General features: G+C 39.5%; 1 protein-coding gene across 2 annotated transcripts; it reads right to left on the bottom strand.

Moving 5' to 3' along the window:
* Positions 1-34,120: 34,120 nt before the first annotated feature.
* On the bottom strand, positions 34,121-50,553 carry wnt11 (wingless-type MMTV integration site family, member 11). 2 transcript variants are annotated; one of them, XM_079803967.1, is made up of 6 exons: positions 50,369-50,553; positions 49,072-49,281; positions 47,836-48,062; positions 46,412-46,692; positions 43,853-44,145; positions 34,121-35,180 (listed from the first exon to the last, which is right to left on the bottom strand). In XM_079803967.1, exons 2-6 carry the CDS (start codon positions 49,152-49,154, stop codon positions 35,006-35,008), a joined length of 1,059 nt encoding a protein of 352 aa, XP_079660093.1. In that variant the 5' UTR covers positions 49,155-49,281; positions 50,369-50,553; the 3' UTR covers positions 34,121-35,005. The 2 variants fall into 2 exon arrangements, with proteins under 2 accessions (XP_079660093.1, XP_079660094.1); XM_079803968.1 differs by having other exon boundaries at positions 49,072-49,278; positions 50,369-50,552.
* Positions 50,554-68,610: the final 18,057 nt, after the last annotated feature.

Raw genomic sequence — 68,610 nt, forward strand, 5'->3', positions numbered from 1 at the left:
GTACACAGCGCAAACAAAGACACAATAGCAGTAATCGAATGTAATCCAATTTATTGTGGGGCTAGGCTGGCTAGCCCGGATACGCTCAAGCTTACCCCCCTTCTGCTTAATCTCGCCCCGCGTTTGGTGCCTCCGCTGTGGGCCAGATGCAGTACTGGGGGTCGGGGATGTTGAAGGCCGACCGGTCGGTGCAGCCCGAGCTTCGGCGTGCGTGAAGTTTATCTCTAAAGAGATGTGAGTCTGCTGATCTTGAGCAGAAACTCATGACTGTATGCACATTTTAGAACAGATAGACGCGACGAGGACGTACAAAAACTTTGACTCACAAGATAGAAAACCCCGTTCTGTCGGGAGAGAAAGAAGCCGCAGCACGAATAATAAAGTTCTCTGTGAACTTGAATAATTAGCTACACATCAGAAATCACTGATCACAGATCAGAAGGAACTGGGAAAAGACTTCTGTTTTCATTTGTACATCCAAACACTGAGAAACTGCCAGCATTCACTCGTTCACAAGCCATGATCTCTCGAGGACAAATATAGCGTTTGCATGGGCGTGGCAAATTCTCTGGGCGGAGGAAAGGGAGGGAACCGTTCCTGTTATCACGTCATAACAGGAAAATTCCAGATCAGTTCGTCTGGCCTGTCATTTTCTCAAAGGCAGAGAGAGACAGCCAGAACTCGGTTTACACCGATCAACATTTCTAGCCACTTGGGGACAATATTCAGGCTAGGGGAACTCATATTAATGTTGAAAAACCTCATGAAATGAAAATGTCATGCCATGGGACCTTTAAAGAGGCCACATTGATGTCATTTCTGATAAATGATGTCACATATGGGTGGAGTCTAAATTATAATATGGGCAGAGAATGGTTGGAGTGACGGTGTTGAGGTCAGACTCTTTTTTTTAATAAAATCGTATATTTTAAAAACAAATATTTGTCACAAAAAAAAAAGATATACACTGTGCATTTTTCGTTAAATAAGTACAAATTCAGTGAAGCGTCTTAGGGACATTAAGATAGAAATAAATAATTTTATGATCAAACTTACTTAAATGTTTGTATGCACTATAAAAAGACATATCAAAATATTGCGAAAAGCTTTTAACGACAATTCTATGCGACTGATATATTACTGAATCCCAGGAATCCCAAATGAGCCTGTTAGTAAAATGCATGATGGTGTTAAAGTGATGCATGTCCAAAACACATGGTATAGCCAGCGAAGCTAAACACAATAATTGGAAGAATTATTAAAATCCATCCAAGCTGCGGTTCCAGAATTCCCAGAATTTATCAAGCAGCTAATAACTCACATGCTCTCTTTTGCTCCAGAATTCCTAGAATTATCCTCTGCATGGAACTTATTTTGAGCAGGATTCTGATTTCCTCGGAGAAATCTGAAAGGAATATATGTTTCTATTTTGTCTCAGGTCTAAGGGTTCAGGTCTATCTTTCAAGTTGAACAAATTGTCCGCTAACAACATTTGCTTATCGTGCTAGACCACAGGACAAAGCGCGTTTTATAATCGCTCTATTTCATGTCCATTCCAGCATTGTAGAGCCAAAGCAAAGTGATTAATGTAAATATTTTAATAAATGAGTCTTTCAGCTTTGCCAGAACGTCTCTCGTCTTGTTAGCGTAGATGGAGAAGAAACAGCTGTTACGGTGTAGCGATCATTACTCAATCTTACTGCGAGAGGTATAATTGGTTCTGACTTCATGCCAAGGTAAAGCTGGACAAGCTCCACTGACTTATTGTCCAGGTTGACTCTGTTGATGTAGACTTCAAACACGGCCTCATTTCCTTGTTGTAAAGCCTCGGTCCGGTCAAGCCACAGCTATGCTTGAGTCCATTACATCTCACCGAATGTCTTGAGTTGAACCGTGTGCTGCAGACGTGCGAGTATAATCTCTGCTAAATAAAATCATTGTTTGTTTTTGACAATGATCTATATTTCTCAAAGCCTCGGCCAAAGATTTCTGCAATCTCTTTGCAGTCCGGTCAGAAAATGTCTTGGAAGATTTAAAAAATCTTGGGTTATTTTTGTCCTGGGTTGAGCCTTTTGGGTAGTTTTTGTGTCACTCAGATCCTGGGTCAGACGTGACAACCCAGTGTTTGGGTAGTTTTTGTGTTACTCAGATCCCGGGTCAGACGTAACAACCCAGTGTTTGGGTAGTTTTTGTGTTACTCAGATCCCGAGTCAGGCGTAACAACCCAGTGTTTGGGTAGTTTTTGTGTTACTCAGATACTGGATCAGGCGTAACAACCCAGTGTTTGGGTAGTTTTTGTGTTACTCAGATACTGGATCAGGCGTAACAACCCAGTGTTTGGGTAGTTTTTGTGTTACTCAGATACTGGATCAGGCGTAACAACCCAGTGTTTGGGTAGTTTTTGTGTTACTCAGATACTGGATCAGGCGTAACAACTCAGTGTTTGGGTAGTTTTTGTGTTACTCAGATACTGGATCAGGCGTAACAACCCAGTGTTTGGGTAGTTTTTGTGTTACTCAGATACTGGATCAGGCGTAACAACCCAGTGTTTGGGTAGTTTTTGTGTTACTCAGATCCCGGGTCAGACGTAACAACCCAGTGTTTGGGTAGTTTTTGTGTTACTCAGATCCCGAGTCAGGCGTAACAACCCAGTGTTTGGGTAGTTTTTGTGTTACTCAGATACTGGATCAGGCGTAACAACCCAGTGTTTGGGTAGTTTTTGTGTTACTCAGATACTGGATCAGGCGTAACAACCCAGTGTTTGGGTAGTTTTTGTGTTACTCAGATACTGGATCAGGCGTAACAACCCAGTGTTTGGGTAGTTTTTGTGTTACTCAGATACTGGATCAGGCGTAACAACTCAGTGTTTGGGTAGTTTTTGTGTTACTCAGATACTGGATCAGACGTAACAACCCAGTGTTTGGGTAGTTTTTGTGTTACCCAGATCCTGGATCAGACGTAACAACCCAGTGTTTGGGTAGTTTTTGTGTTACTCAGATACTGGATCAGGCGTAACAACCCAGTGTTTGGGTAGTTTTTGTGTTACTCAGATACTGGATCAGGCGTAACAACCCAGTGTTTGGGTAGTTTTTGTGTTACTCAGATACTGGATCAGACGTAACAACCCAGTGTTTGGGTAGTTTTTGTGTTACTCAGATCCTGGATCAGACGTGACAACCCAGTGTTTGGGTAGTTTTTGTGTTACTCAGATCCTGGGTCAGACGTGACAACCCAGTGTTTGGGTAGTTTTTGTGTTACTCAGATCCTGGGTCAGACGTGACAACCCAGTGTTTGGGTAGTTTTTGTGTTACTCAGATCCTGGGTCAGGCGTAACAACCCAGTGTTTGGGTAGTTTTTGTGTTACTCAGATCCTGGGTCAGGCGTAACAACCCAGTGTTTGGGTAGTTTTTGTGTTACTCAGATCCTGGGTCAGGCGTAACAACCCAGTGTTTGGGTAGTTTTTGTGTTACTCAGATCCTGGGTCAGACGTAACAACCCAGTGTTTGGGTAGTTTTTGTGTTACTCAGATCCTGGGTCAGATTTAACAACCCAGTGTTTGGGTAGTTTTTGTGTTACTCAGATCCTGGGTCAGACGTAACAACCCAGTGTTTGGGTAGTTTTTGTGTTACTCAGATCCTGGGTCAGGCGTAACAACCCAGTGTTTGGGTAGTTTTTGTGTTACCCAGATCCTGGGTCAGACGTAACAACCCAGTGTTTGGGTAGTCTTTGTGTTACCCAGATCCTGGGTCAGACGTAACAACCCAGTGTTTGGGTAGTTTTTGTGTTACCCAGATCCTGGGTCAGACGTAACAACCCAGTGTTTGGGTAGTTTTTGTGTTACTCAGATCCTGGGTCAGACGTAACAACCCAGTGTTTGGGTAGTTTTTGTGTTACCCAGATCCTGGGTCAGACGTAACAACCCAGTGTTTGGGTAGTTTTTGTGTTACCCAGATCCTGGGTCAGACGTAACAACCCAGTGTTTGGGTAGTTTTTGTGTTACTCAGATCCTGGGTCAGGCGTAACAACCCAGTGTTTGGGTAGTTTTTGTGTTACCCAGATCCTGGGTCAGACGTAACAACCCAGTGTTTGGGTAGTTTTTTTGTAACTCAGATCCTGGGTCAGACGTAACAACCCAGTGTTTGGGTAGTCTTTGTGTTACCCAGATCCTGGGTCACACGTAACAACCCAGTGTTTGGGTAGTTTTTGTGTTACTCAGATCCTGGGTCAGACGTAACAACCCAGTGTTTGGGTAGTTTTTGTGTTACTCAGATCCTGGGTCAGACGTAACAACCCAGTGTTTGGGTAGTTTTTGTGTTATTCAGATCCTGGGTCAGACGTAACAACCCAGTGTTTGGGTAGTTTTTGTGTTACTCAGATCCTGAATCAGATGTAACAACCCAGTGTTTGGGTAGTTTTTGTGTTACCCAGATCCTGGGTCAGATGTAACAACCCAGTGTTTGAGTAGTTTTTGTGTAACTCAGATCCTGGGTCAGACGTAACAACCCAGTGTTTGGGTAGTTTTTGTGTTACTCAGATCCTGGGTCAGACGTAACAACCCAGTGTTTGAGTAGTTTTTGTGTTACTCAGATCCTGGGTCAGACGTAACAACCCAGTGTTTGGGTAGTTTTTGTGTTACTCAGATCCTGGGTCAGACGTAACAACCCAGTGTTTGGGTAGTTTTTGTGTTACTCGGATCCTGGGTCAGACGTAACAACCCAGTGTTTGGGTAGTTTTTGTGTTACCCAGATCCTGGGTCAGACGTAACAACCCAGTGTTTGGGTAGTTTTTGTGTTACCCAGATCCTGGGTCAGACGTAACAACCCAGTGTTTGGGTAGTTTTTGTGTTACTCAGATCCTGGGTCAGGCGTAACAACCCAGTGTTTGGGTAGTTTTTGTGTTACCCAGATCCTGGGTCAGACGTAACAACCCAGTGTTTGGGTAGTTTTTGTGTAACTCAGATCCTGGGTCAGACGTAACAACCCAGTGTTTGGGTAGTCTTTGTGTTACCCAGATCCTGGGTCAGACGTAACAACCCAGTGTTTGGGTAGTTTTTGTGTTACTCAGATCCTGGGTCAGACGTAACAACCCAGTGTTTGGGTAGTTTTTGTGTTACTCAGATCCTGGGTCAGACGTAACAACCCAGTGTTTGGGTAGTTTTTGTGTTACTCAGATCCTGGGTCAGGCGTAACAACCCAGTGTTTGGGTAGTTTTTGTGTTACTCAGATCCTGAGTCAGGCGTAACAACCCAGTGTTTGGGTAGTTTTTGTGTTACCCAGATCCTGGGTCAGACGTAACAACCCAGTGTTTGGGTAGTTTTTGTGTTACTCAGATCCTGGGTCAGACGTAACAACCCAGTGTTTGGGTAGTTTTTGTGTTACTCAGATCCTGGGTCAGACGTAACAACCCAGTGTTTGGGTAGTTTTTGTGTTACTCAGATCCTGGGTCAGACGTAACAACCCAGTGTTTGGGTAGTTTTTGTGTTACTCAGATCCTGGGTCAGACGTAACAACCCAGTGTTTGGGTAGTTTTTGTGTTACTCAGAACCTGTGTCAGACGTAACAACCCAGTGTTTGGGTAGTTTTTGTGTTACTCAGATCCTGAGTCAGGCGTAACAACCCAGTGTTTGGGTAGTTTTTGTGTTACCCAGATCCTGGGTCAGACGTAACAACCCAGTGTTTGGGTAGTTTTTGTGTTACTCAGATCCTGGGTCAGACGTAACAACCCAGTGTTTGGGTAGTTTTTGTGTTACCCAGATCCTGGGTCAGACGTAACAACCCAGTGTTTGGGTAGTTTTTGTGTTACTCAGATCCTGGGTCAGACGTAACAACCCAGTGTTTGGGTAGTTTTTGTGTTACTCAGAACCTGTGTCAGACGTAACAACCCAGTGTTTGGGTAGTTTTTGTGTTACTCAGATCCTGAGTCAGGCGTAACAACCCAGTGTTTGGGTAGTTTTTGTGTTACCCAGATCCTGGGTCAGACGTAACAACCCAGTGTTTGGGTAGTTTTTGTGTTACTCAGATCCTGGGTCAGACGTAACAACCCAGTGTTTGGGTAGTTTTTGTGTTACTCAGATCCTGGGTCAGACGTAACAACCCAGTGTTTGGGTAGTTTTTGTGTTACTCAGATCCTGGGTCAGACGTAACAACCCAGTGTTTGGGTAGTTTTTGTGTAACTCAGATCCTGGGTCAGACGTAACAACCCAGTGTTTGGGTAGTTTTTGTGTTACTCAGATCCTGGGTCAGACGTAACAACCCAGTGTTTGGGTAGTTTTTGTGTTACTCAGATCCTGGGTCAGGCGTAACAACCCAGTGTTTGGGTAGTTTTTGTGTTACCCAGATCCTGGGTCAGACGTAACAACCCAGTGTTTGGGTAGTTTTTGTGTTACTCAGATCCTGGGTCAGACGTAACAACCCAGTGTTTGGGTAGTTTTTGTGTTACTCAGATCCTGGGTCAGACGTAACAACCCAGTGTTTGGGTAGTTTTTGTGTTACCCAGATCCTGGGTCAGACGTAACAACCCAGTGTTTGGGTAGTTTTTGTGTTACTCAGATCCTGGGTCAGATTTAACAACCCAGTGTTTGGGTAGTTTTTGTGTTACTCAGATCCTGGGTCAGACGTAACAACCCGGTGTTTGGGTAGTTTTTGTGTTACCCAGAAACTCCTGATGCCTTGCATAAAATGTTATGATTTTATTCAAAAATAGGTCCTTAAAATATGTCCTTAGAATTGTATACTAATTGATTATGGACAGGTTATGAGGTCAGTCATTGCATATTTTGGCTATGAGCAGGACGGCGGTCTGAAGTCAGAAGTTCCCTCGCTGAACACGACACGAGCTCCGGAACGAGATCCAACATGTGTTCTGTCCCATAATTGCAGCCCTTGGGTTAAAAACAACCCAAATTGGTGTTTAGATGGTCTCTTTCCCCCTTTAAGTACGTTTTGAAATATATTTTGGCATTTTGAAGGTTTCCATGAAATACATTTTCAATCTGAATTAGATTTTGAAATATATAACATAAGCTAGCATTAGCCCGTGCTACACTCTAGCACACCTAACACTCTGATCCCAAAATGTATGATATCCCGAGTCGCTGGTGATGAGCAGCAGAAATCCTTCCAACAAAATGTGTGGACAGCGTAGGAATGCTAGCCCTTTTACTCAAACACTACTCTATTGGGCAACATGTGACCCGCCGTGGAATGCTTCTGCCAGGAGTGAGCCATTTTAAGGCCGGCTGGGCAGGGGATTTGCCTGTTGTGCTAATCTCTATTTGGCAAGGCAGCCGGTGGACATTACATGAAAAGGACTATTGAAAAATAGATTAATGAGAGGAGCAATAAAGAGGAGAGAATGAAAGCGATTCATCATTTGTCTCGCTCTACATCAGAGAGTAATTGCACTTGGATGGAACTCTTGAACCCCTAGAAAGGGCAGAGTTTAGACGACATCAATCTACTTAGTGTAACGCCATTTAGACACACACGGTCATCTTTTCTTCAGTCTATCCCCTTCTGATCTGTGCAGATGTTGTTTCCATATTTATTTAATATCTATTCATCATCCGCGGATTGCGTCGTGATGAATGATGTTATTACATGTGTTTGCACAAACATTCCTTTTCATTTTGCTGTTTATAAGCTTCCACATACTTTCGGTCAATGACGATTCAAAAGAGTACATGTGTAGGCATATGAATTCCCACTCTCGTTCCAACCCGCCCATATTCACTGAATGCATAGTCACACTAGAGAGATTATTATTATTATTTCTCTGCTTGTTTTTGTTCTATATAACCATTCAAAGGCTGGATCACTTAATCGCCTGCATTGAAGTGCAATAAAAGCTGCTGTCAGTCTCTCCAGCGCCGCTCAGCTCATAGCAGAACAGTGAAAAGCCCAATCTTTGTCATACTGTCCTTCCAGAAGCCCAGAATTAATGGCAGTATCAGTTCGAGTGCTGATGGTAAAAGCACACACTGTGCCCGGACTTGAAGCCGAGAGTAAATATTAGGACACGCGATGCAAAATGAGCAGGAAACATCGTGACATGCATAGAGGTGCGTGAATGTGGATTTGTGCGGGAGTGTTTTAGAAGAGCCTGCCTGACATCAAGGTGTGTTCGTTTAGCTCCAGGCGGTTGCCGATTGAAGGAGTTTTCCTCAGTGAATGGATCCAGGGATGATTAGTGGACTGTCAAAACCTATGGAAAACATAATGAAGGAAAAAGCTGGGTCATTCTACAAAACGGCTGAAATTTGGCATCATAGTTCATACGTGCAGAACAGCTGGTACAACGTAATGTAGACAAATCAAAAATATTATAATATAATATAATATAATACATATAATAAATATAATATAATAAATATAACATAATTAATATTTATTATATTATAATATAATATAATATAATATAATATAATATTATATTATATTATATTATATTATATTATATTATATTATATTATATTATATTATATTATATTATATTATATTAATTATATTATATTATATTATATTATATTATATTATATTATATTATATTATATTATATTATATTATATTATATTATATTTATTATATTAATTATATTAATGTCAAACGATTAATCGCATCCAAAATAAAAATTTGCGTTTACATAATATATATGTGTTTGTAGTGTGTATAATTATTATGTTTATATAAATACACACACATGCATGTATATATATTTAAGATTTTTTTATATTTATATATAAAATATGTATATATGTATATAAAAATGTGTTATTAATACTCATGTATATATTTATGAAATATTTGCATGCATGTGTGTGTATGTGTATATATAGATATACACATATGTATATGTATATATATGTATATGTATACACACACATAAATATCATAAATATATACATGTGTATTCAAATATACATAATTATTATACACAGTACACACACATATATTATGTAAACACAAAGTTTTATTTTGGATGTGAAATTGTTTGACAGCACTATACTATATTAATTATATTATATGATATTATATATTATATTATATGATATTATATTATATTATATTATATTATATTATATTATATTATATGATATTATATTATATTATATGATATATTATATTATATTATATTATATTATATTATATTAATTATATTATATTATATTATATTATATTATATATAATATAATATAATATAATATAATATAATATAATATAATATAATATAATATAATATAATATAATATATGTATATGTATACACACACATAAATATCATAAATATATACATGTGTATTCAAATATACATAATTATTATACACAGTACACACACATATATTATGTAAACACAAAGTTTTATTTTGGATGTGAAATTGTTTGACAGCACTATATTATATTAATTATATTATATGATATTATATATTATATTATATTATATTATATTATATTATATTATATTATATTATATTATATTATATTATATTATTATATTATATTATATTATATTATATTATATTAATTATATCATATCATATCATATATCATATCAATCATATCATATCATATCATATCATATCATATCATATCATATCATATCAATCATATCATATCAATCATATCATATCAATCATATCATATCATATCATATCATATCATATCATATCATATCATATCCATTATATTATATTCATTATATTATATTATATTATATTAATTATAATCAATGTTGAGAACTGTTGTAAGTAAATATATAATTAATTACATATTATATTATATTTATATATAATATTTAGGCCTATATATTGTATTATATTTAGTGCTGGGGAAAAATTTATCCTGATTAATCGCATCCAAAATAAAAGTTTGTGTTTATATAATATACGTGTGTTGTGTATAATTATTATAATTATTATTTTCTTAAATATATGCATGCATGTGTGTGTATTTACATAATAATTATACACACTAAACACATATATATTATGTAAACACAAACAATTATTATTGATGTTTCCGCAGCACTAATTATTTTATGTTATTATATTATATTATATTTATTATATTATATTATATTATATTATATTATATTATATTATATTATATTATATTATATTATATTATATTATATTAATTATATTATATTATATTATATTATATTATATTATATTATATTATATTATATTATATTATATTATATTATATTATATTAATTATATTATATTATATTATATTATATTATATTATATTATATTATATTATATTATATTATATTATATTAATTATATTATATTAGTAGAAATGTTGACATTCATTACCTTGACTCACAATTACTGTATATCTCAACATATATTATAAAATATAATTACAATGAATTTATTAAAGGGATAGTTCACCCCAAAATGAACATTTGCTGTTATTTACTCACCCTCAGGCCATCCAAGATGTAGGTGAAGAGTAAAGAAGATTTTTAGCTGAAACTTTTTTGGTGATTCATAAAATACAAGTCAATGGCTACAGTCACTTTGAGAGTCAAACAATCATATACAGGCAAAACTAAATGAAAACCCGTGGCTGCTGGCGATTCATTGAGGTCATATGAAGTGAAATGATCGATCTGTGCAAGAAACCGAACATTATTTACAACATTATTATTACCTGTAATCCATATCCAAACGATCGTTTCACTTCATAAGACCTCAATGAATCGTCAGGAGCCACTGGTATTCATTCTGTTTTGCCTGTATATGATTTTTGACTCTCAAAGTGATGGTAGCAATCATTAAATGTGATCCGTGCTGGCAAAATAAGTCGCAATTAGCACATTCTCAAAAAATGAGTTATTTTCATTCTCTATTAAAAAAAACTTTAAAATGATATATGATTTGTTGTAATCAGACAAAAAATGACTGAGCTACACCTTAGTCGATAGACTCAGCAAAATCAAATTAGAGAAAAATTGAGTTCAAGTTTTCTGAAAGTTCCAAAGCAAAATCACCAGCAACCATACCTTAAAATCCCCGGTAATAACACCAAATTATGACACACACCAAGTCAACACCAAATATCCATAGGAAAACTTTTTCTTCCATGATGCCTCACTGGTTTGATTAACAATAATGACACAGACAGCCTATATATTAAGATCTACTGTACCACACGGGTCTAAAACAATGTCACACACATCAGATGTTTTTCCCCAACAGTTAACCAGACGTTCACATAAGACATAACAGATAATGTTTCAGTGAATACTTGCCAAGACTTATTTTGAAATAATGTAATTCTGTGTATATCAGGATTGTGTAAGTCTGAGGCGTCTGTGTGTCAGTCAGCGCGAGTCAGATCGTTTTGTTTACATCAGCATGAGTTTGAAAATCCCATTTCTTTGGTTCAGACTCGTGCTATCGAGAAATCGCTATGACTATTCATAAAGTTGGAATGCTGTGCTTTCAAACGATACCAAACTTGTGCTGAGAGAGGAAGCTCCAGTCGTCGAGAAGCGAGTCGTCCTTTCGTCCTTTTTCATGGACAAAGGAAAGGTAAACCTTTCAGAAAACGTACAAATAAAGATACTTTTAGATGTGCTATCTGGAGCGTTGGGCTCACTAGACGAGGGCTTAAAGGAACACCCCACCATTTTTGAAAATAGGCTCATTTTCTGTCTCCCCTAGAGTTAAACAGTTGAGTTTTACAGTTTTTGAATCCATTCAGCCAATCTCCGGGTCTGGCGGTAGCACTTTTAGCATAGCTTAGCATAGATCATCCCCAGCGCTCTCTGTGTAAGCAGGTTGTCACGTTGGTTATGTTGACGAAAGTTAGCCTATTTTCAGGCGCTGTAATATCATTGCGCCGCTGCACTCATGGGACGACACAAAGCTCCTTGATTATTACGCAGGAATGAGAGTATAGTTCCTACCCATATCGGCCTAGAACATCGCAACTTTTCTAGGGTAGGAGTTGGGTTAGGTGCTCCAAAATATAAAACTATAAATATTCATAAAATCATGTCTACTTTTACAAATGCAAAGAATTAAATGAGTCTTTATCTGAAGCATTGGGCAAACAATCAATGGACTTCCTTGCGCGTCAGAAACGTCGAGGGGTCCTGCACTGCAAAAAATGCTTTTCTTACTTAGTATTTTTGTCTTGTTTTCAGTCCAAATATCTAAAAAATCTTACATTAAGAAGCATTTACTAGACAAGCAAAAGTTTTGGTCTTGTTTTGGGGGAAAATAACTCAAAATTAAGGGAGTTTTTGCTTAAAATAAGCAAAATAATCTGCCAATGGGGTAAACAAAATAATCTTAATTCAAACAGAAAACAAGATTATTTTGCTTACCCCATTGGCAGATTATTTTGCTTATTTTAAGCAAAAACGTCCTTAATTTTGAGTTATTTTCCCACAAAACAAGACAAAAACTTTTGCTTGTCTAGTAAATGCTTCTTAATGTAAGATTTTTTAGATATTTGGACTGAAAACAATACAAAAATACTAAGTAAGAAAAGCATTTTTTGCAGTGTGGTCAAGCGTCATTATGTGATGAGTTGGGAGTGAGAACATGTTGTAATGAAGTCATTGAGATGAGCTTCACTTCTCCTGTCTGGCTTCAATCATGGTTTAATGCTGAAGACATGATGCCCTCAACCTGCAAAAAAACATCTGATTCCTGATTTCTCTCTCTCTCTCTCTCTCTCTCTCTCTCTCTCTCTCTCTCTCTCTCTCAACAGCTGCTCTGTTTCTCTGACATTCTTTCCTCTCTTTACTATGCCCAAGCTAGAGTAAGATGGATTTACCCCCCCCCCCCTCCCTCTGCCACACAATCCCGAGTGAAATTAAGACGGATCACCATATTTGTCATCAGTTACAGCTGTGTTATCCTGGTGAAAATAAAGATTAATACTTCAAAATTACACTTCATGTTGGGTTCTTCAAATTCCCAACTGGTTTTCATTTATCTTCTGTCATGGCCTGAGATGTTGTCATTGTTCTGAAAGCACAACTCCTTACATCTTTATTCATGTCCAGCCAAATAAAGATGTTCTCCTGTATTTAAGCATAATTTAGCATAATACAGTCCTTCCAGAAAAATGCGGCTTTTTTTTGTGATTGTAGCGGGCAAAAATCCTTGATTATGCGGCAAGTTTTCTTTAAAAAATGCAATGGAAAATGCGGGATATTTATGCAATTTTATTGCATAAAATTGCGGGAACTTGCAAAAACTGCGGATTGATGAAAAAGAGAAAAAAAGCACTACATCACAGAAAGTGCTGGGAATATTTAAGTTTTTTATTGAAGACCTTAATAAACACACGGCTCAAATTTACAAAACATTGGCTCAGAAAGGCCTCCATTGGCACAATACACTTTACACTCTCAAGACCCATCAAAGACACTAAAGATGTCGTTACAAAGTCCATCTCACTACAGTGGTTCTACAATAACTTTATGAAGCGACGAGAATAGTTTTTGTGCGCAAAAAAACCCTAAATAACGACTTATAAAGTGATGACCAATTTCAAAACACAGCATCATGAAGCTTCGAAGCGTTATGAATCAGCGAGTTGAATCATGATTCGGATCGCGTGTCAAACTGCTGAATTACGTGACTTTGGCGATCCAAACCGCTGAATCGACTCACTGATTCATAACGCTCTGAACCGCTGAATCGACTCACTGATTCATAACGCTTCGAAGCTTCAAGATGCTGTGTTTTGAAATCGGTCAACACACCGGGAAACTGCTTTGCGCGGTCTTTTGCTGTTATTTTTGTTGGCCAATGGGAGTTTGTGCTTCATCATGGTTTCACCGATATCTATGGTTTCACCACGGGGTTTGCAGCTTTTCGATGACGTTCACGTCGGGTTATTACGTCACTTCAAAACGTTCCCATGGCAATAGGGGGAAATGGCGGCTCTTGTGTGAAGTAAACAAAAAATTTTCAACTTTCTGCTAATATATATGACTTTTTTGCAACGAAAATGCTAGCCCCGCATATTTTGCATGCGGATATAGGCAATTTACGCGGCGAAAGTGCGGCGTATTTGAAAAAATGCGACCCCCGCATAAATATGCAGACTTTGGCTGATTATGCATTAAATCATGCGATCGCATAATCGCGTTTTTCTGGAGGGACTGATAATATCTAATGTTTAGAATAGCTGCACAATAGACATTCAAGCTAATTTATGGTTGAATATTCTGTTTGTGAACGTAAACGTTCTGCAAAGTTGTAAAGCTGAAAGTGCACGATAAATAAAGTTATTGTCTCCCAAAAGAAAGATTCAACTCTGAACCGCCTAAACGAGTCGTTTGTGTTTCGAATCCGGTAACGTCACTAGAAAAGACATTTGCATAATGCCCGCCTATATTGTACGTCGTCCAACTTGACCCGCTCTTAAACGTCTCCTCAGAATCACAACCTGTACGTATGTATAATTATTGATGTGTATATTTTCTACCGGCTGGTCAAAATACGTAGTTTTGTGTTTTATATTATGTACGTAAGTTATGACTGTCTTACTGAAATACTTCTGCTCATCAGCTGTGGGCCATTATTACCTAAAACTGTGTGTATTAATGCAGATTGTCCGTCGTTCTTACTATTGAGAGTAAAGATAAAGGATGGAGCGAGATTTGTTTGACAAGCGTTTATGTTCCATCAGTCATTCATGTTAGCGCTGGGCTAACGTATGCGCTGTTATTGATACAGTTCCCACATGTGCACCGCAATGAATCAGAAACACACACTTGTTAATGCTGATGGTGAGGAATTACAGCTGCAACATCTCATAATGAAGCTCAAGATGAGTAGCGTATGAGAAACTCCTGCTCGAGTCGTGCTTGTGATGGAGGTTGGGGTTGAATAACTAGTTCTTCAATGTTTCATCATCGGACTCGCGCTCGGATTGATGTGGTCAAATCGTCGTCAGCGTTACTGTCTTTACAGTGTGTGTGCAATCGCTGAGCTTTAGGAAGCCTCCGGAGCTGAAGTTCAGTTATGGTAATGAGCTGTATGCGGTAGACCAATCACAACACACTGGGCCGTCTGGCCAATCAGAGCAGAGTAGCTCATGGAAAGGAGGGATTTAGAGAGACTGGTTCATCCGTCGAGTCGTTTGAGAATCATTGAACAATGTGATGTGCAATGTGTATTGTGCAGTGTTTTTGAGCTTTGATGAATGTAAACCTGTTGTAAGAGACGCCAAAACAAAATCCAGAGCCTCTCATGAATCTCATGAAGCTGTAATTTAACATTTTTGTAAAGTTACAAATAATATAATTCCCATTCTTCAGTTTTGAGGACTTTACTTTTATAGAAGGTTTTTTATTTTTACTCGAGTGCAAGCTCCATTTTTGTTTGTTTTTTGGATTTTTCTTGAATGAAAAATGATGTGTGTGTGTAAATTGAGGAGCAAAAGTAAGTGCCTTCTTTCATGCTGAACAGTGTGTTTGGGTTTAATTTCTAAACACTCAGCAGAGTCCTCACAGAAAAGACTTCACCGTCAACCTCTTACAGTGTCTCCAAATATAGACGGAGACTGAACTGGAATGCAAATAACGATTATTACAATCCAGGCAGAAGAGAGGAATGAATGTTTGGGTGAGGCGTAGGGTGAAATCGAGGTGAAGCCCAAAGGATTGCGAGGCTTTTCTCAGAACATTAGATGGACTTCCGTCTCATATTCGGCAGATTCAGTTCAGTCGTCTCAGGGGTTTAATGGGCTACAATCTGTGCTTAGTAAGTGCCAGTTCACAGCTCTGAGTCTAGAGTTAGTTCTCCCTCCAGATTTACCCACGGAGTTGTTTTAGCAGCCCAGGTGGAGGTTTAACACATTACTGTGCTATAATAGAAGACTGTAAATCAGGTTTCTGGCAGGTCTGGGTATGATATATGCAGACTATGAATGGGGTCAGCTGCCCGAGATGTGATAGACTGCTCTCTCTGTCAAAACCCAGCTCCGCTCAAATGAACAGAAGAGCGATGGGTCCGCTAATGTATAAATCAAAGCACGCGCGGGGAAACTTCACCTACAATAATAATTTACCATGATAGATGAGTGGGGGGATGGCGAGTCCCTTAATTATAATATGAAACGGTAAGTATATGACTGTTTAATGATATGTCAAAATGTTTTTTGCTAGCGGAGAAGAATCAGCCCTGATTCCTGATGGGGCGAGCCACAATCAGACCGTTGCCGAGCACTTCGGCCAATACTCTTCTGTAAGCACTCATAATCAGTTGTAATGAGTTTGACTGCTGCCATTTGCTCTAAATAGATGGAATTACCTCATCCAGGCTGAAATATATGGAAGCAATTAACGGCGGAGCTACCTCTCACAATCACTTGTGCTTTCGGAGGCAGAAGATAGATTTATGCGAACGTACATGTGTGTACTTTTTAATTTCGCTCTAATCAAATGGAATCCGATGTTTTCCTTGCCTTGCGAAAACGTTAAAAATGGATCGGGATTCCGAGGCCGCATGATTTATTTACTTCATGGTGCGGTTTGGATGTCAGAGGCTGCCATACTTCCTGTACGAGAATTAAAATCTCATTTTTATGGCTTCTCCGTTTGCAGGTGCATCGCTGAACGTTTTACGCTTATAATTTCCCCGTATTAAGTTTATAAGGTGAGCCAAAGACTAGTAATGGCACAATGAAATACGAGTCAATTAAATGAACCATGTGACTACACTGTGAACCTCAACATTTTGACGTTACTTATTACCTCAAATGTTTTAAGTTTTAAGTCGAGTGTCATGGCAAAGCAAGCTGGGAAATATAACTTCCAGCCCACTTTCAGTTAAGTTTAAGTTGGTCTAAATTAAAAGAAACAAGTTCATAAAACTCAAAACAATTAAATACTTAATACTTAAAAGCTGCACTATGTAACTTTTCCGTCCGCTAGAGGTCGCCTATTCAAAACAAAGGCGTAGTTTGATGACTCCAAGTTTGAGCGCAGAATCTTGGGACATGTGGTCTTCACCTCACAGCCGGTGGGAAAGAATCGGGATAGGACTCGGGCAGAAATCATCAGTGGTGTAAAGTAACGAATTACAAATGCTCTCGCTACTGTAATTGAGTAGTTTTTCTCAGGAATTGTACTTTATTAAGTAGTTTAAAAACGGTGTACTTTTACTTCAGTACATTTTAAGTGCTGTATCGGTACTTTTACTGCGCTATTTTCCCCAAACCTGCCGTCGCTACATTATGTTTATATTTTTCCTGTCAACGTGATTGGCTAAGACGAATAATCAGTCCTGTGACTACATACATCACGCATGTGACTCCCGTCATATCAACCATAGCATTGGGGAGTCGCAACCAGCCTAGATTGAGAGGCATTCGCGCTTTATGAAATCGTGAAATTGCCTTAAACAACACTAAAAATTGACAGCAGAATATTACATTTTCTAATACACGCACAAATGGTCCGTATTCTGTTAGCGCCGCACGAGCTTGCGGTGCCGTCTGATGGAAACTCTTCCTTTAGCTGGATTGTTTGCCAGGCTTCAGTGCATTAGGCATTAACCGATCGCCACTGCGAGATTTGTGTCCCTTACACCGATTTCGCTCAGCATGTAAAAGCATTAACCATTTTATCTATGTAGATCCATCCATCCATCCATCATCTATGTATCTATGTCTCTATCTGTCTATCCGTCCATCCGTCCGTCCATCATCTATCTATCTATCTATCTATCTATCTATCTATCTATCTATCTATCTATCTATCTATCTATCTATCTATCTATCTATCTATCTATCTATCTATCTATCTATCTATCTATCTATCTATCTATCTATCTATCTATCTATCTATCTATCTATCTATCTATCTATCTAAAACTTGGAGAAATACTGAAAAACTGTTGGTGATCTCATGTTTTTTTGTTCTAACTGAGAATCATCCATAAAAGTTTATGCTACATTTTTAATTTGCAGGGTATAAGGTGGAATAACCTTCATAGCATAATACTCACAACTCTTGAGTACTTTTAAAAGGGCTACTTTTTACTCCTACTTTGAGTAGTATTTAGGACAGGTGCTTTTACATTTTTTGACAAGTAACAGTACTTTTACTTGAGTATGCTTTTTCAGTACTCTTCCCACCACTGGAAATCATGTTGATGGATGTGATTATTAACGTTCCTGTAGTGAAGCAGAGCAGGAGCGAGTGTTGTGGAGCTGAGGAACCGCTGGAGCGATTGTTAATAAGATGAACGCAACACACGCCTCGCGAGCAGCGGGACTTTTATTATGAAGCCACAGTCGCCGGCGCCACTTCCACTCCTCCGCTCATGAGTGTGAGGTAACGCAGCTCTGTTGATCATATTACACACATCTAGTGTGTTGATGATGGGATGGCGTTACTCTGTGCGTTCTCTCAGCGGCTGCTATGACACTTGTTCACACGGCAGTGAGAGGAAAGCGTTTCTGCAGAATAAAACCGCAAACTAACGCAGATATGATGTCATCGACAGGCCACGCCCACACACGTCCCGGTTCCTCAGGTAAAATAGCAATTTCTCACGATTTACAAATAGTTGGAAACATTTGGGATATTGTAAGTACTCAACTGAACAAAATATATAACACTGGCCTAGTAATTTTTGGATATTTTACATAGGGCACCTTTAAAATGTGTCAGTTTTGTGAACTCAAAAGAAAAAAGTAAATTCTAAATACTCATAAAAGTTCATTTGATTGAACTCATTTGTTTAGTTTAAGTTTACACTACTCAAACCAATGAATTATTTTGAGCATCGTGGTTAGCTATGCTTTGTTCATCCTGAAAAACAAATGGTTTTGTGAATTAACGGGTGTGCGAATTTGTTGCAAATCTAAGCAGTATTGTTTTACTCCATTAGAGGCTGTGATAGTTTAGTATTTACACGAATCAAACTGGACTTTGCACTCCAGCCAAGTTATTTGAAACCAAAGTCATCCTTCGGAAATTGGGAGATGGGAACAAAATGCTACAGTAGAGCGAACGGCTGAGGAATTTAATATGGCACATTTACAAGAGCCAGATTATCAGAGCACGCCCGGCTGTATATTAGATTAAAGAAAACAGCACAAATCCATCACACGCTGCGTTGACATGAGAAGATGTACAGCTGACCGCACTCGCTCTCAGATGAGGTCAGTTTCAAGCACCAGTTCTTCCATTTCGTCGGATTATCGACGCTGATCTCTGGCCTGGATGAACTGTGTCCACCGCATTGGCTCCGGAGCGGTAGACCAGACTCGTTTACGTTGGCCAGCAACAGTGTGTTAAGTATGTGTGTTCGTAGTGGACAGCGGCCATAACATGATAAGCAGAATAATTTATTGGTTTGAAGCCTGTTTAAGAGCGGAGGACATAGGGAAATGTGGAGAGTCAGTATGAGCAGCTGGCCTTGAAAATTACTCCCGGCAATCACGGGGTGCAACATAAGCCAAACGTGATTAAGTTCAATCCCATTCTAATAAAGGCACACATATGGAACCCTAGCTGGGGTTGGCAGAGGCCCCAGTCAAACAGTGCCCATTTAAAACGCTCCCAGGGTCGCCTCCCCTTTCACCAGCCTCAGCTACTAATACCCCTCGCAGTGATTGTGCTGGTGTTTGTTGACTCCATTCTTTAGAGGGAAACCTTTCACTCCCACCTCGGCCGCTCAGATTTGCAGCAATTACAGAGACTCATGTTGACTTTTCCCAAAGTGCTTAACTCCAGATTTTATACTGTACAAACAGAATTCATACCAGTAAAATAAGTGCCTTAGTCTCCTCGGGTCAGTGTTATCCTATTTAGGAGCTATTGGGCAGGGACAATGAAACTGTTACACTTTGTTTCTGGGCTGCATTTTTCAAAGCTATTGTTTTGTTTTATTTTGTAGTAATATTGGATGGATGGATGGACGGATGGATGGATAGACGTACGGACAGATGGACAGACAGATGATGGACAGACAGACGGACAGATGATAGATAGATGGATGGATGGACTGATGGACAGACAGATGGACAGACAGATGATGGATGGATGGATGGATGGATATATGGATGGACGGACGGACGGACAGACGGATGGATAGATGGACAGACAGACGGACAGATGATAGATAGATGGATGGATGGATGGATGGACGGACGGACAGATGGATAGACGGACGGCCAGATGGACAGACAGATGATAGATAGATAGATAGATAGATAGATAGATAGATAGATAGATAGATAGATAGATAGATAGATAGATAGATAGATAGATAGATAGATAGATGGATGGATGGATGGATGGATGGATGGATGGATGGATGGATGGATGGATGGATGGATGGATGGATGGATGGATGGATGGATGGATGGACAGACGGACAGACAGACGGATGGATAGATGGACAGACAGAGGGACAGATGATGGATGGATGGATGGATGGATGGATGGATGGATGGATGGATGGATGGATGGATGGATGGACAGATGGCCAGATGGATAGACGGACGGACAGATGGACAGACAGATAGATAGATAGATAGATAGATAGATAGATAGATGGATGGATGGATGGATGGATGGATGGATGGATGGATGGATGGATGGATGGATGGATGGATGGATGGATGGATGGATGGATGGATGGATGGATGGATGGATGGATGGATGGATGGATGGATGGATGGATGGATGGACAGACATGATAGATAGATAGATAGATAGATAGATAGATAGATAGATAGATAGATAGATAGATAGATAGATAGATAGATAGATAGATAGATGGATGGATGGATGGATGGATGGATGGATGGATGGATGGATGGATGGATGGATGGATGGATGGATGGACAGACATGATAGATAGATAGATAGATAGATAGATAGATAGATAGATAGATAGATAGATAGATAGATAGATAGATAGATAGATAGATAGATAGATAGATAGATAGATAGATAGATAGATAGATAGATAGATAGATAGATAGATAGATAGATAGATAGATGATGGATGGATGGACGGGCGGACAGATGGACGGACAGATAGATAGATAGACGGTGGATGGATGGATGGATGGATGGACAGACATGATAGATAGATAGATAGATAGATAGATGGATGGATGGATGGATGGATGGATGGATGGATGGATGGATGGATGGGCGGACGGACAGATGGACGGACAGATAGATAGATAGACGGTGGATGGATGGATCTACATAGATAAAATGAAAGAACGATAGATGGATGTGTTGGATTTATGAGGGTCTATGCTTGGCCAAAACCACAATTGTATCTAAATCATATCATATTTTTATTACTTGAAATGCAAGAGAATGCAGACTGTATGCCTAAATATGGAGGTTACTGAACTCACCTTCTTCTAAAAATATCATAACATCACCAAAATAAATATATTTGATTTGGCTTGAATAGCATTGCTTCGCTGCGGCAGATTAGATTTAATTCAATTCAGGAGTTTAGGAATGTTATTACTCCAGTTCTGACCTGATCACCTCGAAATGGGACAGCCAACACACATTTATAGATTATTTTTTATTAATTATTATTTCTTGTAATTGGTTTTCCTGCTATGCACAAGCTGAAATGTAAGATTATTTTGGCTTCATGAATAATTTGTAATTCATGGCAAATTCGAATTAGAAAGGTATATTTTTTGCTTTAAAGAAGTTGAATGGTCAGTTCTTCAGGTTTTTCTTTAAAAGATTTCCCGTCTTTAGATGTTTGCACGAACTCCAGCTTCATGTCCTGTGTGGATGCTCTGAGGATTGACCTCATTTTGACCCCTGTAAAAGCAGGATTAGGCCGGGATGGAAGCATAATGCGTGCAGCTCAAACTCACAGGGAGATTTCTCCAATCGCCGTGTCCTGACTCAAAGCCAGGCTGAAGCGGAAGCGGGAAGTGAGCTAATGTGAGGCGAATGGCTCCAAAGGCCGGGACCCCCCTTTGTTACGGCAGCTAATGTCTCCTTAACAGCAGAATCCTTTTGGTGCTCGGAAAAAGGCCGATTGTTCCGCCATACAGAGGAACTAATTATTGCTAAAGGCAAGTCGCCGCATCTCTCGCCCTCTGATTGCCTCACACTCGAAATGACCCGTGTGACGGAGGAAGAAAGGGAGAAGTTTAATGGCGTGATAGAGAAAAGAAAGAGCAGTTTAATGGAGAGGAGCCCAAATCTGTCAGCGGAGACCATAAACCGCCGCTCGCCCTTTTGTGTGTGGCGTGGGCTAGATACTTATTGTCAGTAGGGGGGACACAAAGAATTTGACTGGAATTGTAAAGGTATTGAGATGTACTGACCCGTACTGTAAATGGACTTTTGTGAAGCTGCTCTCTCCCCGGCCTTCCACCCTTTTGTAACCGGCCGGAGCAGTGTGCTCGGTTAAATACTGTTTTGTCATCATTGTGACCCCGGGGCTGTTCAGGACAGGCTTCAGGCATGTTGCCATGGGGAAGGTCGATGCAAGCATTCCCGTCCTTCCCTATTCTCTCTGCGTGAAAAGTGGCCACGGATTTGCAGGGAAGGAACAACTAGGCTGAGGAATCCCATCACTGGGCGTGTTTGAGAAATGCTAGAAGGTCTGCACCTCTCAAATGAGTCTGTTGAAAGCAGTGATTCGATTGTTTATTGAATTATTATACGTTTAGAAGGTTTTCTCATGACAACATTTTTGTTGGAAATGGTTTTGAGTTAAGCACATTAGTTAACTATGCAAAGAATTTTAATGTTACAACGTGAGGATAAATATATTCCCTTTAAAAATGTTAAAATTGTCATCTCACTCTCTCTGTATATAAATATATAGTCACCAATCAGGCATAACATTATGACCAAGTGAATAATTGGGATATATTAGGCAGTATATATTGATGTGTTAGAAGCAGGAAAAATGGGCAAGCGTAAGGATTTGAGCGAGTTTGACAAGGGCCAGAATGTGACGGCTAGACGACTGGGTCAGAGCATCTCCAAAACTGCAGCTCTTGTGGGGTGTTCCCGGTCTGCAGTGGTCAGTCTCTATCAAAAGTGCTCCAAGGAAGGACCAGTGGAGAACCGGCCACAGGGTCATGGAGGACCAGTGGAGAACCGGCCACAGGGTCATGAAGGACCAGTGGAGAACTGGCCACAGGGTCATGAAGGACCAGTGGAGAACCAGCCACAGGGTCATGAAGGACCAGTGGAGAACCGGCCACAGGGTCATGAAGGACCAGTGGAGAACCGGCCACAGGGTCATGAAGGACCAGTGGAGAACCGGCCACAGGGTCATGAAGGACCAGTGGAGAACCGGCCACAGGGTCATGAAGGACCAGTGGAGAACCGGCCACAGGGTCATGAAGGACCAGTGGAGAACCGGCCACAGGGTCATGGAGGACCAGTGGAGAACCGGCCACAGGGTCATGGAGGACCAGTGGAGAACCGGCCACAGGGTCATGGAGGACCAGTGGAGAACCGGCCACAGGGTCATGGAGGACCAGTGGAGAACCGGCCACAGGGTCATGGAGGACCAGTGGAGAACCGGCCACAGGGTCATGAAGGACCAGTGGAGAACCGGCCACAGAGTCATGAAGGACCAGTGGAGAACTGGCCACAGGGTCATGGAGGACCAGTGGAGAACCGGCCACAGGTTCTGATAGAAAGGGCTCAGAATACACAGAGCATCTCAGTTAGTTGTGTATGGGGCGGCACAGCCGTTAACCAGTGCCCATGCTGACCCCTGACCCCGCCCAAAGCACCAACAGTGGCACGTGAGCATCAGAACTGGACCACGGAGCAATGGAAGAAGGTGGCCTGGTCTGATGAATCATGTTTTACATCACGTGGATGGCCGGGTGTGTGTGCGTGGCTTACCTGGGGAACACATGGCTCCAGGATGCAATATGGGAAGAAGGCAAGCCGGCCTTCAATCCAATCGAGCATCTGTGGGATGTGCTGAACAAACAAGTCTGATCCATGGAGGTCCCACCTCACAACTTACAGGACTTAAAGGATCTGCTGCTAACATCTTGGTGCCAGATACCACAGCACACCTTCAGGGGTCTAGAGGAGTCCATGCCTCGACGGGTCAGGGCTGTTTTGGCAGCAAAAGGGGGACCAACACAATAGTAGGATTGTTATGCCTGATCGGTGTGTGTGTGTGTGTGTGTGTATATATATGTACACACACACACACACACACACACACACACACACACACACACAGTATCACATATATCTCTATCCATCCATCTATCATCCATCTATCATTCTTGCATTTTATCCATCCATCCATCCGTTTGAGTATGTTTTAACATGCACACAAAGTTTAATATGCTTTAAAAAGTATGAATTATGCCCAGTAATAAAAGTGAAGCTTGCCTTAACAAACACTGTTAACAATATCAGACATCATCTGCAGCAGCATGAAAAATTATTTCTGGCTCTCAGTGTCTGCCACAATTTCTATTTCAATTGTGTTCCCATTATACCTGTCCCATTATGATTAGTGGGCCACACTTGCATCTCAAGACAGGACGAGCTTCAAACTCCTTTAAACGTGTGTGTGACAGGTATGGCTACTGGCTAAGAGAGTGTGTGAAAGACCTCCACGGTCTCTGTGTTTGCTGTCCTCTTTTAACGGGGATCCGGTCATGCGTCTTCTCACTCATCATTGAGAGTCCCTGGTGTTGGTGATAGCTCAAGCCCCTTTGACAGAGAGAGGACAGGGGCGACTAACACCCCAAACCCCCAGCTCCAGCTGCCAGGATAGGGCACACAATTGACAGAGTCGTCCTTGAGTCTGTCGACAGAACTAGCTGTGGGTGCTGAAGTACCCCTCCCACCTGCACAAGATGGCTATTTCCTCTCTTTTGACCTGCCCAAACTTAGACTACACATAGACATCCAATGCCTGCTCAACACCACGACTGACTTTGTTCATGCTAACCCAATATGTCGTTATGATTGGGCATGTGAACTTATAGTTGGAGATAAAGTCTGTTTGCTGCTTATTCTGGTCAAGAACTGCTCACTTAGACAGGACTTTTGCCCAAATGTTTGCCCTGATTTTGCAGTCTGGATGAGTTGACGCTAGTTGTTGAAAATCAGATCCACTCAGGGCCGTAACCACCATAGACATTGATAGGGACAAGCCCCCCCGCCAATATTTGAAATTATTGCACTGCTCTCCTGAACTCCATTCATGATTTTACAGTGCACTGTAAGTTGAGGCCTGTACACACCAGGACGATTATCGCCAGTGTTTTTCATGACGTTTTTGGCGCGTCTTGAGTGTTCACACCGAAGCGATTTTCACTGCCGATGCACCGAGTGAACGTGCAAATTCAGTAGATGGCGCTCCAGGTACACAAGGTGGTGCTGTAGCACTTTACGCTTCTGACACTCGCTTGTCACAGAAGAAGAAGGGAGACAATAGGCGTTTCTCAATGTCAAGGAAGGATCCTCTGAAGCCAGAATTCTGAGGATGCTACGTCATCGACGTCCGTCGAAGGGCTGTTCCAATGTCGAGGATCCTCGGAATTTCGACTAAGGTCTGAGTCCTTCGTTCTAAAAATATACCATATACAGGAAAGGATGCATACGAGTAGCCTTTGCGCTCTTCGCGCTCTCAAATCACCCACAATCCTATGCGCACAGCTTTGCTATCTTGTTCAAAAATACTAAATATCGGACGTTGGCGGAGTCGGAGCGTTAACGGGGCAATATGCTTTCAAGTGTAAGTATTTACGTTACCAAACATTTGTTATAACCGTAGTAAATATAAGTAAAGTTTAACTTTTAAATGCCAGTACAAATTACTACCGTATTGATATTATACAAATTACGTTATTGATGGCTAACGGACCTTTTCACTGATGTAATGAGGCTGACGCGAACTTGCTAGCCTGTTCCATTAACGTGTTCTCCGAATGCTAAAGAGGAGCCTCGCCTCGCCTCTGAAGGAAGTGACTTGGAATGACCAGTCCTGCAGAGGAAGGATCCTTGACATTGAGAAACACCTAGTATTTACGTGCTTGCCAAAACCATAGATATACATAATAAAGGCTAGATGTCTCGTCCGCGCTGCTGGCCAATGGAGGTCGGCGTCCGCACCTGGCGGCCATCTTGTCACAGTCAGCTCGCTCACTCGTAACATTGTGTTTTAATAGTGCGTGTGCTTTTTAAATAACCATAACTTGCTCAATTTTCTACCGATTTTCAAAATGTTTGGTTTGTTATAAACGTCAGAGATGTAGTTATGTCATAATTTGTTCAAGCATCCATAATTATACCCACGTTAATAACGTTGGTAAGAAACCAAACCATTTGTAAATCCGTCAAGATTTCAGTGAGATAAGAGTATTTGTGTTCAGATCACTCGCCTTACATCAGGCACCACAGAGCCCTGCCTGTGACAAGATGGCCGCCGGTGATAACGTTAGAGACTCCGCCGTAAGACATCTAGCCTTTATTATGTATATCTATGGCCAAAACCGTTCACCGTAACTTTTGCTAACTGGCAAGCAGCATTAGCTCATCTTCTTCTTTGTCTACTTACTTCCTCCCTCTTCGTCGTATCAATGTGTGCCCATTTTGTGCTTGAGTGCCACCAAGTGGTGTTTCACTGTAACTTCAACAGCTCCAGGCACGTCAACAAAAGCGCTGATCTCATTGGTCAGACAGTTTTTAACATGCCGCGTCAAAAAAAAAAAAACCCAAGGTGTTTTTTTTCGAAATGACTCTTTTACGCCTGCTGTTTTGCGCGTCGGTGTGCACACTCACACTAGCGCCCTTTGTTTAGTCATGAGGCGTTAAACGTCAGCGATAAACACGTGTGAAAATCGTCCCGAAATAGGCCTTAAGGATGACAAAAAGTTTTAAAAGTTACATTTTTTGTCTGGTCTGCCTCGGGTCTAACGCCGCTCGTCAATGTCAAAATGACTAAAATAATTAGCTTCCGGCAGTCAGCGGTACACGAGTCGACTTGCGCTAAAAGAATGACCTCTGACCTGATGTACAGGAGCATCTCAAGCTTTGATGCCTCTCGTGGAAAGAGCTGGACAACAAACTCAAGCCCCTCTTCTCTTATATCGAAATCCTCCACCATTTCTCTTTAAAACTTTTCATTTTAGACTCTAATTCATGACCGGTGTTTTGTTTTGGTCTATCCTCTGTGCTTCTGCATTCGTCAATATGCAAGGTTAAAAAAAAGTTTTAAATATGGATATTTTTCTTACACAAACACATCACTTCGCTTCAGAAGGCCTTTATTAACACTCCTGGAGCCGTGTGGAGCAGTTATATGATGGATAGATGCACTTTTATGGACTTCAAAAACGACACAACCATTCACTGGCATTATAAAGCTTTGAAGAGCCAGGACATTTTTACAGCATTTCTCGAATCATCCTCGACACTTGCAAAACAGTAAGTGCATTTCTCAAAACAATTTGTACAAATAGCAAAACACCATGGATTACCTGCAAAAGCCAGTCTCTTGCTCAAAATCCTTAGTTCATCTCTCAAAAGTAAATATCTGTGTCAATGAACATGTCAGTGCCATCAGAATGACAAGTCCTTGTGTCATTGTGTACGGATAAGAATTATGTTGTCAATATAACAGTGTGCTCTGGAGGGATGTTCTGATGTAAACTATGGCTAAAGTTTTGATGACAATTATTGTAAATTGTAGGTTACACCTTAGTGTATGTGGGAGTTTGATTGCAAGAGACTGGACAAGATTCACATTTACGTTTTTACTGTTTGTACTATCATTTGTTGTAGGAGTCTTCCTTCACCTGACGTTCCTCTCTGTTAGGCCACACATTCTCATCCACATCACAACAAATATCTTTAGAAAAAAAGTCCAATGGAAATGTATAGAAAATAAATGTTGTGGAGGGTGAGACTATTCGATCAAGCAACTGATAATGTAGGAAACAGCAGGTAATTGTACATAATCATTTGCATGGATGTACCAAAGCATTTGCAACTTATTTAAAGAAATGAGAAACTGCTTTTTTTGATGGGAAGATTGAACAGGTAGTTTTGAGAATTTCTGATCTGAGAAATGTACCAAAGTGACTGAGAAAAACTGTAATATAACTCTGATTGTATTCGTCTGAAAGAAGAATGTCACATTGTCACAGGGTGTTTTGGTGACGGTTCATGTTCATTGTTCATGTTTTTAGTTTATCATGTTCATGGTTATGTTTGAGTGTGTCATGTTCACTGTCTTGTTTCCTGGTCTTGTCATGTGACTCCCATGCCCTCATGTGATCTTGTGTCTTGTCCTGTCATTGGTTTTATTGTCTGTTCATCGTTCACAGGTGTCCCTTGTCTTGTCATTAGTCCATGTGTATTTAAGCCCTCATGTTTGCCATGTGTCTTTGTCTGTTATTGAGGTTGTAACCACTGTTGGTGAGGTTTGTCATGTCAAGTTCTTGTTTTGTATCGCCAAGTCTTTTGTTTTACATTTTGGATTTTGATTTATGTTAAGCTTTATGTTGAATTAAAACTGCACTTGGGTCCAGCAACTTGCCTTCCAGTGGATAATAAGTTACACATATACACCTAGGATGACTTGAGGGTGAGTAAACCATGGGCTAATTTTAATATTTGGGTGAACCCTTTAAGTGTGAAAAAAAAAAAAAAAAAAAAAAACCCTGCAAAAGAGCTTTATTCAGTACTCGTGCTCTGGCATCTGAGAGGCAGCTTTCTGTGTGCACACAGAAAAACGGACTGAACTGAGCTCTATTTTCAGATTCATCCATATGCTCTTCTCTTTCTCCCAGACATTTACATTTTTGAACATTTTTATGAGACATTCATCAAGTGTATGCCAACCAGTGATGGGAATAATGGCGTTATAGATTAACGAGTTTGTTTGCCCATATAATCTTAAAATATTTAGTTTAAGCTTATTTGGCTTGCTGTCTACTGATGATGGGCTCGATGAAGCGGCTTCAACTCGAGCTCTGATATACCCCCTCTGAGATAAAAGTGGAGTTTGGGGAGGTGGTGGGACGCTGGAACATCTGAGACTGAGGAGAGGTAAGCAGCTGTTTATATACTTTGGCTGTTGATTGAAAGATTAGATGGGCTCGCCCCTCCCTAAATTACGCTTGGAACTTCACTAAATGGCGTTACTAACAGAATAATTTTTTTCAGTAACGAGTAATCAAATGAATGACTGTTTCTCCCGTTACAACGCCGTCGGCGTTACTGGGAATAAAATGCGGTGCGTTACTATAATTGAGCTCACTGACGTGGTTTTCATCCGGACAGGCTCTCTGTCAGTCGGACCTGCAACGTTTTTTTCTCTCTGGTTGGTTGGTGTGTGTGTGATGATGATGATTGGTGGTGGGAGACAAGGTTGAGGTTGATTGCTTGAGTTCACACACACCCACACACACAAACCAACGAGTCAGAGCGATGGCAAGTCCAACGACTTCAAAGGTAGCTTTCGCAAACTGGAAGTATAAGCACTACTTTTCCCTCGTTGAGGTGAAAGGTAAGAATGTTTCTGTAACGTGCAACTTATGCCCAGGAAGAAAGAGTCTCTCCATGTCGGTGGCAAGAAATTCTAATCTAATGAAGTCTCACATCATCACATGCCGCCACAACATTAGTAGCTAAAAACCCAGGTGATAACATGAGCTCCGCTACCAAAGGAGTAGTATAGTACAGATAATATTTACACTAGTAGGTCAACAGATAATATTTACATCGGATTTGATAGGTGTCTCTCACGTTGTCCCACAGCAACATTACAATAGTGTACATTAATGTACAATGTTTTATCATAATTTATTCTATTTAGTGTCCAATTCATTCAACATATTTAATATTGGGGCATCCAAGTTATTTGACATATTTGAACATTTGAATTAAAAAAAAAGTAACACAGTAGTTACTTTCCCTGGTAATTAGTTACTTTTATAATGATGTAACTCAGTTAATATTTGTAAGAAGTAACTAGTAACTATAACAAATTACTTTTTTAAAGTAACGTGCCCAACGCTGATGCCAACAAAACTAATCTTTAATCTTATCAGAAAACTGAAACTTATTTTCTAAATATGGCCATGGGTGCACACACTGCGCCGAGGAACCGTCTTCTTCCATTTTGCTATAAACCGATCAGTGTTCAAAAAACGTTGGGAAACTTCACATGACACTACACACTCAAAAAAAAAATAGCTTGTTGGTCAAACTTAATACAATTATGACACCTATTTCCACACAGTTGAACTGATTTATTTGAACTTCAACTGGGTTAATTGCACCGAGTAAAATTCATCTAAGTGAATGAGATCACACCAGTTTCATTTGATGTATTCTGTGAACGTTTCCTGAACATAATTCACTGTTGTTGAGCCAACCAGTGCTGTTGCTGTTCAGACTGATGCCTTTGTGTAGAGTTGCATGAATTTTCTGTGTTTTTAAGAAAATGGAAAGACCTGTTAGAGTTTAAGTGTTTAATGTTTAGTTATTTTGAACATTTACTGTAGTTTGTAGAATATATACACTCACCTAAAGGATTATTAGGAACACATACTAAAACTGTGTTTGACCCCCTTTCACCTTCAGAACTGCCTTAATTCTACGTGGCATTGATTCAACAAGGTGCTGAAAGCATTCTTTAGAAATGTTGGCCCATATTGATAGGATAGCATCTTGCAGTTGATGGAGATTTGTGGGATGCACATCCAGGGCACGAAGCTCCCGTTCCACCACATCCCAAAGATGCTCTATTGGGTTGAGATCTGGGGACTGTGGGGGCCATTTTAGTCCAGTGAACTCATTGTCATGTTCAAGAAACCAATTTGAAATGATTGGAGCTTTGTGACATGGTGCATTATCCTGCTGGAAGTAGCCATCAGAGGATGGGGACATGGTGGTCATAAAGGGATGGACATGGTCAGAAACAATGCTCAGGTAGGCCGTGGCATTTAAACGATGCCCAATTGGCACTAAGGGGCCTAAAGTGTGCCAAGAAAACATCCCCCACACCATTACACCACCACCACCAGCCTGCACAGTGGTAACAAGGCATGATGGATCCATGTTCTCATTCTGTTTACGCCAAATTCTGACTCTACCATCTGAATGTCTCAACAGAAATCGAGACTCATCAGACCAGGCAACATTTTTCGTCTTCAACTGTCCAATTTTGGTTAGCTGGTGCAAATTGTAGCCTCTTTTTCCTATTTGTAGTGGAGATGAGTGGTACCCGGTGGGGTCTTCTGCTGTTGTAGCCCATCCGCCTCAAGGTTGTGCGTGTTGTGGCTTCACAAATGCTTTGCTGCAGACCTCGGTTGTAACGAGTGGTTATTTCAGTCAAAGTTGCTCTTTTATCAGCTTCAATCAGTCGGCCCATTCTCCTCTGACCTCGAGCATCAACAAGGCATTTTCGCCCACAGGACTGCCGCAGACTGAATGTTTTTCCCTTTTCACACCATTCTTTGTAAATCCTAGAAATGTTTGTGCGTGAAAATCCCAGTAACTGAGCAGATTGTGAAATACTCAGACCGGCCCGTCTGGCACCAACAACCATGCCACGCTCAAAATTGCTTAAATCTCCTTTCTTTCCCATTCTGACATTCAGTTTGGAGTTCAGGAGATTGTCTTGACCAGGACCACACCCCTAAATGCATTGAAGCAACTGCCATGTGATTGGTTGATTAGATAATTGCATTAATGAGAAATTGAACAGGTGTTCCTAATAATCCTTTAGGTGAGTGTATATTCTGCACACATACATGTTCCATGATCGTTTGATTGCAAGGGGTAGAACTGATGACCATTTGTAGACTGTGTAAATGATGTGCTGACCCTCAAACTAAATTATTTTATTTGTCTATAAAAACTAATAGCCATCACAACACTTGTCCATATGCCAAGTGTAGCATTTGTAGCATGCAAGTATTGATCAAGTAAAAACGTCTCATAACTAGCGTTAGCTTATTTCACGTAGCCACCCACAGCCTAACCACAAGGTCTACACTTCACGATAATGGTTGACATAACAAACTCTTTTAAATGTCAAATATAACTGAACAAAAAAATTTAACTGGTCTTTCCCTTTACTAAAAAACACATTACACAGCACTTAATTCCAACATTTACTCTCCTGATCCATCCCTATGCAAAGCATGCTGGGAACTAGAAATCCACTGCCCAGTTTCAATCAATGCAACAGAAATTGATCATGTAGTCCCAACACAAATGGTTTGTGTTAACTTAACATTTTACTCATTTAATTTAACGTAATTCATTTGAACGTAAATGACCATTAAGTAAAAAACTAAAGATGTGTGTTTCAACTTATTTTATTTAAATAAACTGAGCAAAGAGCTAGAATCATTTTTTGAGTGCAAGAGCACTGCAAAAAATGCTCTTTTTAATCTTCCTTTTTCTTGTTTTCAGTCCAAATATCTGAAAATTCTTAAATCAAGATGCACTTACTAGATACTTTTTCTTGTTTTCTGGAGAAAAATATCTAAATGAAGTGAGTTTTTTTCTAAACCAAAAACAAAAAACAAAAAGAGGAAAAATTATCTGCCAATGGGGTGAGATCTTTTTTCTGTTTGTGATTATTTCAATCAGAAACAAGATTATTTTTCCCACCCCATTGGCATGTAATTTTGCTTGTTTTAAGCAAAATCTCACTTAATTTTTATTTTATTTTCAAGAAAACAAGAAGAAATATCTTGTCATTTTACTTTTATTAAATTAATCTTGAGTTAAGAATTTGTAGATATTTACACTAGAAACAAGAAAGAATTACTAAGTAAGAAGAGCATTTTTTTTGCAGTGACTGATGACTGCAAAATATAAAAAATCATCCACTGACACTGTTACAGAAACGACACTGAGGACCTTGATAGAAAAGTAGTGGAGTAAAAGTCAAAGTTTCTCTAAAAAATAATACTCAAGTAAAGTACACTTACTCAAAAAGTGTACTTAATGAAGTACATTTACTTGAGTGCTGCACTTACTGTCCACATCTGCCAAAATGCTGTTTCTCAGTGGACTTCTACATTGTCGGAGGTTGTTTTTAAAGTCAAATTTACAAGAAAAAATGTCAACCCTGTAGCATAGACTACTTGAAAACGCTAATCTGCGTTGAAAGTCTGGTTCAACACTGATAGGGAGAACAGGAAGTAATGAGCTTGCTGCTACTATCTACTATATGTTTGGGTTTTAATCGACTTGTAATGTGATGTACGAGCATGTTCTTCTCAACGGTCCCACTTTACAAATGATTTCTGTAACAGGATTTTCCTCGGCATGTATGAAGACACCAGCGTTTGTCTTGGCCCGAGATCCGTCTCAGCATGAAAAACCCATGACAACAGCTTGGCTAGCTAACAAGGCAGAACTGTTCTGTGTACGATCTGTGCACTTTCATCATTAAAGTCCTCTCAGAATATGTGCTAATCACCCCCACACTGATTTCTTGACTACCGCAAACAAACGACACGCTGTAAAACCTCCAAAGTTGAACCGGCCTCCCTGGCTGGTGTCGCGTTGTTGTCCGCGTTCCTGGTCAACATGGAGAACATGGTGCTACTCATGACCTCAAAGTGTTAAAGCAGAGCTAAAGCCAAGAGGCTCTTCTTAACGCTAACCCCTTGAAAACCCCTTTCCGTTCTGGTCAAACCATGAGAAGCAATTGAAAGCAATAAGGAACTGAGCCTGAAATGTTTTCATGCGGCGTTTCTCTGCATCTACGTCATCTCTGTTGTTGTAAAACCTGAATAGAACAACAGTCGCACAATCCCCCGAGTAATGGACAATTAAACGCTGGAAAGAGCTGAGCTCATTGCGCCAAGCACAGAGGGTTTGCTAGCGCTATAGCACGTTGCTATTTATTGGGTTATGATGTCCAAACAAACACTTCCCAAGGTTTTTTTGAGTTTGAGAGACCAGTTCTTGTGCTTTTAATCAGAACAATAACAAGTGAGATGATTTATAGAAGTGTCAAGCGTAATTGTGCTAAATTGCTCAAGACATGGAACTTAAATTGATGACAACTATGTTAAAACTTTCGGTCAAGAAATAATTAGCCAGTTTTTGCAGTCAATCTTGCTCAACATGCCAAGGAAAGAAAGGAGTCTTAGAGGTTTAAATGGTAAAGATTTTTAATTAGTTTATAAATATTTCTTTTTTTTTAATTCAGCATACAAAAATGACAGTATGTACATCCACAGATAAGTGGTTCCGTAATGGATCAGAGAGGTTTGGCTCTTTCTTTTTTTATGTTGGGTAAAAATATAACAAGGCACAACACATATAGTCCAATGTCCTTGCTGATATACGTGGAATAAATACAGGTATTCTCCCTCTAGAATTGAAGTAACAAACCAACCGATGGAAGGCATTGCGACGTTCCTCGTCCAAGAGCCGTATTTGAAGTTCCCTTTGCGTGTTCAGCACTTTCTTTATCTCGTCAGTCTCTTAACTGGTGAAAGTCAAGTACCATCTGAGTTTTGAATCCCGTAGAACTTGGAAATCAAGCAATTCCGAAGGTTGTAAAAATCAAAGCCTTGTCAAAAATAGGGGAAATGGTACTGTGTAAGAAAATAGACTTTTTTTATGTTTAAAAAAAAAAAGCGAGAGCGAGGAAAAATCCTCGAGGACGGTGAGCAAAAACCACGTTCCTTTGTGCGGTAAAAAAATAAAGTCCAGCTTCTGAGTTGATATTTCTTTATAAAAGTTCGTAAAGCCAAAAATAAACCACGTCTTCTCGAAAGCATACACGCTGGAAAAGCATAAGACAAAAGCAAGCCTTGTTGGCAACATGCTTCGGTTATCTGTGGCCATGTCAGGTAGACAAAGGTTACGCTCCACACCCAGGCTGAATATATCTAGAACAAGAATCAGCTCAACCTCATGTCTGGGAATTCAGTCCAGTTCTGTTCCAGATCTCCTTTAGATTAGTTTAGCTGAGAATAGGTACGTGTGACGGGAGGGGGAATTATCGGAGCAGACCGCAGGGATGGACGGCCGACTCATTTGCACACATATTTCTCCACAGTCCTCTCGCACTTTTTGCACGTGACATAGCAGCACCAGTGGTATTTGCAGTGGCAGCGCTCCACCACTCTCTCGGAGTAAGGGTTGTAGCCTCGGCCACAGCACATCAGGTCACAGCTGTCACTGCCGCTGGACGTCTTATTGCACTGCCTGCGGAACAAACACACAAACACATCTAATTAGTTAGGCAGGCTTACTTAAAAAAAAAGCATGCAAAACGATTGTCTTAAAGGGTTAGTTCACCCAAAAATGAAAATTCTGTCATTAATTACTTCCCCTCATGTCGTTGGACACCCGTCAGACCTCCGTTGATCTTCGGAACACAAATGAAGATATTTTAGTGTAAATCTGATGGCTCTGAAAGGCCTCCATTGGCTCAATGGCACAGTTCACTCTCAAGACCCATAAAAGACACTAAAGACGTCGTTACAAAGTCCATCTCACTACAGTGGGTCTACAATAACTTTATGAATCGGCGAGAATAGTTTTTGTGCGCAAAAAACCCTAAATAACGACTTATATAGTGATGACTATTTCAAAACACGGCATCATGAAGCTTCGAAGCGTTATGAATCAGTGAGTCGAATCAGTGGTTTGGATCGCCAAATTTCAGCAGTTTGGCGGTTTGACACGCGATCCGAATCATGAATCGACTCACTGATTCATAACGCTTCGAAGCTTCATGATGCCGTGTTTTGAAATCGTCATCACTATATAAGTCGTTATTTAGGGTTTTTTGCGCACAAAAACTATTCTCGCCGATTCATAAAGTTATTTTAGAACCACTGTAGTGAGATGGACTTTGTAATGACGTCTTTAGTGCCTTTTTAAGGGTCTTGAGAGTGTGAAGTGTATTGTGCCAATGGAGGCCTTTCAGAGCATCAGATTTAAACTAAAATATCTTCATTTGTGTTCTGAAGATGAACGGAGGTCTGACGGGTGTCGAACGACATGAGGGTAAGTAATTAATGACAATTTTCATTTTTGGGTGAACTAACCCTTTAAAAAAACAAGTAAAGTGAAATAGGAATGGTATGTTGTGCTAACAACTGCTTAGTTAGTATAGTTCACTTACACGCGTTCTAGCAACTAAAAAAGAACTAGAGAGTACTTGATCTTTTACTTTAGGTTTACTCTCGACTTAGTATAGCAACCATTGTTGTGTTTTGATGATGAATGTTGAAGTCTGTGTGTGACTCAAGCAAGATATTATCACAAATATAGAGGGATTGTCTCATGATGTAAGTGTTAGCACTACAATTGTAAACGATCATTATATGACAAAGGGACCTTAATTTCTGACTACATAAAAAAAGCAACCTATTTGTTACTTCTCTTCCTGAAACTAAATAACTGATTTCTTGATGTATCGCTGCATCAATAGGAAGAGAGTTATAATATGAATCTTCCAAGTGCCCAACCAATGTGAACACTGATCCCCATAATGGCGAGTGTTTTATTTTTTTGCTTGACAAAATGGCACTCAAACCAATCAATTAATCTTACCTTGGTTTTTCTGAGTAAACCAGGAACAGTATGTGAATAGTACAGTTAGCTAGATTTTTACAATTAAGTTAAGACATTAAGTAAAGTTAACTAAAAAGTGTTAGTTAGAATCACTGTTGGACAGACTGTAGCCCCATTAAACATTATAAAAACTATAAGCAAATAATGCAAATTAAATACTAGTTGACTAATCAGTCATAAGGACGATTTTTGCATTATACACTAAAGAAAAATCTGTCAAAAATAGGGCACAATGCACTGTAATAATTTAACAGAATTTTCCGAAACTTCATTGCATTGTATTTTAAGGTTAACTAATAAACCTTAATTCATTTTAAGGGCTTTTTTTAACAGGTCATCTTAAAATGCAATGCTTTTAGTGAGACCAAAAAATTGGAAAAAAATAAATATCTATAGAGATTTTTTTTTCTCCTTTTTTTTATTATTTTTTTTTTTTGAGTCAATTTATCAAGACTTCATATTGATGAATTATATTTTAGTAGAAAAAAAGTGCAGAAATATTTAGTATGATCACTTTTTATGTTTCTGATAAAACAGTACTTTTTATAAAAAAATATATAAAATTAAAATTATAAGTGCTACAAATATATTTTTTTTATCAATCTCACTTCAATATTGAGGAATATGTATATGTATGTGTATATACACACACACGTGTATATATATGTATGAAAACTTGGAAATATTTTCTACATTTTTCTATTTTCACAGTTTATATTTTTTTATTAGTTCAAACTATTTCTCCAGATATTTAAATACATAATTATTTTCCATATTTATCAATTATTATATTATATCAGATGTATCTATTATATTATCAGTACACTCTAAAACCGGATAAGTTGAGTTTACTTAAAACATTTGAGGAAAGTGGTTGCCCTAAAAAATTTAAGTAATGATTACTTGATAAACTTGAGTTAAATTTATTTAAAGATATTAGTCGTTCTAATAACTATTTTAAGTTGAATAGACTAAATACTTTAATTTTAAGTAATACCGCTGTTTAATTACTTCACTTATCTTTTTAATTGCATTAAGTTGTTCTTACTTAAACCGTTTAAGTTTTGTCAACTTAATTCTATCTGGGATCTGAGGAAGTGTACTCCCAGAGTGCATTGTGGCATGAATAAATTAATTGCTTTGTTTTACTATTTTTGCCTTTATTTTACTATTTGCCTTTTGTCAGTATAACCCCAATAATGACAGCAAGTAAAATAGTAAAGGTCGTATTAATAAAAAAATAAAAAAATAAAAAAAAAATTTTTTGTTTTGAAATCAATCTCTTGTTGCATTGCTGCATTAATAGGAAGTTAATTACTACAATATGAATAAAGTTCCAAGTGTCCAACCAAAGGGAACACTAATCACAATTATGGTGAGAAGAAGTGGAGGAAATGAGTGATAAGTCTAGAAAAAATTGCACCACCTCAAAAACACTTTGCCCGCCCGCCTGCCTGCTTGTTTTTTTGCTTTGGCAAAATGGTACTCAAACCAGTCAAGTAATGTTTACTTGAGTTTTCTAAGTAACGAAGGCATAGCATGCAAATAGTTCAGATTACTTACTTGTTTTAAGTAAGGTCAACAAATTATTGGACATTAAGTAAAGTTTACTAAAAAAGTCTTAGTAAGAACAACTGTTGGATTTTACAGTGTATAACAATATGGTGTGATTTACATTGTAAACCTTTTATAGTTGTTTTTGAATATTTTTTATATTGACATTTTGTGAATTTGTATCCCCGTTATTTGTTAGTTGCATTCCTTATATGAAAAGTTCAAATGTGTATCATTATTACACACACTTTTTTTTTTTTTTTTAAAGTAAATGACTAGTCCTACATAATCCAGGAACAAGACTTCAAAAATACATTTACACAAATCGACGACCAAACCTCTCTCTGTGACCATGAGAGCCATTACTATACATGAGCGTCTTTTCAAACCAAGGTAAACATTTAGCTCAGCCACATATTAAACCAACAGCAATAAACCGTCTTATAGCTCGTTTAAGAGCCGCTTGATTCGTACCCAGGGAACATTTAAATCTAGCAGGAGTGGATCCTGCAGACGCCCTCGTGTACTGAAGCCTGAGGCATCTGAGCAATGAACAGCCCTGTCATAAATCACGCTCCATACACTAGGGGTCGGCCTGTGTGTAGCCCTCTCCGTGTAAGTGCATTGTTTTATAATTGTGTGGTGTTAATGCTCAGGGTGCTGAGAGACAGACGGAGGGGGTGGCTACTATGAGAAAGAAGAATGCTGTTATTTAAAACTAAAGGAAAAGTCTCTCCCAGGTCAACGCTGAAAGGGCAGAAAGGCAGGCAAACATGCTTTAGGACTCAATGAGTAGCACGTGTTCAAATGCCGACCAGTCAAAAAGTTTATAATTCATGAAGAGGACGAGAACGTAGTACAGTTTGCTCTCAAACACCTAATGTTCTTAAAGTGATCTGGTTTTACCATCAGTTTTACAATTTAACAGCTGTGAGCAGAACTTAAAATTTCACCCCCAAAGTGAAAACACATTTTAAACAGCGCTCCGAGATTGTTTCTTGTTTCTTTAGTGATAACCATCATCTCGAAGCCTCTGGGATGTTGTTCCGTCTGAACTTCTAATGTGCCAATTTCATTAATCGCAGTCTTGTGGCCCACAAAGCAGCACTTGGAGAGCAATGGAACTATAGATGAGACAGATGAGATATGCTTGTCATTTGGTCTCTAACCATCTATCATCGCCAAATCAGATTAGACTAGACCTATCTAGTTAGGGTAACACTTACGGCTCATTATCTTAAGACCTTCCAAATCACAAAGAGAGGATGTGCAATGATAGCAGCTTCCTGACTGCTTTCTGGGTGAATCTCAAATTTCCCCCAAAAAATCACTGTTTTATAGTGCTGATCTCAGGGTGAAACATGGTCTTGTTCTTCACAGGTTTCATGAGATTCGCCCTCGTTTCATGCTAACTGACCTTCTGTAGAACTGACAGCATAACAAATCGGTTAAATGTGAAGACAGGAGATGTTGTAGTCACATGTTTTAGAGACAGGTATAGGGTGATGGGTTAAACAGAGGAGCTGAACCCTCTACATACCAGAGACCACCATGGAAGCGACACACACAGTTCCCTGTTGACGTTCTCTATTGATTACAAAACACACCAGTGTCTTGTGACCAAGTGCAAAGCACTAAATATATGAACAGAGAGCGCGTGTGAGTGGTCTTATCAGGACTAAGGCTGAGGATGTATGCGGTGTGTTGAGTGCACCTGACATACAGCATGTCTCTATAGGTTATATGTGCACTGACCTATATGTAAAGCTTAAACGGTTACAATGTTCAACTGAAAATATTGAGTTTATGAATCACACACACACTCAAAGACATTGTGACACCATCTACGGCAAATGTACTCGGTGGCCATCTTGGTGACATCCAGGCAGACATTATATTATTTCAAATTAGCAATACAATTAAATGTTTCTTCTATAGCTCAAATCACAAATAAAAACACTATAAAATAAATAAGTCAAATAATAATAGAAAATATAATCGGGCCAAGCACAAAGAACAATCAAAATGGCGATCATGCCAAAATGGCCAAAAAAATAATTAATACAGTGACTAGTATTATGATTTAATGGTTTATCAATTTTTACCAATAGGTGGCGCTGTTACAAAACTGATGTGGTGTGGTCCGAGTAGTGACAATGACACATGCCAAATTTGGTGTTTTGCAGAGATACAGTCTCAAGAGTCATTTTGGCCTCAAATTTCGAGCTGCGGTATACGAAAAACGGTTTTGTCTATCGACACATCTATAACTTGTTTCCATCATGGTCTGTAGATGATAAGATTCAATTTCGGTGAAAATGGGACAAACGGTTTAGGAGTTTGAAAAAATCGTTTTTTGAAGAAAATCAAAATGGCGGACAGGAATTTTGGCTGACTATGGCAAAATTGGTATCATGTTATTGGCATGACCCAAGGAATCTAATTTGACAATTGGCTAATTTGATCAAAAGTTATGAGTATTTTTGGAAATTTAATTATAACTTTTGACCACAAGGTGGCGCTGCCCCGAAACATTTTGAGTACATTGGGGGCATGGTGCCGAAGACACATACCAAGTTTTGTAACGATGCGACAATTTGTTCATAAAATATGACATTTTACGTCAAAATTCAAAATGTCCGACCATGATTTTTGGGGAAACCATTCAGAAGTTATCAGCAAATATTTTTCATATCTCCTGACCACTAGGTGGCCGAAACGGTTCAGGTAGCCTCAGGTCATGGTTGTCATAAAACACACCAAGTTTGGTCAGAATACACTAATATATCCTTACGTCTATTTTGGCGCACTCTTCATTGAATTCATTCTTGAATATCAGAGCATTTTTTTTCAAAATTCAAAATGGCGAAAAAATTGTCATGACGGAAAATGAAGTCATAGGGTGCAATTGAATCAAGGAATCAATGAGCCAGGGAAGGAATCTTGTTTCTAACTCTTTCGGTTCAAAAGTTATTAGCATAAATATGAGTGCAACTTTGGACAGTTGGTGGTGCTAGAGCGATTGAGTTAGAGACGCCAAAATTGCTATGGTGACAGATCAGACTGTCTTCTATCTGTGTGCCAAATTTCATAATTTTGAAGTTGGAACTTTGAAGGGAGTAGGGCGCTTGTGTTTTCTTAAATTTGTATTGGTCATGTCAATCACATCACTGCTTGCCTACACCAAAACCTACACTGTAACCTTAACCAATGAAAATAGCTGTAGGGCGGGATATCTGAGGAAGTGGTTAGGGTTGGAAATCGCTTTCAGAACGCACTTGGCGAAGGAAGCAACGAAAGGCCACGTAATTTCCTCATTAGCTTCACATGGAAAGTTACTACGACAAAGCTAGGCAGCGACAACAGGAATATCTCATCCTTGCTGTTAATATGATACAAATAAATGTACATAATGAAGTTTTTAAAAATATGCTTTATATGTGTGTGAGTGTGTTCCCAAATCTGCTCTTAACTTTATAAGTTAAGCATTAAAAACATTTCTTACCCATGAAACTTGATATCAAATGCATAAATAACTCCAACTCTCCCGCCATATCTAGATTTAAAATGAATCGTGAGGACTTGTCACCCTAGGCCACATGACCATAAACCATTAAATTTCTTCCTTGAAGTGACCATTGCATGTTCCCTTAGCTAACTGACTTGTGGAAGGGCCCTTCGTAATGGGATTTAGTTGCTCACTTTCATTTGGAACGTCCCTATAATGGCGTCTCCTTCCGGAAGTGCCCTTCAAGAGTGCAATTTATTTTTATCTTTGTTGGTGTTTTTGAAGTCGGAATGAATTGTGATAGTCTACTGTGATGTATTAAGGCTTCTCAAGCAAGAACAAATGTAGGGCAGGACTTGATATTGTCAATCAGGAATTTATTTTATCATTTGATGGTTGTGGTTTGCTATTGCTGTGATGTCATTTGAGTGACAGGTTGCCCCGCCCTTGCTCCAGTAAACACATCATCAGAGATGTAGTTGAAGAGTGAGATGTTATTTTGATTATAAATTATGAGGGCGCACAAATTTAAAAGTAAAAAAATTGATGGCTTTAAGACTGTGGATTGCACACGGTTGCTGAAAAATCATGTCATATGACCCAATAGTTCCATGAATCTTTGCCAAAGACAACATTACAGAGCACATTTAGACACACACATGACAAAAGCAAGGAAGCTAAATCTATACCTAAATCTATACCTGAGTCTCCACTGATAAAGCAATAGGAAATAAGCAGGAAGAATTCATTGTGGCGCTTATCTGTGTGTGCAGTGATATCAGCTGAGAGCTCTTGGCTCTGTGAATAGCTGCATTACTCACAGACTGACTCTGATAACGGTAAAGAGGACACAGTCACTTTGGACATGTCAAAGACACGTGTGTACACAAACACACTGATCCCCTCTGCTTTATCAGGGCTTTTCACAACAAAATGGTGCCAGCAGAGAAGGAAGAGAAGAAACCTTAAGAAGTTACACACTAAAAGGTTACATCACATCTAATGGCATGAGCGTTGTGCTTAAAACAAGTAAAAATGGATTAAAAAATTTGGAATAGTTTGCTTTTCGGATCAGCAAGTTAAAAAGGAGGCTGTTAAAGTAAGTTCAATTTGATACTAGTCTTGTCAGCTGTTTCTGGACTTGAAATGCTTGCAATTTAAGGGCGCTTTCACACCTACCTTGTTTGGTCTGGATTTTCAAACTTTTCAATTTGGTCTGAATCAAAATTGCAGGTGTGAAACCTTCCCCGTACCACGGTCCGGACCAAACAGATGAAATTTGGTCCGACAAAAAGAGGTCGTCTCTGTCCGGATCAAACTCAACAAAGGTTCGGTTCGTTACTAGTGTGAAAGCATTTTCTGTATAGTTCGTACTTTCAGACCATTTACAGGAAGTTTATGTTTAAATATTCTAATGTTATTTTTAAATTTCATCTAGGCAACATTGATTATGAAAAGTGAAAAGATGCGCAATATGTCAGAAGACAGAAATTCAGAAATGATTTTGAAAGAAATTTTGTATGATTTTGCTTAGAAAGCATTTCTTTAATGTGAATTTCGTTTCGTATAAATGGTATCTTAATTTTAATCAACGTTAAATCAGATAATTGCCTGGATTTAATAAATAAGAAGCAAATAGTCTATAGCAGACAATAATCGCGGGAGCGATCACATGCTTTGCACATGAACTGGAGCGGGTCTCAAATAAACCCAAACTCAGCAGCTACTCGTCTCACAAACATGAGAAATATGTGCATATAAAGCTTGAAATGTCCACTTTTAAACGTAACGAAAAGAAAATAGTCCAGCAATGCGCACTGTTCAATAGTGGCAATGATATGCGTCCGTTCATTCATTCTTGTCAAAGACGCTGACGTCAGACGCACGTCCGTTTACAAACCAATCAATGTCCAGATGCCGCCCACATATATGATGACGAGTGGACGCAAGTGTGTCATGTAAAGTTCTTTAGTGGGCTCGTATAATTGCAATGTGAAACCAAACCAAAACTAACCGAATGTAAAAAATGTATCAAAACATGAACTTCGGTTCGGACCTTGGTGCGGACTTTCAGGTGTGAAAATGCCCTAAGACATGTTTTAATGATCAGCATACTGAAGAACTCGTGTCAATGACATAAATATGATATTAGATTAGAGATATTTTTTGCATTAGAGTCAGACCTTCTTGTATGAGCACTGAAGTGTGTAATCTGTTAATTCGTTAGTCTCACCTGTCCTGAGTACCAAAAGAGCCCATCTTGTCATTCCTCATGCAATAGTCTGGTGAACTCTGCAGATAAACCAGCTCGTTCTCTCGGACCGGCCGGATGTCGATGTCTTTGGGGACGAGTTGCTTGCGTGTGCCCATGGGCCGATGGACCACCTTAGTTGCTGACAAGTACTTGGTCTTCAGATCAATTGCGATGTCTTTCAGGTCCTGTAAGCCTCTCCAACAGGTCCGAATGGAGCAGGATCCAGAAACACCGTGGCATTTGCACTTCATGACCAGAGCGTCTCGCAAAGCCTGCGTGGGTTTAGATGAAGTTGATAGTAAAGTGACAATCTCCACATGAATGCAACATACTAGTGAATTTGGACAGCTTTTCCGCATTATGCATGCCATCATGTACACCAGGGTTCTTCAAATCTTGCCCTGGAGGGCAAATGCGCTGCAGAGTTTAGCTCCAACCCTAATCAAACACACCTGAACATGCTAATCAATGTCTTTAGGTTCATGAGAAAATCACAGGTATGTGAGTTTGATCAGGGTTGGAGCTAAACTGTGCAGCGCATTGGCCCTCCAGGGCAAGATTTGAAGAACCCTGATGTACACATTGCTTCCCAAAAACCACTTTGAACACAGATCATACTCAAACGAAATACCAAAAGCCCCTTTTTAATTAAAGAACGTGCTTTGAATCAGGTTTATAATTCAAATCAGATTCCTTGCCCGAAGGTGCGGTCACATTAGCAATATTTCAGGGAGATTTCGCAGATAAAAAAGGTGGATTGTCAAATATGTAGGATGTATGAGGAACAGCTCAGAAGTGACTGGCAAACCAAGCAGCTTTCTGACGGCCAATGCAGAAAATACACGTGAACAACGAGCGAAATCTCATGGAAACTTCCATTATTTTTGGAATGTCTGGTTTTCGCCGTGAAATTTCACCAAGCAACAATACATGTGAACACACCTTAAAGGGATAGTTCAGCCTTATGTCGTTCCAAACCTGTAAGACTTTCGTTCGTCTTCAGAACACAAATGAAGCTATTTTTTATTAAATCTCAGAGCTGTCTGTCCCTCCACTGACACTTTGACGCTTCAAAAAGTTCATAAAGAGATCGTAAAAATAATCCATGAATTGAACTGTTTAGTCCAATTTAGTCTAAGGGCGTTTTCACACCTGAAAGTCCGCACCAAGGTCCGAACCGAAGTTCATGTTTTGATACATTTGATACATTCGGTTAGTTTTGGTTTGGTTTCACATTGCAATTATGCGAGTGCACTAACAAACTTTACATGGCATACTCGCGTCCTGTCATCATCTATGTGGGCGGCATCTGGACATTGATTGGTTTGTAAACGGACGTGCGTCTGACGCGTCTTTGACAAGAATGAATGAACGGACGCATATCATTGCCACTATTGAACAGTGCGCATTGCTTGACTATTTTCTTTTCGTCACGTTTAAAAGTGGACATTTCAAGCTTTATATGCACATATTTCTCATGTTTGTGAGACGAGTAGCTGCTGAGTTTGGGTTTATTTGAGACGCGCTCCAGTTCATGTGTAAAGCATGTGATCGCTCCCGCGATTATTGTCTGCTATAGACTATTTGCTTCTTATTTATTAAATTCAGGCAATTATCTGATTAAACGTTGATTAAAATTAAGATACCATTTATACAAAACGAAATTCACATTAAAGAAATGCTTTCTAAGCAAAATCATACAAAATTTCTTTCAAAATCATTTCTGACCTTCTGCCTTCTGACAGATTGCGGATCTTTTCATAATCAATGTAGCCTAGATGAAATTAAAAAATAACATTATATTATTAAAAATAAACAGGAACTTCCTTTAAATGGTCTGAAAGTACGAACCATACAGAAAATACTTTCACACTAGAAACGAACCGAACCTTTGTTCAGTTTGATCCGGACCGAGACGACCTCTTTTTGTCGGACCAAATTTCGTCTGTTTGGTACGGGGAAGGTTTCACACCTGCAATTTTGATTCGGACCAAACTGAAAAGTCAGAAAATCCGGACCAAACAAGGTAGGTGTGAAAAACTCCCTAAGAGACTCGATCCCTTTATACGATGAACAGATTCAATTTAGACTTCTATGCACATATAAACATTTATCAACACACACACTGTTTGTGGTAAACAGAAGATCAAGCATGTTCCCTTGACATGCAAGAACCAATGAGGTTTATTCTCGTGTTACGCATCACTTTTGAGCTTCTACAAGAACCAATGAGGTTCATTCTGGTGTTACGCCGCACGTTTGAGCTTCAGCAAGAGCCAATGAGGTTCATTCTCGTGTTACGCATCACGTTTGAGCTTCTGTTTAAAGTGGTAGTTGCGTAGCTGTCTATGGAGGAACAGAAAGCTCTCAGATTTCATCAAAGAGATCTTCATTTGTGTTCTGAAGATGAAGGAAAGTCTTACGGGTTTGGAACGACATGAGGGAGAGTAATTCATGACAGAATTTTCATTTTTACGTGAACTAAGTCTTTCATAGTGAATAATGAATTCCACATGGTTTCTGTGAGGTACCGCTCACCTGTCTGCCTACTTCGCTATTGTGAAGATGCATCAGCTTGTTTGCGTGCGAGCCAGACTTCTTCTTCAACTTCATGGGGGCGTCAGAAAACTTGGAGCCCATGAGGAGACCATAATGCAGGTTATCAGCACAGCCGCCCCACCTGTACCCAGGCTCGGGTATTTCACCTGGAATCGGACCACACGAGCACAGCCTCAGGTCTCCGGAGGTGCATGCCCGTGCTATAGTGTGACTTATAGCGGCTGCAGAGAGCGCGTATACAAACGCAGATTCCCTCGTTCCTGAAAGATGGGGGGAAAAACGGATTAAAATGAGTTGCTAATAAAAAAATACTTTTTTTCCCCATTATAGCAACATGAGAAACCCGTCGGAATGCAGTATGAAAGGATAATGGCGGAGCTGTTCTCACAGTGCACATATGTCATGACAAGATAATAGGTGTAGAAACAGGAGAGGCTCAACTTGACCCCGTACAAGGTACATCAAAGACCATCTCCTTAGCGGCGCACTTATGAGAAGCAGGAGCGCTTTAACTCTTGACAAATGCAAACGGTCTGCGGGGAAGGAGGGCCGTTCTCGAAAACTTCAACAAGATTTAGTTTGACCATCTCCGGCGTTCGGATCATGCTAAAAGCTCTTAATAAATAAATAGGGAGGACGATTAAACCCCCCGTCAAAGCGTAGCATGCACGTGTCGGCGCCGTGATGAAATTCAAGACGTGACGCCACAACATTAAAACCAATATAACACGATATCCCTTTCATGACTATTTTATCGAATTGATTTTAATTCGCTGATCTGTGCCGCAGGGGTCGGACACAGGGTAAAACTGTAGGATTTAAAAGACCGTGAAACTAGCCCCCCAAAAAAAGGCAATTCTCTGTCCATTACTGACTAACTCGCTCAATAGCATCTCTCATTGAATAGAATGGATCCTATTGTTAGTCCTCACAGTAAACGCTGCTCCTCCGAAGCCTCACATCAAACAGAGCATAGGAAAAAAAGGGCAAGAATTCGGCGGGTCGGAGGTTTCCGGGTGAGCAGGGCTACGATTTCTTTTATCATGCAGCGAGGCACTTAGGCCGAATTGCTGCATTTAACTGGCATAGTCTGCGTTACCCGGAGTGTTTAGAGATCACCGTAGGCTGCTTTTTAAACCATTGCCCTCATAAAGTTCTCCCTCGACAATTAGATGGGTTCCTCAGACCTATTAAGGCCTGAATGGAAACCACACTCGGGCATAAAGAGAGGTGTGTGGTCACTTAAGTCGCCTTGAAGGAACTGGCAATGGACGTACAGCAAATGTTGGGCTTGCTGTGTCTAAACAGAACATCTGCGGATAGATCTCCGAAACGGTTCACGCAGAAATAGCCTTGAATTGGAAATAAATCCTCCGTGGACATGATTTTCTCCTGTAACTCACCTCGTTCCAGGTCCGGGAGGAATTTTTGAGCATCAATAGAGGAACAGTTCCAGCGCATGTCTGTGAAGGTCTTTTGGCAGACCTTTTTAACCTCCCGAGCAGCTTGGATGATGGTTTGCATGAGTTCCAGGTTACTCCTACAGAGCTGAGCCTGAGAGGAGACGAGGCCTGGCAGGGTCTTGCAGTGCTGGGTCTTGTTGATGTGTTGTGTGGTCTGCGATAGTGCCCTGGATGAGGAAAGGCACATGGATGAACACTGGATGTCTGTGAAAAACTGTATTCGTTCATTTAAAAGTCTTTCGTTTAATCAAACAAGCGATTCAAAGGATGTTTGGTGGTGTGAAAAGTGGTCAAAATGTTTGCGGCAAGTCTTCAATCCAAATAAACATGGTTAAAGCCAACATTAAGAGTAACATCGACGGCTTGCGAAAGCGCTCTCGCACGCATATAAGCTGCGGGCTAAAACTGTTCAGTGTCTCGCTCGCAAAGGCATGCAAACAACAACCCATTCCCAGAGATAATCAATCAAGATTAGAGCAAATGGAAGACGATTATTTCTGCATCACTTGGACGCAAGAAAGGAGCCAAAAAGCAATTGCCAATGGAAAAAAAAAATCTTGCTTATGCTTAAGATGATTCGTTCTTTGTTCAAACTTTAGTGAAGGTAGAAAACGCAAATCATAGATTTTATCTTAGAAAGGTTGAGCGTTTTCAAAAATCATATTCATTTGGGTAAGACTTTGTGTCGCGTGATTCCTGTTCTCTCTTTGACTAAAAACACACACATGTATCGCTATTCGTGAGAACCAAACAATGCCCGCTCTACCTTTGCCTGTTTCAGATTAGGGGCCGCCACTTTATGCTCCATGATATGCTGTGACTGACAGACCCCTGTCTTAACCTCCGCTCACACACACACACACACACACACACACACACTCCGTCTTTGTTATCCAGGGAACACAGGTGTTTACGGCGGCATCTGTTTTGCATTTCTTGCCATGCAATATCATGCAAAATGGCCTCTGCGTCCCAATTTCACCACCGTCATGTTTTCCATTGCAATGGATCAATTATGTGAGTACAAAACATTCGGGAAATTTGACTTTTGACGGATCAAATTTTTCCCCCTAATTAAAAGCCTTTGTTCCACTGTTCCAAGATCGATTCCCATGTTCCGAAATTGCACACAGTTTAACAAAACGCAGTGTGTATAGAGAGAAAAGAGCAACTCACAGCCATTTGATTCCTGTGCACTGCTGAGACAGGAGCAGGAATGTGAGGAGACAGAGCGGGAGTGAAGGGAAGGTTTGCTTCATGCTGATACGATCCAGCTCGATCAGAAGACGCTGATGCAGGTGCTCGCTGACCCCACTGCTTCTCGACACGGTTATAATTAAAAGCCAAAAGCCATGACACTTGCTCCGTCTTTCTGTCCCACTCCTGCTAGAAGAAGAAAAAAGAGATTCAGATTACGCCGATCACATTCGTGTGCATATTTTGAAAATCTGTTTAAAAACAGCTTTTACACACAGCTTTCCTAGTAATTTTGCATTTTAAGGTGGTATTATTATAATAGTCTATTGTATTCTCTTGTAGTTTAAATTGCAAAAGATAAAAGATTCCAAAGCAAAACTTGTTTTTGTAATATTACGGTCCAATTTTTCAGTGTTTTAAAATAGCATTTTTCTAATACTCTGCATGCAAAATTGTGAAATATAGGTGTGGCGTTTTTTTGGGAATGTTATCAAATGTTTCCCGATTATTCCCCTCGCTGGAATAGCAGGGTAATAAACCGATCCTAGCTCCCAGTGGACAGGCTGTCTGGCCTCAGGCGTGATGCTTTCACATACACACAGCGATTGTCCAGATTGCAGAGGGATTTTTTTCCTTCCCTCCTGGCTACCCAGACAACTATACATTAAAAGTGATATTACAATTACAGATGTAGCTCAAATTATAGTACTTGTATTACACTTGGTACTATAATTTCTACTCTAATCATGTCTGCGATTTTAGTTATTCATTAGTGTGTGTTTTTTTTTTTTTTTTTTTTTAAATCAACAACCTTAGAAATTTAAGTTAACTTAATTCTCTTTTTTTCTTCAGCGTACTCATTTTAAAGAAATGTTTAGAAGTTGCATGCATTATAATCTACATACCAGATGGATTGCTAAACGCGTATTGATTTTAATATTTTTCAGAGCTACATAACTAAACAAACCTCATTTAAGATTTAGATTATGCCTATTTAAATTATATTGCATGTGTGTAAAAGCTGTTTCACTCCTGCAGGCTGCGATATCGCTCACTTTATCTTTTATCTGCTTTATTTCCACCTTGGGCGGAACCGAAGTGAACTTAAAATGTAATTAGTCCACTCGATATAACCCCTCTGGGTGGTCTATAATATACATTAGTGCCCTGTCAATTGACTTTAATTTGCACCTGGGGTATTTAAAAACCAAAACAGCGTTGCACATAAGAGACACAAGCAAGCGAACAATAAAACATAACGCGCGCTCATCCTCACCTTTATCAAACACAGGTTGACTTCAGTGTGCAAAGTAATCCAAAAGCGCGTTTTCTTTAAATCCAGCCAAACTTCTCTAGTTAATCCGTTTTTGTGAAGTCCGAATGAGAAAGCATCATGCAACAGTCCACTGATGAAGAGGTGTGTGTGTGTGTGCTGCTCGCGCGCTGGAATCTGCCGGACTGACGGTGCAGACGGAGCTCGAGACTATAAGAGCCCGCGCGCCACTTTGATCTCGCGCTGATGTCAGGGGCCATTAGCATAACAAAGTGCTTAAGGTTACGAAGCCAAAGAAAACGCGGAAAATATGATCTGTGGCACTCAGGCCATCTCGCTACTTTTGACACGGGATTTTCCTCGAAAAAGGTGCGTTTTGCGTAATGAATATGTGCGTAAACAATGACTTTAAACAAAGAAAATCTGACACATTATTTTAATTCCCTCTTCTGTTTCCAAAATAGGTAACACTTTATTTTACAGCGTCCTTACCATAGTAAATTATGCTAAACCAAACCCTAAGCCATAGTAAATACATAGTTAATTAATATTAAACAGTACTTAAATATATAAATACACTGTAACCCCAAATGATTCTTAATTAGCCACATTTCGATGGAAACTAAGATATCTAAATATTTATTCTCTCTCTATATATAATTTAGCAATGATTGCAGGATGTGTGTGATTTATCATCTTATTATTTTTCAATAGTCCATCTTTATGTGATTCACCAATTGAATATTTCTTGCAATATCATGTGTCCTATGTTAGTACATAAGTAGTAATACCAGTAAAGTATGCATAATTGCATGCAACTAACCTTAAACCCTAACCCTATAGTAAGTACATGTAGTTATTTAATATTACACTGTAACAACACCTTCAAATAAAGTGGAACCAATTTTATTTTCTAATAAACCACTCATAATATCATGCAACTGATACTTTGGGAAGTTTGTTTTCTGCACTGCAATCCATGGAAAGTGAGAAATCGTGGGAGCATCAATTTCAGGGGAATAAAATCACACGATTCGCTACAAAGTTGGACATTTTGCAACTCTATTGTTTGCATGGTCCATAAAATGAAGTTTCCACACTCGTGCCATTTACACGGCCCATATTGGCCACTCCGAAAACGGCAAAGGCAATTTTCCAAGCACGCTAATAATGATTTCCATGTGATGAATATATCCCGATGCACGTTTCATATTAGCCACTATATGACAAAGGTTCTTCTACATTTCGCACAGTAAATGATTTAACCTTCAGAAACACTCCCAGTAGCCCATTGAAGTCCACATCTGAGCAGAGACGTTTCCTAATTTATAATAATGAGCTATTAAATTCTCGTGTTATTTTTGGTCTATGGAGAAGTATAAAAGAGTCCATTAAAGGATTCATTATCATTACAGATTGCTAATAATAAATATAAATGTGTTGAGAAAATATTTGTACGGAATAAAAAATAGGCCACTACGTGTATCCATTTATTACAGATCCCACCTCACACAATGGCCAAGTTAATATTTTAACCATCTAAGGTAACTGTCATTTTAATAGTGTCTATGGTGTAATAAAAGTCAAGATGTTCTCTGGCCATATGCTTCTCTTATTAACCTGGCTCTCTGCTCCAAAAAAACGCCTCCTGCGGTGAAAAACTCACAAGATTCCCCTGTAAAACACACCGCACAACCCAGTTTTCAAATAACGACGCAATTAAAGTACAATCATTAAGAGTTTTTCCACTGTTAACAGTATCTACTGTTTTATATAAAGCAGGCAATTCCACTGATTTTGTGGTTACGTGTGTAAAAGCAGAGCTGAGAGTATGAATTTGAGACAAATGAGCAAAAAACAAACATCAAATGTACAGCGCAAAATAATAAACTAGCCGCGTGAACCCTGACGCTCAAAATAATTCATTGGTTTGAATAGGGTAGACGTAAATTAAACAAATTAGTTACTTTTATGAGTATTTCTTTTCTTTTGAGTTCTCAAAACGGACACATTTTAAGTATTGTTTCATTGGTTTGAGTTTTGTGAACGTGTTTCTTTTCATTTAGACCAACTTGAATTGAACCGAAACTGGGCTGGAAGTTCTATTTCCCAGCATGCTTTGCCATGACACTCGAAAGGAAGAGTAAATGTATATGTATGAGTACCAAATAAAAATGGCAAAAGTGAAAATGGTGATATATTCTTTTTACACCATGTAAAAGTAGCAGTTCTTTGCCATATGTGTAAATAGTATAGGTTTCTCAGAGCGGAAGTCGTCATAGTTGGGTTAAAAATTATAGCTGTGAATGAGAGAATACATTAAATCTTTTTTTTGTGTGCGCATTTGCTCAAATAGCAAAAGAAAAATGCCACAATAGTGATTTGACAACTTTCAAAAAGAGGGAAAAAATAGAGTGAGATTGATAACGGCAGTGAAAAGAGAGAAATATGTTAATTTTTACCATCACTCCCATAGACGCTATTAGAAACGCCCTCACAGCAGCGGTAACTTGTTTTGTAATTTGATGCAAACGTAATTAAATACAAAGTATTAGTGTTATAAATGTACATATATATATATAAAAAAAAAAAATGAAAATACAAAAAACGTTGCAGGATTTACTATATTGATGTCCGTTCACAGCCATCGCAGTCTGTGAAAAGGGTCTATTGCCTTTTATAGATGGCATTTATACTTTATTTTGACAGATATACACTATTTGCACCTCAGTATTGTTGTACATTAACAGGATGCAATAATAACAGAGTGTAAATGATTATATTTATTAAATGGATGCCGCCTTAATGGGATAATAAAAGCCCTCCATACTACCACAACTAACCCTACCCAATAAATATTTGTATTATTATTAAACATTTCGTTAGGCACTTTATTTCCACTTTTAGAACATTTTCTTGATTTTTATTGAAAGTAAGTGCCTTTCCGATGTGATGTGTGATGGGAAAAGGGAGAAGAGCGAGTTGTGCAAAAGGCGGATTCGAACCCGGGTCGATCGCGTCAAAACCAAGTTCCATGAGCATTAGGCCGTGTGTCCACCACAGCTTTTTTTCATGCCGCTGGCTGGCATATTCAATTGTTTTCAGTGGGAGCGCCGCATTTTTAGAACGACATAAGCGTAACGAGACGCTGAGCGAGTATTTCACGCTCAAGTGCTGAGCGCTCAATGTTTTCTACTGGTCGCCGAGAGTTGAAGACTGTTCAACTTTGAGTAAAACGCAGGGCTCATCGCTGTCACTTTTCACCCAGCCGTCCAATCACAGTGGAGGAGGGGCGGGACAAATACAACACCGACCAATCGCCACATTCTGCTTGTGCAACATCAACAGATGAAAACAACAAGCATAATAATGGAGCAAACTTATTTAAAACAAGAGCCAGAGCAATGTGATACTTTACATATCTGCATTTTTTAAATAGAAAAAATATAGTAACAAACAATCTGTGAAATTAGATACTAGTAACACTACCGTGGATATCCCGTATCATCCCAAGCAAAGAGTCTCAACTGAAAAAAACAGACTGTCCTCCAAAAAAAACAACTTTAAGCAACTTATTATGGCCTTTATTTACATTTTAAAGTCATGCGCCCTCTAGCTGTCGTAAAAATAATGATAGTGTCGTGTTACGTAATCAACTTTTCCGAATTCAAAATTACTGATTCAAAAGTTCATTTAAATGCAATGTGTGGACCTTTTACCATCATTTGTCATATTTCCATTTAGCAAAAATCTTTTTTTATTAACCACTACACCCACCCCTAAACCTCCCCAGTGATTTATAGTGCATATACACTTTATGAGCACATGCGTTCTCTGGGATCGAACCCACGATTGCATGATCACATGATGTTGTATTTTGCAATGCTCTATCAATTGAGCTACGCAAAACCCGAAATAGGACGCAAATAAAAGGAAACAAAGCATTAAAATGAAAGTGTCCTTTTGTCGATAGGGGCGCAACTTTAGTAAACGCTCCTATGAGTCGTATTTCAGGGAAGTGACAAACCACCTAGGCGTTTGGTTGGAGGACATGTTGGAAGAAAAAAAGAGCCCACAGCGAGGCGTTTTCTGCTGAGCGCCTAGCGTTTTCATTGTAAACCCATCTAGCGGAAAAACGCTTTGGTGGACACGCGGCCTTACGCTCTACTGACTACGCCACTGAAGACGTTGAAACTCGCGCATCTTTTTAATCTTGTGTCGCCTAAACAGGCATTGTTGGGCAGAGCTATAGTCTATATAGTGCTTGCCAACAAGGCACGCTATTTGCACTTGTGCTAGTCACTCAGGTGTAAATAGACACTCAGAATAAAGCACTGCCTGTTCTGCTTACTAAAATTTTGAATTTCTTAACTTTCAAAACTTGAGGTAATCGGTTACAGCAATTTTTTTGTTTTGCCAACTTTTTCGGGTTTACAATGCACATATGAAATGATTAACATGACATTCAGGGCAAATTACTGTAAAGGTCTTGTATTATTAAGCCACATAACAATGCAGCATTACAATACGTCAACAGTAAATGAACAATACAAAATCTGCTCAACATTTCTGAACGAGGTCATTCTCAAAAGCAAAACAAACCGCGCAGATCCCTTTCGTTCAAGGTCTTGCGTGTGTGCGAGTAAACGCCTGGCGTTATTTACTTATGCGCAGTAAATCATGCACTATAACCTCGATTGAGCCATTCCATACACATCTTATTGCATAATAAGGCATTCTGATGGATGTCAGGAAGACGCATGTGTCTCACAGACTTCTATCATTCACTCCAACAAGGCATGCGATGATATTGGAAACCGTAGGCACGACTATTTTAGTTTAATTGATTTAAGAAATAATCTAATAAAGTAATCCTTCTCTCACAGCTGAAACCAAAGCGGCGAAGCACAGAAAAAGAGGGCAGCGTGTATATTTAGAGCTAATCTGATACTCTTAAGCGGTACCACCGCCAATTGCCGAAGCATGACATTTTCATTCACTGCCAAGCGGCACCATTTCAGCTCAATATAACGTGAAATGCCCGTGGAGCTCTAATCTCGACCCAAAGCAATCGGGAAGCAAATATATGCATCTGCCCAGAGGAAATTATTTGTGGGAATGGGAATTAGACAAGCTGAGGAGGACGTACCGGAGATAATAGACTTTGGACATGAATAAAAACCACAGACATTACATTTCACATTGTGAATGGACGGTAGCATCAATAAACGGGTCTTATTTTAATGATAAAACCAATACAAGAAAAAGTCTGTGAATCTTTTGCAGGATCTGTGAATAATTTTAACTAAATAAGAGAGATTGTACAAAATGCATGTTATTCTTTTTTTAGTACTGTCCTGAATAAGATATTTTACATGAAAGATGATAAATAGCTGAATTTATAAAAATGACACCGTTCAAAAGTTTTCACACCCTTGATTCTTAATCTTGTGTGTCGTTCCCTGATGATCCACCACTGTGTGTGAGTGCGTTTTGTTCCCTGATGATCCATGGCTGTGTGTGTTTTGTGATGGTTGTTCTTGAGTCTCTTGTTTGTCCTGAGCAGTTAAACTGACCAATGTTCTTCAGGAAAATCCTGCAGGAAAATATTTCAGTTTTCCAGCATCTTACATATTTGAACTCTTTCCAGCAGTGACTGTGTGATTCTCTGTGTGTGTGTGTGTGCAGTGACTGTGATTCTGAGATCTGAGGACGATTGAGGGACTCAAACACAACTATAAAAAAAAAGCTTCAAACATTCACTGATGCTCCAGAAGGAAACACGACGCATTAAGAGCCGGGGGTGAACACTTTTGCATTTGAAGATCAAGGTAAATTGTACTTAATTTGTCTTCCGGGAAACATGTGAGTATCTTCTGTTGCTTCTGAAGGGAAGGACTAAATTGGGGAAAAAAGGTATATTTAAACAAAATAAGAAAAATTTGGACATCATCTTGTTCAAAAGTGTTCACCCCCGGCTCTTAATGTGTCGTGTTTCCTTCTGGAGCATCAGTGAATGTTTGAAGCTTTTTTTTATAGTTGTGTTTGAGTCCCTCAATCGTCCTCAGATCTCAGAATCACACACATGTTTGTTTTTGTGAAATGTGAGGACATTCCATAGGCGTAATGGTTTTTATACCGTACAAACCGTATTTTCTATCCCCTTACACTGCCCCTGCCCCTAAACCTAACCCTCACAGGAGACTGTGCAGTTCACTTTCTGTGAAAAAAACCTAATTCTGTGTGATTTATAAGCATTTTGAAAAGTGAGGACATGGGGAACGTCCTCATATTTCACTCTCTTTTTGTAATACCTATGTCATACCCATGTCATTATACACATTTGTGTCCTGACATTTCACGAAAACATGCCCACACACACACACACACACACACACACACACACACACACACACACACACACACACACACACACACACACACACACACACACACACAGAGAATCACACAGTCACTGCTGGAAAGGGCTCAAATATGCAAAAGATGCTGGAAAACTGAAGAATTTGTAGGATTTTCCTGAAGAACGTTGGGCAGTTTAACTGCTCAGGACAAACAAGAGACTCAAGAACAACCATCACAATACACACACACAGCCGTGGATCATCAGGGAACGACACACACACACACACACACACACACACACTCACAGCCGTGGATCATCAGTGAACGACACAGGATTAAGAATCTTAATTTTATAAATTCAGCTATTTTGTAAACATATTTTACATAAAATATCTTATTCAGGACAGTACTAAACAAAAAAGAACATGCATTTTGTATGATCTCTCTTATTTCCTTAAAATTATTCAAAGATTCATACTTTTTCTTGCCACTGTGTGCATTCACAGGGGTGTGGAGCCATAATAGGAGAGTCTGACACCCTTTTTATGAGGGACGTGAAAGGCATCTAGTAGCAGTGAGATGTGAATGGGCATGAACTCTTAATATCAGGTCAAACGGGACTGAAGACTGACCAGCAGAGCCCTGACCTCCCTAGAGTGTCTGTGTTTGAGGTTTTAACATGCAGATTCTCAATTCCTCCCCGTACCAGGATCAACACCACAGTCACTTTGATCAGCGAGCCGAGAGTCTCACACCGCCTCAGGCTGGTTCAGAGAGGGCAAGAAAGCCACTTGGGTTTATATAACTGAAATTATGCACGGGGCTGAAAAATACATGTGCTTTGAATGAGAAAATGCCTTTTTTGGGGGTATTTCTTGTTTGAAACGTTAACTGGATTTAGTAATTTTAGACATTTTGTGGTGGGTGTGCATGTGTGAAGTTTAATGCCGTTACTGAGACTAATGATTTAACGTTTGCATAATGAATCATTTGCGGCAGCTGTGCCAACTGCTCCACGCTATTCGTCTTCTATCTGAGACGTCAACAGACACATAGCGCCATTTACCCTGACACATATTCAGATCATTCATTGTGAGCTTGTTGAAGGAGTGCAGAGACACCGTGCCCCGTCCCCTGACGTCTGGGGTCCCTGCCCTGCTAACAGCTGTCTCCTGTCTCAGAGACTGTCAGCGGCCGCCAGATCTGAGCTGCACGTCTCACTGAAGATGCAAAGTTACGTCAACAAATCAACTTCTATCGAAGGCAAAACAAATCTGTCTTAATGCCTCTTAGATTAAAAAAAGACCTGAATATCGTCATCAACACTGATGAGGTTTTATTGATGCTAATAAAACCTGTGATCATCATCAAGTTTATAGACATGTATTTCTAACTTTATTCAATATCTTTTTCATCTTTTGCTTGGAGATTCTGACGGCCACAAGACTTAAAAACTAATTCTATGCTCTCTCACTCTACAATTGATCTCACAAATAACACTGAATGTGTACGTGTGCACAGTGTATATATACATACACGTGTGGAAAAATGTATAATTTTATACAGACCGTTTTTAAATGTTAATTTGCTAGCATACATATCTATTTTATTATTTTTCATAGCATACACACGACATATATACAGTAGACTATCTATTGTATGTAGTGTGTGTGTGTGTGTGTAAAAGTAAAATGTATAATATATATATATATATATATATATATATATATATATATATAGACACAAGTTAATTTATTATTAAATGTAAATTTATTTACATATTTATTTTATTTCATTATATTATATAGCCTACATGACAAATAAAATATCTACACAAATGTGTGCGTGTATAAAAGTAAAATGTATAATATATATATATATAGACACAAGTTAATGTATTATTAAATGTTAATTTATTTACATATACGTATTTATTTTATATTATTTCATTATATTATATAGCCTACACGACATAATAAATAAATACAATTTATTGTAGATAATTTACTCTGTGTGTGTAAAAGTGCAATGTATAATTATATATACAATTTTTAAATGTTAATTTATTAACATATACATATATGTATTATTATACAATTTATTGTAGATTATCTACTGTGTGTGTGTGTGTGTGTGTGTGTAAGTGTAAAAGTGCAATGTATAATTATATATACAATTTGTAAATGTTAATTTATTAACATATATATATATATATGTATTATTATATTTCCTTGTATTATATAGCCTACACATATGACATAATAAATATATCAAATCAAATAAAGATATCTACATGAATGCAAAAATGTAAATAATCTACTGGTAGACCACCACAAATAACAATTAAATAATCCAAAATTATCATAACTTCTAGTTTCGGGAAGCAATATATTTTGACTTTCAGACAAAGTCAAATCCGTAATAGAAAAATTGAGACCGATTGCTCTGCATGAACACATGGTGCCAGCGACGCAGGGTTGGAATCGTCCCGTTTGAGGCAAAACATCTACGCAGGACAAACAGAACACAGCAACAATGTTGATTTGAAACATTGTTCAGCAGCTCCGCGTCTCCAACAAATACAAAATCCATTTGTTTGAGACACAAGAAAGGCGGCAGCGTCTGTTTGGTGCTGTCCGCTGCTCCGTGATGGAGAGTCTGTCATTGACTGGCTGTTTAAACTAAGAGGAAATGCATCATTTTCAGTCCAGCCAGTTTATTTAAGCTAAGGTGGGAGAAGCTTTGTTTTGGCTGTTCTTTTGAAACCTGTTTTAATTAGGCAATCTCATAAAAACAAATCATGATTTAATAGGCTGAACGAAGAGAGACCTGACAAACAGCTTATGTCGGCATGCCAGTATCCTGAGGTTTTGTTTCTATTGCGAGCATGGTGGTGCTAAAGTTCAAATGGCTCGAATGTAAGCAAATTACTGTTTAGGAGAACATTGTAGGAAGTTTACATACAAGAATGAGAACGTAGAAACCACTCCCCACTTTCACAATTAAGAGTCCAATGCAGAAACTTGTCAGAATGACTTCATTTTAAATTCCATGCACGCTTGTTTTCACTTCGGCAAAAAAAGAAAAAGCGCAGAACATGCTTTTGTGTCTGTGTGTGTGTTCTCAGGTGCTTTTTGCTGTGAAAACACTGGGACAGTCACACTCAGCAGGAGAACCCAGAGAGAAAACGTTCAGCGTCCAATTCAGACTGTTTAGAGAGTTTGGACCTGTTCTTCAGAAAGGGACCATTTGTTTGGGACTGGCCCTCTCTCCCCTCTTTGAAGGCGATGGCCCCTTTCATGTACCAGATGGGAGGTACTTTCAAAAACACAAGTGACTTGTCTCACTGTATGGGAACATGCACCCGTTTGTTTTATGCTATTGGAGTCTGGTAACATTTGCTACTTCAAAGAAGTCTCTCAGATATGGTTATATGCAAAGTGATTTGGAAAATGACAAAACTTGCTACAAGGAGGTAGACCTTTCATGAAATCAAATTCTATAATCATTAGCAAACATGCGAGGAACTCGATGCACGCTCTGTGGCTCGCCGCCGCGGCGTTGTAGCTGTGTGGGGTTTGATCTCTCCACTTGTAAATGATAAAATAGGTGGGAAAGACAAGGAAGTGAAGGGGAGGAACAATGAACGCTTGTTCACAAGCCAGCGTGAAACATGGAAGGAGAATTAAGCTACGGCTGCAAACAGCAGGAGCATGAAAGGCTTTACAGACATCGCCTTGTGTGCATCCATGTTGTCCTGTCCACATTTGAGAGAGCGTTATTTTTCCCTCAGTACAAGATCAAAGTCTTAACCCATCTGCCAAGGAGAATGCTGGGACAGGCGATACAGATGAGATCAAATCAGCGACTTTATCGGTCAGAGGAGACGCACTTGTGGTAAGAGCAAAACAAGATCAAAAGAAGCTGCTCATCAAGCAAAGCGGGCGAGTGATGGAGGTTTGTACACATGAGATATAACCGCGGTCATCGAGACGGCATTTCTACAGCAAAAGCTAGCAACTGTGGAATACACAATCATAATTGTATTTCACGTATGCCAATAAAATAGCAATTTTAGACGCTCACACAGTCAGCGTTTGGGATTGACAACAGGTGTGACTCGTTGAATTGAATCTCTATGAATACTGGATCCACTTTCTTCGCTAAATCCCATCAGAAGATATCCATTTTGTCTGATATCCAAAACCAGTCCGAATGGTTTGTCTGATACCCCAAATCAATAACATTGCATTACGTCAAAACCAATCTCACAGCAATTCGTATTTAATGAGGTGGCTAATTCGTATATAACCTCACTCATACAAATTGGTAAGATTTTTGCTAAATCGTACGCATTTTACAAGTTTACAATTCGTTTAAATTTGTACAAATGACCTACACCTTACTCCGCCCCAAAACCTACCCATCACTGGGTTTAGACAAATCGTAGCCACCTTGTAAAATACATACACTGTAAAAAAAAATATATATTTAAAAAGTAAGTTACCTGGTGGCTTTCAAATTCTTTAAGTTCATTGAAATTAAAAATTTGAGTTAATACAATGAACATTTTTGAGAATCAACATCACCCTTTATTCAAATATTATTAAAAGATTTTGTAAGCATATTGCATAATTGTGTTTTGTGTTATAATGCAGTGAAACATGCCAAATTTAGCTATTTTCATGATTTATCACGTTTTTATTTACTTATGTGGTTCAGATGCAATAATATTTTGAGTTTCTATTTATTAAACCAATTTCCTTCATTGTATTAACTCATTTTTTTATTTTAATGAACTCAAAATTAAGGCAACCAGGTAACTTACTTTTTTAAGTTAAACCAACAATATTTTTTTTACAGTGTACGAATTGGTCGGGAGATAGCATTGTGTCTGGTATCCAAAACTGCATTTACTAAAAGTCTTCTATCAGCCAGACAGAAGAAACCACAGAAGAGAAGAAAGCAGCAGGAAAAGAGAAGTTGATAATATTTAATAATCTTAGTTTTCAATGTTTAGATTTGACAACAAACAAGTGCTTCACAAAAAAATCTCTCATTCATGATCAATCATAAGTTTGAACAACAATTGCAAGCATTGAGGAAGAGTAAGGAAAATATGTAATATAAAATAATCTCTTGAAGCTGCACAACACACATATGCTGTGCTATGGGTGCCCAAATATACAACTCTATTATGGAAATACAGCATCAAAATAAAATAAAAAAGCAATAGCCTGCGACTGCCCGAATCTGTAAGTGACTTCTTGGGAAATAAAGCAAGCCCAAAGTCGCTTATAATAAGCGGACTTGGCAACTCTACTGAGAACCGCATTTTGCTGCTGTGTGAACGTGGCCTATTATAATAGCCTTTCACCTGATTTGCAGATTTTGTCCTGTATATCGGTTTCTGAAGAATTAGAGAATTTGAACCAAGTGAAAGAATGGATTGAGCTGTCTGGGTGGTAAGGGCACAGACTTGGCAAAAGTATTGGGTCTAGATGAACACTGATCTACTAAGGCGGCAGAGATTAACAGGGCAGAAAGAGGTAACAAGTAGAACAATAGATAAACTGTACGGACACATCTGTTTTTGATCAATAGCCTGCTGTAGGATTAAAGCAAAAAGAAACCAAAGTACCAGGGTCGGTTATAAGAACTACAGACACTCCGATCCGAAAGCAAAGTAGTTGGGAGCAAAAGGCTGCCAGAGCGGTAACCTAATCACTCCAAATCACAAGGTAATCCTACTTGCCCTCCACTCTTACAGCGGGGCATTATTCATATCGGCAGGCACTCAGACCTCAAACTCTCATAAGCAAATTAATCAGTGACACACATTCCTAATACTCTTGATTTAGAAAGCCAAAAAGCACACAGTTATTTCAAGAATTCAAACAGGCATATTAATCTGTAAAAGATATGCCCATTTTACTTCCAAAACACTTAGAGTATAGTGGGGAGAAAGCCGAAACACTAAAACTGCTTAAAAACTCACAGGTTAATCCATCGCATTTAAATACATGAGAGATCTGATGTTAAGGTCTAGGTTTACATGCAGAATACACCGAATGAAAGAAGAAGAAAAAAAATCAAGTGTTTCCGGATCTGACCAACATATTTGACATTGGAAATAACTCAAACCAAATGCGTTATTTGTTGGGGGTTCTGAGATTTTAGCTTGGGATTGCCGGTGTGGAAACCTTGAAATAAAATCCTGTTAAGCCTTCTGCCTCTCGCTCTCAAGAGTATAGTTAAAACCATACTGTGCATGGACATGATTATGCACCGGTCCTACGGCATGGCCCAGCCTTGACTTCCAGCAGGAAACAAGCTCAGGAGTTCAATTAGGGCAATTCTCGGTTTGGCCAGAAGATTAGCAAGCGATGTAATACAATCAAACAGAGAGTGATGAAATGTATAACATACTTTTTAATCAGCCGTGCATCTGATTTTACAACATACAAAATTTAGGATTAAGGAATTAAATATATTTGGAATAAAGTGGATATGACAAAAGCTGATGGTGGGAGAGTCTCTGAGAGCTAGAAGAACTCAGACGTAATCCTGTCTGCAAACAGCGCTGCTGGGATGCCCAGCCGACAGAGGAGACAGATCCGTTTGCTCTGTGGATGAGCAGGGGGAACACGAAGAGATAGTTCTTTCACACCGGGATGAGCAGACACAATCAGACCCTTGTTCTGAGAGGAGGGAGAGGGCAGCTCTGTTTCGGCCGAAAGACAGAGAATACATGAGCCCTCTTAAGTGTGATCAGAGCGGAGGATGCTCCAGATGAACACAGAGTGAAACAACGTTCAGACTGAGTGCTTTTGGAGGAGAGAGAGAGAGAGAGAGAGGAAATGTACTAATCCCAGATAGTAGTTTACACGGGAAAAGGTATCTTGGCATTTCAGCTGCAGTTAATGGCTCCAGGGGTTTTAAGGCTCATGTTATTAGCCTGGAAATGGCTGACAAAGGAACTTAAGTCCTTGTTCATTGTTTATAATGAATAGTTATAAAATCATCTGAAAACATTAGAGCAACAGTGTCTTTGGATCTATAGTATTAACTGACAATAAGAGGTGTATTCCGTGGCTGGAAAAATTAAATAATACACAAATTTACCTGACTGATGTTTCAAAAGATAAGTTGAACATCTAGATGTTGGGTCCCCCTTCATATTAGGTGGCCTAAACTAACTTTTTACTAACTTTTTACTAATCAAAAAATAAGTACAATGTACTTGTGTTCATATTGTATTGCAAAACACTTTTGTTGATATTGAGGTGGGATACGGGTAAAGTTAGGGACAGGTGTGGTGGTGTGGGTAAGTTTAAGGGTAAAGTTAGGGACAGGTGTGGTGGTGTGGGTAAGTTTAAGGGTAAAGTTAGGGACAGGTGTGGTGGTGTGGGTAAGTTTAAGGGTAAAGTTAGGGACAGGTGTGGTGGTGTGGGTAAGTTTAAGGGTAAAGTTAGGGACAGGTGTGGTGGAATGGGTAAGTTTAAGGGTAAAGTTAGGGACAGGTGTGGTGGAATGGGTACGTTTAAGGGTAAAGTTAGGGACAGGTGTTGTGGTGTGGGTACGTTTAAGGGTAAAGTTAGGGACCGGTGTGGTGGTGTGGGTAAGTTTAAGGGTAAGGTTAGGGACAGGTGTGGTGGAATGGGTAAGTTTAAGGGTAAAGTTAGGGACAGGTGTGGTGGAATGGGTACGTTTAAGGGTAAAGTTAGGGACAGGTGTGGTGGAATGGGTACGTTTAAGGGTAAAGTTAGGGACCGGTGTGGTGGTGTGAGTAAGTTTAAGGGTAAGGTTAGGGACAGGTGTGGTGGAATGGGTACGTTTAAGGGTAAAGTTAGGGACAGGTGTGGGTAAGTTTAAGGGTAAGGTTAGGGACAGGTGTGGTGGAATGGGTACGTTTAAGGGTAAAGTTAGGGACAGGTGTGGGTAAGTTTAAGGGTAAAGTTAGGGACAGGTGTGGTGGTGTGGGTAAGTTTAAGGGTAAAGTTAGGGACAGGTGTGGTGGTGTGGGTAAGTTTAAGGGTAAAGTTAGGGACAGGTGTGGTGGTGTGGGTGAGTTTAGGGGTAAAGTTAGGGACAGGTGTGGTGGTGTGGGTGAGTTTAGGGGTAAAGTTAGGGACAGGTGTGGTGGTGTGGGTAAGTTTAAGGGTAAAGTTAGGGACAGGTGTGGTGGTATGGGTAAGTTTAAGGGCAAAGCTAGGGACAGATGTGGTGGTGTGGGTAAGTTTAAGGGTAAAGTTAGGGACAGGTGTGGTGATGTGGGTGAGTTTAGGGGTAAAGTTAGGGACAGGTGTGGTGTGGTGGTATGGGTACGTTTAAGGGTAAGGTTAGGGACAGGTGTGGTGGAATGGGTACGTTTAAGGGTAAAGTTAGGTACAGGTGTGGGTAAGTTTAAGGGTAAAGTTAGGGACAGGTGTGGTGGTGTGGGTGAGTTTAGGGGTAAAGTTAGGGACAGGTGTGGTGGTGTGGGTGAGTTTAGGGGTAAAGTTAGGGACAGGTGTGGTGGTGTGGGTGAGTTTAGGGGTAAAGTTAGGGACAGGTGTGGTGGTGTGGGTGAGTTTAGGGGTAAAGTTAGGGACAGGTGTGGTGGTGTGGGTAAGTTTAAGGGTAAAGTTAGGGACAGGTGTGGTGGTATGGATAAGTTTAAGGGCAAAGCTAGGGACAGATGAGGTGGTGTGGGTAAGTTTAAGGGTAAAGTTAGGGACAGGTGTGGTGGTGTGGGTAAGTTTAAGGGTAAAGTTAGGGACAGGTGTGGTGGTGTGGGTGAGTTTAGGGGTAAAGTTAGGGACAGGTGTGGTGGTATGGATAAGTTTAAGGGCAAAGTTAGGGACAGGTGTGGTGGTGTGGGTAAGTTTAAGGGTAAAGTTAGGGACAGGTGTGGTGGTGTGGGTAAGTTTAAGGGTAAAGTTAGGGACAGGTGTGGTGGTGTGGGTGAGTTTAGGGGTAAAGTTAGGGACAGGTGTGGTGGTGTGGGTGAGTTTAGGGGTAAAGTTAGGGACAGGTGTGGTGGTGTGGGTGAGTTTAGGGGTAAAGTTAGGGACAGGTGTGGTGGTGTGGGTAAGTTTAAGGGTAAAGTTAGGGACAGGTGTGGTGGTATGGATAAGTTTAAGGGCAAAGCTAGGGACAGATGTGGTGGTGTGGGTAAGTTTAAGGGTAAAGTTAGGGACAGGTGTGGTGGTGTGGGTGAGTTTAGGGGTAAAGTTAGGGACAGGTGTGGTGTGGTGGTATGGGTAAGTTTAAGGGTAAAGTTAGGGACAGGTGTGGTGGTGTGGGTGAGTTTAGGGGTAAAGTTAGGGACAGGTGTGGTGTGGTGGTATGGGTAAGTTTAAGGGTAAAGTTAGGGACAGGTGTGGTGTGGTGGTATGGGTAAGTTTAGGGGTAAAGTTAGGGATAGGTGTGGTGGTGTGGGTAAGTTTAAGGGCAAAGTTAGGGACAGGTGTGGTGGTGTGGGTGAGTTTAGGGGTAAAGTTAGGGACAGGTGTGGTGGTGTGGGTGAGTTTAGGGGTAAAGTTAGGGACAGGTGTGGGTGAGTTTAGGGGTAAAGTTAGGGACAGGTGTGGTGGTGTGGGTAAGTTTAAGGGTAAAGTTAGGGACAGGTGTGGTGGTATGGGTAAGTTTAAGGGCAAAGCTAGGGACAGATGTGGTGGTGTGGGTAAGTTTAAGGGTAAAGTTAGGGACAGGTGTGGTGGTGTGGGTGAGTTTAGGGGTAAAGTTAGGGACAGGTGTGGTGGTATGGGTAAGTTTAAGGGTAAAGTTAGGGACAGGTTTGGTGGTGTGGGTGAGTTTAGGGGTAAAGTTAGGGACAGGTGTGGTGGTATGGGTAAGTTTAGGGGTAAAGTTAGGGATAGGTGTGGTGGTATGGGTAAGTTTAAGGGCAAAGTTAGGGACAGGTGTGGTGGAATGGGTAAGTTTAGGGGTAAAGTTAGGGACAGGTGTGGTGGTATGGGTAAGTTTAGGGGTAAAGTTAGGGATAGGTGTGGTGATGTGGGTAAGTTTAAGGGTAAAGTTTGGGACAGGTGTGGTGGTGTGGGTAAGTTTAAGGGTAAAGTTAAGGACAGGTGTGAGGTGTGGTGGTATGGGTAAGTTTAAGGGTAGGGTTAGATGTAAGGGAAGTGTCAACAGTGTAATAATAAATGTAAGTACAGAAATGAATTACAGATGTTATTATGCATGTAATTTTTAAAATGTAAGTACAATGCAAAAACATGCATGTAGATAATAAGTGCATCGTATTCAATTATTAATTTAAATGTTAGTACATAGTAGTTAAGGCAAACTAATATAAAGGGAGTCAAAATGTTGCATATAACTTTGTATTTGAGCACAATGAATATCACAAAGCATTCACAACAATCTGGCCAGATCACACAAATAATAATTTATTGCTTGTGGAAAATTGGGAGAAAATCAAAACCGCTGTGGTATGCGAAACGCATTGGTCGATGAAGACGGACAAGGACTTGGCTTGTCAGAACACTATCCAACGGCACATTTAAAAAAAATTATCTGCTTGGAACGGACCGAACAAGCAATTGTTTTCAGGATAGATATGTTGCACTATTTTCTAACCACACTTTTCCAATTATCAACCGAGTAGGATAAGAGTATGAATGTGAAACTGTTGATCCTTTAAAAAAAAAAAAAAAAAAAAAAATTTAATCATGCTTTTTTCTTGATACAACTTAAGTCACTTAAAATCTTGGCAAAAACAAAAACTGCAGGGGAGGAAAGAAAGAAAAATACACATTCTTTGGAATTGCCTTGGTTGGTCTCAGAACCTACTTTCTCTTGACTGCAAGTCACAGATTTAGTCTGCCACAATAAAGTAATAAACCAGGCCTTGATTGATTTGTAGTTGCAATTACTGTGGCGTTGTCTTGTTAATAGCTTTATTTTCTTGCCTTTCCAACCACATCTACTGCCGCTCACAAAACATGACCCTAAAAGGTCAAAGACTGTAGCCCCCAAGGGTGAATCATAGGTCCAAGGTTACATGGAAATGGGAGACTGATTGCTTCTCAACGACATCTCGAAATCTACTCCTGAAAACAATATTCTATGATGGATCTGCAGTCTATGAACCAAAGGGCTAAAGAATGGCTGCAAATCATCGACAGGCTACAGGGGGCCAGAGCTACTTTGTGAAAAGCCTGAACTCTTAGAAAAAAGGCATTAAAAAGTGAAGACATTAATCATTAACTACCTTTGACTCAGTGGGAGAGTAGAGGACACTGACAGGAAGTGGTAAACAGAAGCAGGATTCTCCTTAGTTTGGAAAAAAGGAAAGAACTATCAAGGCTATATAAAAGACAATGAATTAATATGACTAAAGCAATTAAAAGAAGGAACTGAATAAATATTTGAACAGACCGCACAACAACCAGCCAATGACATCAACTGTTAACTACCACCACCACAATGCAACATGAACTAATTTCATTAATGTTGCACAATTTATTAAATATTTTTTATATTACTGGCCAATTAATCAACTGACTCGTAAAAAAATGACTCGTACAGTTAAATTTGTTTCTATAATGCATGACAAAAATCAAAAAGCTAAACAAAAAGAATACAGAAATGACGACTTACCCACAAGTACTCCCCAAACTTTTGAAATGCATACACTGCCATCTTGTGGACATCTTTAAATGTTTTGACTTTGAGCAGAGATTCAGATAAAACACTGCTTCTTTTCAATGATTTTATTTATTTTAGTCAAATATATATGAATGCTTTCCTTCATGAGGAGGGCTTCTGGGAGAAATGTTTACAGAAAAATCCATTCATCTAAATAAAAACTGCAAACAAATCAACCTTTGTAACACGCATAATGATACAGGGACAGAACCATTTTAGTTTGTGCC

Source organism: Gobio gobio (genome assembly GCF_949357685.1).
Source record: "Gobio gobio genome assembly, chromosome: 22".
NCBI lineage: Eukaryota > Metazoa > Chordata > Actinopteri > Cypriniformes > Gobionidae > Gobio > Gobio gobio.

What these genes read in the sequence shown, in the direction of transcription:
- wnt11 (XM_079803967.1), bottom strand. Translation starts at nt 49,154, where the DNA reads ATGAAGCAAACCTTCCCTTCACTCCCGCTCTGTCTCCTCACATTCCTG. An exon ending in TGCACAGGAATCAAATGGCT is followed by an intron (nt 48,063 to 49,071) that starts GTGAGTTGCTCT and finishes TTCCTCATCCAG; the next exon opens with GGCACTATCGCAGACCACAC. An exon ending in CCTCCCGGACCTGGAACGAG is followed by an intron (nt 46,693 to 47,835) that starts GTGAGTTACAGG and finishes CCCATCTTTCAG; the next exon opens with GAACGAGGGAATCTGCGTTT.